Source organism: Lissotriton vulgaris, chromosome 1_1, assembly GCF_964263255.1.
Source record: "Lissotriton vulgaris chromosome 1_1, aLisVul1.2, whole genome shotgun sequence".
In the NCBI taxonomy this organism is placed as follows: domain Eukaryota; kingdom Metazoa; phylum Chordata; class Amphibia; order Caudata; family Salamandridae; genus Lissotriton; species Lissotriton vulgaris.
The window spans coordinates 251,024,040-251,096,128 of NC_141685.1; the positions used below are offsets into that span (position 1 = coordinate 251,024,040).

Here is a 72,089-nt window from a genome sequence, read left to right on the forward strand (position 1 = left end):
GCAACATGCATGTTGCTGCGAGCGGGCTGGTGAGTGGCCCGATATTGGCACTAAGCAGAAAACTCAGTGGGAAACGCAGAGAGGAGTCGCTGAAATGGTCAGCGGGTCAATGGAGGTAGGCCAGCCCTCATCTGCCATTGGTTAGTTCCAGTGTTAGTCACACTGTATGTCGTTCCATGACAGCATACAATGTCCGGCTTTTTAGCAGCGTCATTGGGTCCATAGCCTTTTTGCCTGATCACATTTGCACACCTGTCTGACAACGAGTGCCCTTCAGTGCCAGGGCTGGGAACCAGTTCTACAGGCTTCCATTTTGTTATTTTTAACGGGTCATCTTTAATTTTGTTTCTTAACTTTTGTATTTTGTTTTTAAAGCATTCTGCAGCTCCCAGGTCGCTCGCTTGTTCCTCGGTTCATTTGTAATGCACCGCATCCTTTGCTGCCATTGCTCCTAAACTACACAGCTATCTTGGAATGGTATTGTCCCTAATGTGCCGTTACTTTACCATCCCAAAATGGCCACCAATGCTTCTGAACATGTTGTTCATGATGAAAATGTAAAGAACGATACCCTATGTACAATGCTATTGCAATATGGCATCCCGCTGCTAAGTTTAATTATTATTATTATTTTTTCTACTTTTATTCTTTTGATTTATATTGCTTAGGTAGGCGCTGGAAGTAGTGGAAGGTGCTGCAGCCCCCCAAAATAGCCACGTCTGAATTCAGAACGTGAGTGAGCAATAAAGATGCCTTAAAACCACTGGTTTCTCCCTGAGCTCCACACAAATAAACAATAATGCAGTCTACGCGTAAAGTATTGAGAGCAGTGCCAAACAAATGCAGAAGTAATGTCTTTGTTGAGAAAAAATCCACTGAAGTAAAGTGATCCACAAATCCAACTCGTTATGATTGTCCAATGTATTTTAATGGTCTTTTTCCACAAATACGTTCTTTTGTAGTCACTTGCTTTAAATATTCATTCTTCAAAACAAATCCTTTCACAGCATCACAGCCAACACGTGTTTCGTCAGATGCTTATTATTGCATCAACTGACTTCGTCAGGGCTGCAACCCAGAAAAGTGCCAAAACTAACGCCTTCCCAAAGCAGGCGTAGCGTGGAAGAAATAAAAAGGAGAAAATACAATGCCTTACTCTGCGTGAAAGGAGCGTTCCACGGGTGCTGCAGTGTGGGTGTTCCCAAGCAACACCCATTGTATTTGACACTGCCCCAGATTTACACAGTGGCGGCTCCTCGTCGGCTATGGCGGAGGATTGTCGCCCCGCTGCTTTGAAGCAGTGAGGAACATAAAATTACAATAACTTAAAGTTATTGTCATTTTATGTTTCATGTCCTGCTGCTTTGTGGCAGGTGGTTGGGCGCGGCTGCTCTGCTCTCCGAGCAGGGCAAGGGGAGGAGTGGTTTGCCCACTCCTAAGTGCGCAATGACTGTTTGCGCAATGGTCGGTCCTCTCAGGCAGCCCAAACCAGTCATGCGCACTTCACTGTTCTCCATGCAGGCTGCATTACAGCCTGCATGGAGAACATGCCCACCCCTCCACTCGGCACTCCGACCAGTCAGAACGTTGTGATTGGCTTAAGGGAGGGAGTCTGGCTGCGTGCTTTCAGTTCCTGTCGGAGACAGGAGAACAACAACGGGAGGACAGAAGATGCAGACCCGTCCTCGAGATAAGTTTTTAAAGTTTTTTATTTCCGATACCCCCTACTCCCCACCGTGACTGGCACCCCACTCTTCCCCCGCGTCCACGTCGCCACCCGCAAGCCCTGCTTGACGCGACGGGATTTACAACATAGCCTAAATCTGGGGCAGCGCCAAAACTAACGTCTTCCCAAAGCAGACGAAGCATGGGAAAAAGAAAAAGGAAAAAATTAGAAGAAATGTTTACATTTCTCCTCATTTATTCCTTTTTCCACAGCACACATAGAACGAGGAATACGTCTCCTTTGCTTGTTTTTGTGCACATAGACAATCATGCCAACAACACAGACACTCTTGCACCGTGGAGTAAGGGTGCATGCGTTGGCACTAGGCTGCAGTTTGTGTGCCTGTGCACTGGCAGACAGAACAGGAATGTGCCATAGCTTGTAGAAATGGCGTATTCCTTCTCTTTTCTTTTCACGCAGCGCAAAGCACCTAGAAGGCTTGTGGCACTGCCCTAATCCAAAATATTGTAAATAGGCTACTCATTTTGGACTTGCATCGTTCCTGCACCAAGTTGCGTGGTGCAAAGAGTGACGCAACTCCGCTCGTAAATAGGTCCCTTTATTCCTAGGAGTGAGGATATCAGGCGCAGTCCGTGCAGGTAACAGCGGTGGGGCCGAGTAAGGGGGGATTTCAAAGGACGATGCAGAGGAAAAATTAAATAATTAATTAATTTTCCCTTCATCGTCCGTTGAAACCTCCCCCAACCCGGCCCCACTGCCTCACCGCTGTTCCATGTTGTGGACGTCACAATACGTGGGGTCCAAGTTCATTGAGCGTGATTGGCCCAGGGTGTGAGGGTCACACAAAATCAATGGGATTCACTCTGAGGCACTGAGGGATCAGCTCACCGTGTGTGATTGTACCTGCAGTGTGTGAGTCAAAAATTAGCTAGCATTTGCGCCAATAATTTTCAATTCTATTAAGGACACGGAGGCGAGGATTATGCTTCTCTTTCATTTACTGTAAACTCACAGCAGCCAATAAACATACAGTTTATCAAAGTTAAACTACATTAACCATCATGCTTGGCCCAAGCCACGCCTCCTTAGCCCTACAAGAGCCCTGGTAACAGTCCCAGCTTCCTCTTTCTTTGCACGAACATGCAGCATAAGTTCAGTATAAAAGTCTTATAGAAACTCCAACATGGAATAACACGGAATCACTTCCAACTTCAGAAAATCTCCAACGCGAGATAGTGGGGAACAGCGTTCCAACTGCAATCTTCAATTGAAGAGACGTCACTCCTTTTTCTTGTCAGAACCTAAAACAAAGATAGAGAACCCGTAATGCCTGTATAAACAGAGTCAATCATAACAACGGGTGGGTAAGCATGATCATAACATGACATAGCCGGGTGGGATAATCCTTGCCTCCATGTCCTTAATAGAATTGAAAATTCTTGGCGCGAATGCTAGCTAATTTTTGATTCTATTACAGGACCGGAGGCTTCAGATTATGCTAGTTTAACGCTGAATCAAAGACAACAGAAGTAATATCTCCCACCGGCTTATAGTAGAATTGTTTGAATGTCGACTCAGACGACCAATCAGCACAATGCATAATATCTTGAATATTCGCTCCTAATAAGTATGACTTGGAAGCCATAGCACCCCTCACAGAGTGCGCCCCAAACAGTTGAACATCAACACCCGACTCTTTCATGATAAACTTAAGCCATCTGGCAATGGTGGCAGAGGACACCGGTTTAAATGGTTTCTGTACTGCAATTAAAAGTTGCGTAACCCCAGTCGGTCTCAAGGAACGAGTACACTCCTGGTATGCTTTCAAGCATTGGACAACACAAAGTTTAGCATTACTATGAAAGGCATTATATTCAATCATTCTAGACATAGTTTTTGTGCGGCCTGTAATAGTAAACACAAAGGGGTGAACTCCCACAGGCTTCCCATCAATGTGGGAGTGACGCGCGAAAATAGCAGACCGGAAGTTGTTCGCCGATCTATAGGCTAAACCGCTGGTTGCCTTTTCAGACAAAACATTCACGATATGTGAAAGGCCTGCCCCCACGGGATCCAGGTCCCGTTCCACGCACCAACATAACCATCCCTTCCAGGCTGAAGAATACCTTTTTCTCGTGGAAGGGGCCCAGGCCTGCTTGATGAACTCATTAGCCGTTCCCGAAACTCCAGGCAAGCTCCACTGCTGCCTGAAAGCCTCCATGCCATCAACATTAGGCACTGTGACAGGATCAATGGATGTTGTTCCCGTAGAGGTCCCAGAAGAAGGGACTCTGACCAGGGCAACATCCTGGGAAGGTCGCAGCACATCCCCAACAAGGTCGGGAACCACGGTTGCGACTTCCATAGAGGTGTCACCAGGATCACCTCCGCTTTCTGATTGAGAATATTGGACGCCACTCGTGGGATGAGAAGAAACGGGCGGAACGCATAGTTCACTGCCCCCGTCCAGTCTTGTAGAAAGGCATCTGTTGCTGCCGCCGCTGGGTCCGGCCTCCAGCTGAAGAATCTGGGCAGCTGGCTGTTGAGCCTGGATGCAAACAAGTCGATCTGGCAAGGACCCCAGAGGTCCTGCAGCCAGTGAAACATCCGGGGAAGCAGCTGCCAATCGCTGTAATCCCTCAGGTGTCTCGAGTTCCAGTCCGCTACCACATTGGACTGTCCCGGTATATGTTCTGCAATAACCGTGATCTGACGGTTGAGGCAGTATTACCAAAATTCCTTGGCTACCTGCACTAGCATGGACGATCTTGTCCCTCCCAATTTGTTTATATAGCGAACCGCCGAGACGTTGTCCATTCTGAGAAGAATGCAACACGACGTCTGATGCGGTGAGAGGGTTTTGATAGCGAAGGATCCTGCTAGAAGTTCCAAGCAATTTATGTGCAACTCTAGCTCTTGAGGAGACCATCGTCCTCCTGTTGAAACAGCGCCACAGCGCGCTCCCCAGCCCCAACGGCTGGCGTCGGATTCTATGACTACTTGGGGAAGAGAACCGAAAATGGCTCTGCCGTTCCAAGCTTCTACGTGGTGCAACCACCATTGCATTTCGTCCCTTACCTCTTGTGACAACGGCACTAGGTCCGAATAGGCCAGCCCTCTCTGGAGGTGCTGTATCTTTAGTCTCTGCAGGGCCCTGTAGTGAAGAGGGCCCGGAAATATCGCCTGTACTGACGACGCCAATAGACCTACTATCCTGGCGACCGTCCTGAGAGATACCATCTGATTGTCGAGGAGAGATCTGATCTCCTTCCTTATATCCTTCAGTTTCGACTTCGGAAGGCTCAACTGAGCCGTCTGCGAGCTGATCACAAACCCTAGAAAGTCTGTCATTTGCGATGGAATCAGAGTGGATTTTGTTTGATTTATAACAAATCCCAGATTCTGGAGCAATGAAGTCGTTGTCTGCAGATGCTGCAACACTAGATCTGGGCTTTGAGCCATGATCAGGATGTCGTCCAGGTAGATTATCAACCGTATGCCCTGTTCTCGGAGGTGGGAGACTACCGGCTTCATCACCTTGGTGAAACACTAAGGAGCCGAGGAGAGCCCGAAAGGAAGGGCCGAGTATTCGAACCATCGTCCTTTCCACTGAAATTGTAGGAATCGGCGATGGGGAGGGTAGATGGGAATAGATAGGTAGGCGTCCTTGAGATCCAAACGGACCATCCAGTCGCCCTGCCGGAGCAGATCTGCCAACAGATGGATGCCCTCCATCTTGAAATGATTGTACGCTAGGAAGTAGTTGAATTCCCTTAAATTTAACACAAGTCTGTGACCTCCTCCCTTCTTCTGGACTAGGAAGATATTGCTGCAAAACCCGTGAGGATCGTGATCGCACACTGCTATAGCTTGTTTGTGAAGCAATTCTTCTATCTCGTTGTCAATAAAGGCTCTCTCTTGTTGGGAAAAATGGAGAGTCCTCGGACCTGTCGTCTGTGTAGGAGTCTGGTAGAATTCTAGTTGAAAACCCCGTACAGTTTGTAAGACCCACGCATCCTGGGTCAGAAGAGCCCAATTGTGAAAGAAGTGTCTCGTGCGACCCCCCCAGTGGAAAGGGAAAGTAATCGATTGCGCTCACCTGAGGAGTTCTGGTTGTGGAAGCCTGCTCTGATGCCACCTCCTTGGATGCTGCCTCTGTGGAATCTGCCTCTTGTGGGGCTGAAAGGTACCACCTCTGGTCGAGTCCCAGTCTCCTCGACCTCTACCGAAATCGCCTCTGGGGGGACCTTGGTTGGCGAAGCGGCCTGGCGAGCGTCCCCGACCTCGTCCGGCCCTGTTGAAAACCTGCTGGTGGAACACCCGCTTGATTCCTGTTTGAGCTTTGTCTAGTGATGTGAAGGTCCCCACATATTTGGAGACGTCCTTCACAAAGCGATCTCCAAACAAGTTACCCTCAGCTAAGGGACCTGGTTCCGCCGATGCCAATTCAGTCAGGTTTGAGTCCATTATCATAAGTAACAGTTTGCGTCGCTCTGTGGAAAGCGCACAATTGGCATTCCCTAATAAACAGATGGCCCTCTGGGTCCATCCAGCCAGGATATCTGGGTCCACGAGTACGTTTGATTCCTTGGCCTGAAGGGCCATTTCGAGGATCTTAGCCAAAGGGCCTACGACGTCCAGCATTTTATCCTGGCAGCCGCGCCAGGCGCGTTCGATGCCCTTCTTAGGGTCCTTGGCGAACTTTTTCAAAAAGGTTAGGAGACTAACATCAATTTCCGGGGTCTCTGCCACCCTGTGGGCAAGGTCGGGTCGAGGGCACTCCGAGCGTAGACGATTACGCACCTCTTTGTCAAACCCTTTCCTGAGGTTTTCCTGCAGGTACTCCGCCACGGCTGTGGCCGGAACCCAATCAGATGATCTGGGGTGGACTATCTCCGTAGGGTTGAACGTAAAGGGGATATTAAGAACGGGGGCTGACGCTGAAGTGGCGGCCTTTTTTGCCTTTTTCTTAGGTGGAGCCTCTTCGTCTGTATCTGTGGTGTCTGTACCAGTCGTGGTAGTAGTGTCAGTGTCTGCATAGTTCTGTTTGCTCTTGGCCTTAGCCCCTGTAGAATAGCCATGTTCTTGCCCGGATGCTGGTAGGGATTGTAAAGCATCTGAATGTGGCCATTGGTCACTACTGCCTGCCTGCGCAGCTGGTGGAGCTTTCTTAGTGGACTTATCTTTAGTGAAGCCATGTCGCTTTGCAAAATTCTCTAGTTGTTTCGTAATAGGCTTAAGAGCCTTCGCCAATGCTTGTTGCACAGCGAGGCCTGCACCGAGGCGTCCAGGGCCTCTACAATCTTATCCTCCACTGCAGCAGCAGGCTGCTCTTCATATGTTTCTTCCCCCGCCTCCTCATCAAAATACACCCATTCTTCCATCTCATAGCACACAGTGGGTAGATACACCAAAGAAGTGAGGTAGACACAAGGGGAGTAAAAGGGGGGGGGGGGGTCAGCCCCACTGCACACAAAAATACACTCAAAGGTTCTGTACCAGACCCCCTCAGCAAAGCTGTATAATGATTATTGCAGCCCCAGGGGCGTCAGACCCAAGTAAATCCTATATATGGAGCTTGTGCACACTCCTTGTCAAGGCAACTGTTGATTACTGCCAGTTAGGCGTCCTCTCCACCAGCTCTAGCCAAAACGCGGTGAAAAAATCAGTGGAAATGAGCTAATAAACTTGTGCAGCCCAACCGAGTCCAAATCCTACTAGGAATAGCCCAATGGATGTGGCTTGGGCTGCACGCGTTTGCCCTGTGGTTTGCGGCTCTATTTGGCGTTCGGGCGATTAGGGAGAGCCCTGCGCCTTCCTGCAGTCACCGGAGGAGCCCGGCCGAGTAATGAGAAAAACCCGCAGGGCGGGCCGGTACAGATGCGCAAAGCGCGAGAGACACGGAGCGAAGCTCCAAGCACGAGCGCTGCAGCGCTCCTAACGCGGCTTCCGCCGCCGACCCTGAGGCGGGTCCCAGAGCGCGAAGCACCGCAGCCCTGAAGAAAGCAATTATCTTGAAAATATCGGCAGATAAACGGCAGCGCCGCACCGAAATAAGGTAAATCAAAGCAATCCTGCACAAATATATAAAGAAACTCTAGTCAAGCAATAATAGCAATATCAGAGTAATACGAGCATAGCACTTATCTCTTGCTGTGAGCAGCAAAGAAAGAGGAAGCTGGAACTGTTACCAGGGCTCTTGTAGGGCTAAGGAGGCGTGGCTTGGGCCAAGCATGATGGTTAATGCAGTTTAACTTTGATAAACTGTATGTTTATTGGCTGCTGTGAGTTTACAGTAAATGAAAGAGAAGCATAATCTGAAGCCTCCGGTCCTGTAATAGAATCACTGTGGGATAGGGCTGCTGTGCACAAGGTGTGAGACTCACAAACAATAGAAGGATTGTACCGGAAGGATGTATCATTGCAAGACACGTATAAATAATAAAAATGAGGAGGAAGGAAGGACAGAAGAATAAAAAGGTTAATGTTGTTAATTCAACGTTTTCTTTCTCAAGTTTCTAAACGTGTAATGGTTGATGTTTCAGTCAAAAAAGTCATCTGCCGAAACCCGGGATCGAACCAGGGACCTTTAGATCTTCAGTCTAACACTCTCCCAACTGAGCTATTTCGGCCGCTCTAGTTACCTTTTTTATTTTTTTTTCTGTTCCATTCAAGATTAGTTTATTGCTAACACTCCTAACACTCCTGAGGCGGAAGCCGGGAGATAGAGTCTGTATTTGTATTCACTCTGCAATTTTTTTAAATCGCCGTATTTTAATCCCCCTCACTTCATTTATCCCTGAGCACTTGAACGATCCCCTCTTGGGATTCCTGCCGTCCTCCCTGGGCCGATTCACGGGCCCAGCAGGAGCACACTCACCTCCTCCCCAGGCGCAATCAGCGGCCGCCATCTTGGGTGAGGGCTAGGACAGCGCGCTAGTGCTTCAGCCGATTTGGGGCCAGAGCACTATATAATGGACCCCACTTCCCGTCCGCGCAGCGGGCGGCGCCGGAGGCGTGCCAGAGGCAAGCCCGACTGGACCCGTCTGGGCCCTACCGGGCCCTGCCGGGCTCAGGGCGAAAAAATATGCCCGTTCCAACTGACAGCCCCATTTCTTACTCCCGAAGTGAGCTCCTCTCCTTGAGACCATGTAAGCATAGACACTGTCATTATGTGCTCAAGTATGAGCACACGTTCACGCACTGCGATCTCTGTAGCTCAGACCCTTCTGGATCGCGGCATCACTACCCAGCCACCACTGGCCTACGCATGGCCTTACTGAACTACAGGTCCCTCCCGAAACATTCTCTCGAGTTTAACTTTCTGCTACAGGATCATAACCTGGACATTCTGTTTCTTACAGAAATGTGGCTATCCGCCAACTCTGAGGCCGATATTGTCCGCACTCTTCCCCCAGGATACCTTATCTACTCGCAGCCCAGACCCTCGGGTAAAGGAGGCGGACTGGCCATTCTGTACAAAAACCACTTAATTGGCAGGATGAAGGACGGCGGAATTTCGGATTCCGAAAACTGCCACTTCCAATTCCAGCTCTCCCCCACCACATCCTTCACAGGCCTCCTTGTATACCGCCCCCCAGGGAACGCTGGTCATTTTCCCAGCTCTCTGCTAGAGACGGTTACCGTCCTAGCATCTTCCGCCCCCAACGTCACCATTTTAGGTGACTTGAATTTCCATTTTGACGAACCCTTAAACAAAGTAGCCACTGACCTGCTCCTCGATCTCTCTTACTACACAAGAGCCACACACTATAAAGGTCACCTCCTAGACCCGATACTCTCCAATATCAGATCACTTCAAACCAGCCCCCGTCTCCCCTCCCCTCGACAGACCACTTCCTCCTGACCTTCACTTGGCAGGTCGACCTTAAAACGGTACAATTGCCCAACACCTACACTCACGATAGAATGTGGTCGAAACTCTCAGTGGAGAAGTGGATTGACACCCTAGAATGCTCCCCCCGCCCCCCACCTCGGACCCTGTCGTAGCCGACACCAACTTCAAAAACTGGCTCTCTAATTCATTGGACTTAGTCCTACCAAAAAAAATCCTGTGGAAAAAGCAGATTAGAACGGGCTCTGCCCCCTGGTTCACTCCTGAGCTCAGAATCCTAAGGCAAGGCTGTAAAAGGCTTGAGCGTATCTGGAGAAGAAACTGGGATACCGCTAACAAAGACACCTAGCGCGACTCGATCAGAGCATACAAAGTCGCCCTCAGAAATGCCAAAACCACATTTTATGATAACAGAATGAAAAATGCCTCTAACTCCATGAGAGAAAACTACAAAATTGTGAAAGAACTTCTGAAGATCCCTGATCCCCCGTTACCTCAAGACCCCTCAGGGTCCAAATGCAACAATCTAGCCACCTACTTCAACCAGAAAATAAAAAATATTATATCCTCCCTACCCCAAACGGAAAGTCCTTCATGGAACGAGAATGAGAATGAGAATCTGCCCCTGGATACGGGCCCTCAGCTGAACGCCTTCAATCTAATCTCCGAGGAGGTCTTCCTCAAAACCCTAACCAGTATCAAAAGCGGCTCCCCCAGCAACCCAGCCCCGATGCGCTTCTTGAAACAGATAGCTGCCTCCATTTCCACCCCGGCTACTGAGCTCATCAACCTTTCCCTTCACAGGGCATTGTGCCCCCCAGTTGGAAAGGGGCCATTGTCAAGGCCCTGCTGAAGAAACCCCATCTCGGCCCTCTAGAGCTTGCCAACTTTAGACCCATATCCCTTCTCCCCGGTCTCAGCAAGATCGCAGAAAAAGTGGTGAACCACCAACTTTCCTACTTCCTGGAGTCCAATGATCGGTTGCGTAATTCCCAAACCGGACTCCGCCCAGGCCAGGGCAATGACACCGCCCTCCTCTCTGTCATCAAGGAGGCTAGGCACATTCTGGACTCAGGAGGATCAGTGGCAGTGATCCTCCTGGACCTTAGTGCGGCCTTCGATACGGTGAATCACCGCATCCTGATTCAGCGCCTGGCCGAAGCAGGAATACGAGGGTCTGCTCTAACCTGGTTAACATTCTACCTTTCCAACCGCACCTTTCAAGTCTTGGAAGGCAACTCACTCTCTGCCTTAATACCCCTCCAGTGTGGGGTGCCAAAGGGCACTTCCCTGAGCCCCACATTGTTTAATGTGTACATGGCCCCCCTGGAGGATGTGGTCACCCCTTTTGGGATAAAAATAGTAAGCTACGCCGATGACACCCAGCTGGTCATCTCGCTTTCGCAACTTGACCAATGCCCCGATAATTTCCATCAGCGCCTGACGAAGATCCATGCTTGGATGTGTGACTCCTCACTCAAGCTAAATGGATCTAAAACAGAAATCATGATGTTAGGCCACAAGTCGGCCTCTATGCCCTCTTCCATCTGGCCGGCTTGTTTAGGCGACCCTCCCACCCCAAAAAAAGAAATCAAAAGCTTGGGGGTCTGGCTTGAGCAGGACCTCTCGCTTAAAACACAAGCGAAAAAGACAGCAGGCACCTGCTTTGGCCTACTCCGCTCCGCCCGCAAAGTCCTCCCCCTCCCCCCCCCCACTCCAGGAGGCTATTGATACAAGGTCTAGTTCTTTCAAGACTAGACTTCAGTAACGCAATTTTCCTAGGAGCACCTGAAGCCACAATCAATAAGCTTCAACAAACCCAAAATGCCGCCGCCAGGCTATTAATGGGTATCCCCCTCAGATCATCAGCAAACCTGCTCTCAAAGCGCTTCATTGGCTCCCCGTGCGAGAGAGGATTATCTTTAAATCCCTTTGCATCACCCACAAAATCTTGCAAGGTAAAGGACCCCCGATCATGAGAAGCCTAGTCACCCCCTATAAACCCAATAGACCCTTGCGCTCAGACAAAGGGTTTCTGGCCACGGTGCCTAGAATCAAGAAAGCCCGCACCGGAGGCCGCCGCTTCTAAGTGAACGCGGCCTCACACTGGAACTCTCTTCCACTGCAATTACGCGCCGAATCTGGCCATCTTCGGTTCTGGAAAACACTGAAAACCTTCCTCTTTCCCAAATGATCCTCTTCCCTCCCCCCCCTCAGAGTCTTACTCAATTTCAGCGCTGGGATGCCTTCTGGTAACCACACGCTTTACAAAAACGACATACAATACAATACAATACAATACAATACAATACTAACTACAGATTCGAACATTGGAATTTTGAGCAATCCATTGAAGATAATGGGCTAACTCCAGGCTTCTTTTTTTTTCTTTTTTTTTATTTCAAAGTATTCTATTGAACAAAAGATTTTTTTAAATATATTACAATACAGTACAGTAGTGACATTGGTTGTCGATCGCTTGGCTGGGTAGTTGGCCCTCAAGAGAGAGGGAGAGACGGAAAAGAAAAGAAGAAGGGGGGGGGGATTTGTGCTTCCAGTGGAGATGTTGGAGGTCTACGGGGGCTGTTCGTGGGTTCCAAGGTGCAAATCTAGGGCAGCCCACATTCCTACTTTGGCTGTATGGCTCGCTGAGTGTTTTGCAGTGATGTTATCTGCGCCTCTCAGGAAGGTTACCCAGTTAACCCACCTCTTAAAAGTTGCTTTTCTAGTGTCCCTCCAGTTCGCTAGTATTGTCTTGACAGCTGCTGTCAGGAGGAGGTCCACTAGATCCCTATCTTCTTTGGACTTCAGGTCAGGGGCTAGAAAGGCTGTGGCTATTCCTTCTAGGCCTAGTTGTATGTTCCCTCCCACTATTGTGTTAATGAAGTTATACACTTTGTTCCAAAAGCCCTTGACCTTGGGGCATTCGTATATTATGTGTGTCAGATCCCCTTTCTCTCTATGGCAATTCCAGCACTTGTCGGATTCGGTGGCACCCGCTTTAGCTAGTCGGGCAGGCGTCCAAAACAATCTATGTAGTAGCCAGAACTTTGTTTGTGCTAGTTGGGGGCTACTTTAATTCCTGGACGCTGAGATCCAGAGCTTGGATTTCTCCTCTTCGCTAAAGGTTCTGTTGTGTTTGGCTCGTTTCTGGGCAGTTTCGCTGGTTATTTCACCGTTCTTTTGTTCAGGGTGACGGAGACCTCGGACGTAGGCGTCTGCCTGCATTGCCGTCCAAGCCACGCCCCCTAGTTACACTTTTATGACTGTTGTGATTCCAGTGAACACACCCAGGAGCTGTTGTGCTTGGAGGAGGCGTTTTTGGGTTCACAAGTTTCATTTACCCCTGCCCCCCTCAGACTGGTGAGTGCCTGCGCCTCTTTCTTCCCATTGCCAGGAGCCTGGCACAGAATATACAGAGCAGAGTCCTTGTGCCCAGAATGTGCTCATCACAACCACAGCTACAGGCTATCACTACGAAGGGTGCCTGGGGTCGTTATTGTACCCCTGCAATACACATCACAATAATTCTGCCAGAGAATAGGCCTTTGAATACACCTCTGCACCCAAAGATGCTCCCCCTCCAGGTTGACTGTGCCACAGAATGCGCCAATCAGATCCAAGGCGCTTTAAACGCGACCATCCGAATTATTGTGCCAAAGAAAATACACGGGACATTTAAAGAGCCCCCGAATTCCCGCATCTCAGGATGCACCAATCAGAGTGGCCGAGGGCAGAGACAGTCCTTCTAACTTCACTCTGTACAGAAACAACCGATCATTACAAATACAACTACGGCCCTTCTTAGAGTCACCCTTGTGTCTGGATGGGGTCTCAGCCCTGCTGCTGTGTCCAGTGTGCACCCCCACGGCTCACCTTTCTGTCTCCGGGGTTGGTTTCAATAACAGTTTTGCGTCCCCTTGGCCTCATTTATGAGAAATGACGCATCGCTGTGTGAAAGCAGCGATGCGTCATTTCTCAGTGCGCACTCCTTGCGACATTCCTGATGCATCAAATTTAATTTATGCCGCATCATGTCGCAAGGAGTTACAGATACGTCAGTATTTCTGATGTATCTGTAAGCGCAAAAGTGACGGATTCCTGGAGTGTGTCACAAAAGTGATGCAACTCCAGCAATGCGTCCTTTCACATGGGGCAAGCCCCATGTGAAAGGGCCTGTGTCAGTCTTACGCCTGCTGTGAGGCAGGCGCAAGATTTTGACGCAACGGCGTCCTAAAAGTGACGCAGTGAAATCTCATAGATTTCACTGCGTCACTTCTACGACCCTTCCTTGCGTCAATATGCCCCCCTTGCATACATTATACCTGGCGCAGGTATAATGTGGCGCAGGGGTTTAAAAAGTGACGCATCTACCTAGATGCGTCACTTTGTAAATATGGCACAACAAGGCGCATTTTATACTCTGCTGGTGCGTCACAAAAAGTGACGCACCAGCAGCGTAAAAGTGACGCACAACCTCATAAATGAGGCCCCCTGTTCTCAGCTTCAGCGAGTCACAATAAAAACAAACCCCTCCTGGCTGCTGATGTGGCGGGGTCGCTGCCCCACCCTTTCCTACAGCTCTTTCTGCATCTGGCTCGGTGGTGCAGGGCTCACGTTCTTTCTGTCTCCGGGGTTGGTTTCAATAACAGTTTTGCGTCCCCTTGGCCTCATTTATGAGAAATGACGCATCGCTGTGTGAAAGCAGCGATGCGTCATTTCTCAGTGCGCACTCCTTGCGACATTCCTGATGCATCAAATTTAATTTATGCTGCATCATGTCGCAAAGAGTTACAGATACGTCAGTATTTCTGATGTATCTGTAAGCGCAAAAGTGATGGATTCCTGGAGTGTGCCACAAAAGTGATGCAACTCCAGCAATGCGTCCTTTCACATGGGGCAAGCCCCATGTGAAAGGGCCTGTGTCAGTCTTACGCCTGCTGTGAGGCAGGCGCAAGATTTTGACGCAACGGCGTCCTAAAAGTGACGCAGTGAAATCTCATAGATTTCACTGCGTCACTTCTACGACCCTTCCTTGCGTCAATATGCCCCCCTTGCATACATTATACCTGGCACAGGTATAATGTGGCGCAGGGGTTTAAAAAGTGACGCATCTACCTAGATGCGTCACTTTGTAAATATGGCGCAACAAGGCGCATTTTATACTCTGCTGGTGCGTCACAAAAAGTGACGCACCAGCAGCATAAAAGTGACGCACAACCTCATAAATGAGGCCCCCTGTTCTCAGCTTCAGCGAGTCACAATAAAAACAAACCCCTCCTGGCTGCTGATGTGGCGGGGTCGCTGCCCCGCCCCCTCCTCCAGCTCTTTCTGCATCTGGCTCGGTGGTGCAGGGCTCACGTTCTTGCTTTAAGTGCTGCAGGTGTAATCAAATGCAAAACCAACCCTGAATATTTCAAAGTCACTTTTTTTGTGACTCGCACCTTTTCAAATTATCCATTTATTGAAATGTGACTTTATAAAAGAAAAAAAATGGGCTTGTCCAAAACCCGGGACCTCTCGCACCCAAAGCGAGAATCATACCCCTAGAGTGACCAATGAGCCAGCTGGTATACATACTTTTGAATTTCCTATGTGTGGTGTCCATGTGCACAAGACGTCTGATGTGTATTTCATATTATTGGTGTCAGTGCCCTCCTTATGCAGCCCAGGAATCCCAAAGGACAAAAGGACACTGGATGGCAGCCTCTCCTGAGTCAGATAATCTGCTTTTAGCAAATACCCTCTTCCTTTGATTCAAAACTGCAAAGAGAAAGGAAACATCCACCACACACCTCTGCATATTAATGCAAGGAAGGATCACACATTGGGGGCCTCATTTACAAGAAACTGGCGCATCAGCATTTAATGCGTCAGTTTCCTTGCACATTCGCCAAACGTCCTCTCATCACCAGGGATGCGCTGTATTTACAGTACAGGACTCCATGGCGCACGGATTAACAGATGTATCTAAAATTCTGACACATTTATTTGCGCAAAAGGGCTGCACTGCTGGAGTTGGTTATAAAACTGATGCAACTCCAGCAATGCGTCAGGACACATAGGTGAGACTCATTGCAAAAGCCCTGCATCACTCCGTACGCCAGGTCGGAGCAGGCATAAGGATTCTGACTCAGTGAAATGTAAATTTCACTGCGCCCGCTCTACGTGGCTCTTTTGCATGGGAACGCCTACCCTGCATACTTTATACCTGGCCCAGGTATAATGTGTCGCAGTGCTCTATAAACTGATGCACTGGACACAAGGCACCAGTTTGTAGATGTATGTTCTTATATAGAACTCAACTTACCCTAGGGCATCGGAACCCATTCTGGCTTTTCCCTGCCGATAACCTGTACTGGGCATCCCCAGGGTGAAAGCCAGGCATCCCGCCGCGGGGGCCGTAGTGGAGATTAAGCAAGCTAATGTCCAGAGTTGAAGAGTGTGAACCTATGATTAGAGTGGGCACCGAAATGAGAATTATTGAGTCCGTGGACAATTGGGCTCAAGACCCTGCCACGTCAGGAATCAAACCCTGATCCCGGGTCTGACCTCTGCTTCAGAGTATGCCTCCACTAACCAGTGAGCCACACTGTGGTTCACTGATTGCAAGGCCGCAAGTGTCATTTCTATCTCACTCAGGCCTGAAGGGTTTACATTAGGAAAGTAAGAACATGCATTTCTCCTGCAGGGATCACTCTACAGGAAAATGATCCATAGAAAATGGGTCACATTTTTATGATTCATAAAGACTATTTCCGTCCAATAAAAACTACAGACACTAAAGGGTTATGATGTCACAGTATATCCCTAATAAAAGACAATGCCTGGTCGGAAAGGCCGCAGATGGTGTTAGCTCCGGAGCGGCCTGAGAGGGAATCAGGTTTACCTGCTCACTCTTGCTCACTCTTTGAGGGTGTGACAGGCTGTGTCTGCTACCTTTGGCCAATCACAATCACTGGTATTCCTACAAAAGAAAGACACATCTCACTGCCAGGGCACAACCAGAGAGGCCTTTTATTCCATCTGATATTTCCCCAAGAGGCTGCAGAATACAGCACACTAGTAACGGGGAAATAATGAAGAGAAATGCAAATATTTCTCTTTGCTACAACCGCCTCAGGGAGGCATATGGTTTTGGCCCTGCCCCAGGTATATGCGATTAAGTATATTTGGAGCAGCGTCAAATTTCATGGGTGTGTGGGAGTGGCCAGCAGCCAACAAAGATGGCCGCACACTAGAGGAGCTGCTTTAGCAGATACAGCATAAACACCCACCATCCGACACTATCCGAGCATTGAGGGGCACGTACCATATGCAGAGGCTGAGGAGAGTCTGTGGACGGTGTTCCGGCCTTTCCACGTTGTGCCAAGTGGCATTTGGAGGCAGCTGGTCCAGGGCCGGGGCTGTGAGTCCGGTGTGCAGAAAATGGCGCCTGCTGCCGCTGGGTCCTGTCTTTGTGCATTCTGGTGCCACCTGAGCATCAGATCGGTACCTACCGCTTGTGGAAATAAAGAGGAGGCTGTGAAGGGCTGCTGGACCGCATCATGATATAGTCCGCGGTCCCTCCCGACCGGCGGACCTGGGCCCGGGACTGTGTTGGGACAAAATGGCGCTCGCCGCTGCCGAGACCGTCCCATGAAGCCTACCGCCTGAAGGTGACCTGGCGGGGCTCTTGGCGGGTGGCGGCTGGCGCTCCCTGAGTGACTGCTGTAGTGGAGCGGCCTTCTCTGTCTGGCGGAGCGTCCCGGCCTTGGAGGAGGCGAGCCTGTAAGCACGGGACTCGGCTGGGTAGCCCGTCCCGATCGGAGAGGAGTGAGACTTAGCGGGCGTGGAGGAGCGGTGTGCAGGCCGGTCCCGGGTGCTTGTAGCAGGGCTGGTGGAGGAGGCAGTGGTTCCCAGGTGGGATCAGGTCAGTGTGAGGCCTGACGGGCCTGGGGACAGAAGAGCTGGAGAAGCGGGGGCGAAGTGGCGCCCCGGCGAAGGACTTGTAGATGGGGGCAGGCTTGGCCCAAACTGAAAATAGCGGCGGGGCAGTCCGTGGCGTCTGTGGACCTGTGGAGACTGATTTTGGACCCCCCGAGGGTGGCAAGGTTAGAGTGGCAGTGCCACAGTGACAGCTGGTGCATCCATAGGGCCCTACGTTTGGTGCCAGAAGAGTCTGGGGCATTTTTGAGCAAACATTGGCCCGTAGTCCTATTGGAATTTGGCTGACCCCCGGGACAAGAAAGGGCCCACTCGCTGCGCACGGGGGCTCCCCTTTGGCATTACTAGGCCAGACCTGTGCCGGAACCAGCGCGCTGGCCTTAGCTAGTGACAGTGAGCGGCTGGGTGTATGGCCCGATACGTGACTGGAGGGACCGAGAGTTGACCGGGGGCACAGGCCCCACAGACCTTGGGACAAGTGTTGCAGATAGGGTGCTGCCAGGGGGGTGGTCCTGTCGATTGGCTGGACGGACAGTACGGTGCCCAGGTTTATGGTACGAAGTGGAGCGCGACATTGAGCGGGTGCTGCCGGACTTGTTGCGGCTGAAGGTGCAACTTGGGGATTAGCCATAAGGAGGGGAACAGCGAGTGTCAGCCCTGACTGAAGCAGAGGCCGGGATCATGGGCCAGAATAGACCCCTGATGCAGGGACAGGTCAATCAGATCGACTGGTATACGGTCAACATGGGGAGGGAGGATGACCATCCAGGGGGGAGCCAGCGAAGTGAGGGGACGCAAGATGGGACAAACCCCTCGCTAAAGGACATCATGGTGGCAATCATGGAGATATGCGGCGCCATCACAGAAATGAGGGGCACTAGGGAGCCCAAGCTCGATTCAGTGACCGAGGAGGTCAATCTGATACGCACGGACCTGGGGAAAATGTCAGACAAAGTTGCTCAAGTAGAGTCTGCAGTCTACAGTCCAAAACGAAGAGGCTTGAGGAACAGGTAGCTGTACTCACACAGAACCAAGCCGACATGGCCGCCCACCTGGAGGATCAGGAAGTCCGGGGGCGACGGAATAATATCCGAATTGTGGGGGTGCCGGAGGGGATGGAGGGCCTGTCCACAGACTGGTTTGTGGAGGATCTTATCACTCGTCACCTCAAACCTAAACATCTATCAAATTTTTTCTTAGTGGAAAGGGCACACCGTGCACTGGGAGGGAAGCCCAGGCCTGGGCCCCTCCACCCACCATAATTGCCCTCATCCTGAACTTTAGGCACCGGGATGCCATCCTGCAGGCCCCAAGGGTGTCGGGGGACCTCCATCTAGATAATGCTACGATTCATTTTTTCCCGGACTTAACGCTCAACGTCCAGCGTCAGCGTCGATCCTTTGTAGGGGTCAAGAGAGCCCTCAGAGAGCAAGGCATTAAATACATTATGCTATATCCGGCACCTCTCAAGATCCTGGATGGCGAGAAGGCATTTTTCTTTGATTCCTCAGCAGAGGCAAGCAACTGGATGGAGGGCTGGCGGACCATGGGCAGCCATAATGGGGCGCGACGCCCTCCACGCCATCATGCTGATGACTCAGTGTAGGTATCACGTGTGCTCTTGATAGTTCGGTTTTCATCTCCACTACCTGTTCCCATAGCATTTTATGCTTAATTGTGCCACTTTCCGTATCTTTGAACCCGTTTTGAACCCAGTATTGTAAGTATTCATTGAATGATTGCACGCAGTAAAAAGAATTGCACACAATTAGTGTGGGGAATTCTCGGTCCTTATTTACTAGTGCCAGCATGAATGCTTTTAATTCTACCAACTTGTGCAGTGCAGTCTCCTAAAGATTGCATCTTTGTACAACTTGGGTGGAACTGTCAATCCCGCATGCGACTTTTAACAATTGCGCATGCCGCACTACATTGTTGTTTACTTTCTATTGTCGGTTGAGCAGATCCATCAGTGTAAATTATGTATTTATATTGATCTACAGGTATTATTTCATTTGGTAGAGGATATTCCTGTTCGTATTGCAGGAATGCTTGTGTCTTTAAGTTTGGGTCATACCTGTATTCTACATCTGTTGCCGTGAGAGAATTAGCCCTTTGTATCCATCTCGAATGTAAGGCTTTAGCGTTAGGAATGCTTGCCTTTGTCGCAGCCTCTAAGGCTGGAACCGGAGTCACCACTATTATTTGTTTCCACTGAGCCAGTGCTCTCTCTCTCACTACAGCAGTCTGTACTGCTGTTAGAATCTTTTCTGTAGATGTGAAGCGCATCTGAGCATTTGTGTACAAGTGTGATTTGTATGCAATTGATACTGTTTCACCTTCATTATATGTCAGATAGGTGTACCAAGATTGACCCATAATTATACGGATCGCCAGGTTGCCTACGTTTAAGTGTGTTTATAAGTGTTTAGAAGCTATCATGTCAGCTTGTAAGGAACAAAGTGTATCTATGTGTTTCAATGTGTCCATTGTCATACTGAAAAATTAGGTTTTATTAAGTTGTAGAAAAGTTTTCCTCTTTCTTCATATTCTAAAATGTATGTTTTACCAAAATTTAGGAGTCCTCAGATTGATTGTAAATGTTTTAATGATTTCTGAGGTTGAAGCAGTGATATTTTTCTAAAAAATTGGCTGCCAGGCTTTTCCCTTCTCTTGAAAGCTCATATCCTAAAAACAGGACACTGAGGTGGGCAATTTTTGATTTTTTAAAGGTGAATTTGTAGTCCTCAGATGCAAAACCCAAAATTATGGTATTCACTTTGTTCAAGTGCTCGTCTAGGTCATCGTTCATTATATAAATATCATCCACATAGGACAATGCCTCTTCATCCAAATTTTGAAGTAACTCAGTTACTCTGGCCAAAAACAACCCCAGGCTCTTCTTATAACCTTGGGGGAGTTGACAAAATTGCCTCTGGGACCCTAGCGCTGAGAATGCAGTTTGATGCCTGCTTTCAGGTGCTATATTTTGGCAGAAAAATCCATTTGAGATATCAAGTGTTGTTTTGTATTTTTTCCGCACAATGTTATTCATTAATGCGGCATTGTGTGCATTTTGAACTGCAAATGTCTTAGTGCAAGTGTTTACATGTCTGTAATCTAAAACTGACGATATGAATTGTACGGTTTCATGTCCAGATCTAAATAATTATTCATTGATGAAGTGCAATTTTCGATCACCCCTTGGTATTCAAATTGATCTAAGATCTCCCTGAACTGTTTTTTAGCTTCTTAATTTATTGGATACTGCTTCTGTGCAGTTGGAGTATTTTTTTAAAGGAATTATGTGGTGGGTTGAATACTCATCCCATCCAACATGGTTTTTGAATAATGATGCAGCCTGGGCTACCGCCCACTCCTGCGCATAAGTGGTTTTTAGGTGCTTGGAAATATGGTCCGAGAATGCCCTTAGAATTACTGTTTCTCCTTTAACGCAATCCATGACAAATGCTGGCAGCCAGTCTCGTTCAGCTAACAAAATGTCATAGCCAAACGTCAGGTTCTCCCAAAAGAGACCTTTCACTGTTCTACATTTGTCCCCCTCATCTGGAGCGTTATTTCATATACTTTATGTGTGACACTTACCCTAGTTTCAGGTGTTTCTACCGTGATATAATCATTCAAGTCCGCTATCACCAAAAATTCCATCAGGTTCTGGCGAGCTACTGTTACTTCTGCTGCACTGTCTAGCATCGTCAGAGCCCATTTCCCATTCAATAGTCGAGTCCTCAGAATTCTGGGCATGTCGGATCTTTAGATCGGCAACCTTCTTCTTTTTGAACTGTGGCTTTTGCTTTGGTTTCTCTTCTTTTTTATAACTGTAATCTTGAGCGTGCTGCTTGTCTCTGGACTTTGTACACTCTTCTTGTCTGTCTGACCGTCATTCCCTCTCAGAGTTTTTCGATGAACCCTGAAAGAAACAAGAGGAACATGTATCAGTATCCTGATACCTGTCCGGTTTCCTAATATTATCCCTATTCCTACGGTTATACCTCTTTTTGGAGGGCTCCTGTGGAGGAGATCTACATCTGGATTGAGATCTGTTTCCTTTAAAGTTTTGTTGATTTTTATTGTCCCACTTCTGTTTTAGTTGAAGCAGGTGTCTGCTTGGAAGTGTCCTTTTCAGGACTGCCCATTAGTTGTGGTTTTAATGCTTTACCACCCAAACTGTCTCTGCCTAATTCTGCATATGCAGTTTCAATTATTTTTGGTAGTTTGTGTTCCTGTCCTAAAGGAATGAACTTCTTTAGGCTTTGGCGGATAGCCACTGAAGCTGCTTCCCCTTTAATATTAGCTCAAATTATGGCTGATACCTGGGCATAGTTACCTAGTAACTTCATCCCTAAGTTCAGTGCAGGCTTTGCTCCGTACTCATTTAGTTTTTGTCCAAATACATCTGGTATCACTGCTAATGACGGAATACCATGAGTTCTGGAATAAATGAAGGCAAAGAGTGTACCCCAAGTGGTACAGTCCTCTACTTGTGGTGTTATCTCCAATGGTCAAGTAGATTGTTAGCATTCTGTGTTTTTTATACAGGGTAGTATTCGGGAATACAACTGCTAGCTGTGTTATTTTCTGAGCTACCCAGAATGGCATATGTTCACGTTTTGTGGGCATTTTACCCATCACCTCATGTAATGTCTGTGGTGTGATTTTAGTTGCTGTACCCTGAGCTTGAGTTCCATTTGTTGCAATTATTGCTGGCTGGTCTGTCAGTTTCCTCATGACGAACTGTGTCAAGTTTCTGTAGATGTTTATTAATTCTTTGCGTTGTGTGAGTAAGTCTCCTACTGGCATTGTTTCAATGTGAGGATGTGGTGTGTAGGCCGCTAGTATTAGTCATATTGCCCCTTCTCTTCCGAGCGGGCCGAGTCTCACTCTTCTCCTTATGTGGGGTAGGGTACCTTTAAACCAGTATAAGTGTTCCTGGTACGGGAGCGGAACCTCTATGTCTTCAAATGGTGCATCTCCTTCTGTGTAGGAGTGAAATGTTAGTGTTCTAGCATTTACTGCTGGGAATGTTACCCACAAATAAAATATCTCTGTTCTGTATGATTTGTGTGCCTCAATAACAAACGCTACTATGCCACCCCTAGGTGTCAGACCATGCGCAATCATTTTCAGGGTGACTGTATTTGTAAAGTTTTCTGCAATGTGTATTGCGTCTGCATCTTCTTCGCCGGCGGAGACGTTTAGATCTACTATTACGTTATTTCTGGTCTCAGTCATTTTTGAAATGAAGAAGTCTTCCAAGCAAACTAAGATAAGGTGGTTGTGCACAATTTAGGAACAAAGTGTCCTTCAAACTTGATTAACCAACAGCCAATAAATAGGATTTTTTAATGTTGTCTACTCAGCTGTGGTGGAATTTGTGCCCACCCACTCTAGACGTCTTTGGTGTTTTGTGTCGGGGTCTCTGAGAATAGCATGACTGAACTACTCAAATTCTACTGTTAATTAAGTTGTCAACCAACATTGGCGGTGCCATGTAATGTAGTTCCCATATAACCTATACCAGATCTGCACGTTTGGATAACAAAAACTGTGGTATTGGTGGCATACTGATTATGTGCACCCCCACCGGATATGTTAACCTGTTTGTATCAGCTAGCTCACAGTCCCACTAGAATCTCCTCTTATCGGGGAGAGAATAGTTTCTATCAATCTCAGAACATGTCAACCCTGATCCCTCAGAATCGTGGAAACAATATACTACCTTTCACAAAGTCACTCGTGTTCAATTAGTTTGTTCTAGAGAGATACACAAAATAAACATCCTGGGCGTTTGTCAATAAGAATTTATTGAAAGAGCAGAGGGGCCTGAGAAAAACGCTGATAGCAATGGCTTGGGATGTACTATGTGAGGTGTTTAAAAGCTGGTAGGAACCTATGCAGGCAGTGGTGGTTTGATCGAGCCGTGGCTGAGGTGTTGTACATGGAAGGCGGGTGCCCTCTACAAGATAAATCTGAATTTGTTTTGCAACAAGGTATAGTGATGCGAGCCCTAGTCAAGTGCAGGTCTCTTGGTGAAATGTTATAGAATTATTCTATCTGTTCTGTAGCTTACTATGGTGTTCCCAGTTAGATGACTGCAGGGGGGTGACCTTGGGTAATCGTTATAGGTTTATTTAGAAATGCGAAATGTGGTCAACAACACAGAACAGAATATTTAATGTCACGGCAAAAAAATGTACACATTGGAATTTGTTTCTGTTAGAAGCTATGCACACAAAGGTATTGTTCTAACTATGGAACTGGAAAACTTTTGACATTTCCTCTCCACTAATGCCCCTATTTTTCAAAACAATGTTGTTCTGGACCTCGCGGCTTTTCAAGACTGAATTCAGTTGGCTCTTGACATGTGCCTTCCTATGTCTGTCAGGAAGTTTATTAGTCACCGCCCCGCCCCTTGGTTCTCCGAAGAGTTAACGAAGGAGAAAACCAAATGTAAAAACTCAGAGCGACGGTTGCGAAAGACTTACATGCCCAAAGCTAAAACCGCCTACCTTACCATCAAACGGGCCTATCATTCCCATTGCAGGTCCGCACCCGCAAACTCTGTCTCTACATCCATTACTCAGGCAATAATCTGCCCTAAAACTTTATTCAACATGGTTAAGGATCTCTCCGGTTCAGCTGCGATGCAGTCAGCTCCCAGCCTGAATGCTACACAATGCGAGGATCTTGCCCACTTTTTCCTAAATAAAGTGGAAACTATTTACTCTGCTTTGGCCAATACTGTTCCTTCTCCCTCTCTCTCACCCACTGCGACCTTTGACCATCCTCTCCCTGTGCCCGAAACCTGCACGGCGTCTGCTTTGGCCCAGATACATATGAATACACTTGACACCTGCCCTCATTTGGACAGGGTGACATTTACACAACATCTTGGTCAAATTAAATCGGGGTCCCCCTGCGACTAATTGCCCATCACATTCCTACAGCAAATCGAACAACCCTCATATCCTCAGGCTTCTCAATGCATCCTTAACGGACTCCATTGTCTCTCCAGATTGGAAACATGCAATGGTTGTCCCATTACTAAAAGAAACTAACCCTGACCCCGCACTTCCCTCAAATTATCGTCCAATTTTCCTGCTTCCTGCCCTCTCAAAATTTCTTGAGAGACACATTAATGGCCATTTATCTAGGTTCATTGAAACCAATGGACTCTTGCATCCTTCCCAGTCCGGTTTTAGGACCGATTATTCTACTGAGTCCACACTCTTAGGTGTCACAGAAATGCTTCGACAGAACCTTGATGCCGGCGAAGCCATGACCCTGGTATTGCTTGACCTGAGCACGGCCTTTGATACGGTTTCCCACATCGTACTCATAAAGGCCCTCCAATCTTCTGGTGTCACGGGGCGGCCCTGAATTGGCTTTTGTCTTTTCTTTCTGACCGCACCTTTCAAGTTTTCTCATCCACCGCCAAATCCAAGCTACATTTTTCACCTTATGGGGTCCCTCAGGGTTAAATTCTCAGCCCCCTGTTGTTTAACATTTACGTTAGACCCCTGGCAGTTATGGTAGAGGAATCTGGGCTGTTGCTTTTTTCATACGCTGGCGATACCCAGATCCTCTTTTCTCTTTCAGCGAGCAAAACCATAGAGCCTTCTGCACTCAGGTCAGGCCTCAGCAAAGTCGTGGCTGGATGAACGCAAATTTTTAAAAACTTAATGGCGATAAAACTGACGTCCTGGTCCTGGGCAAAGAAAGAGATCTCTGGGGTCCTGAACACTGGCCCCCAGAAATGGGTATGCTTCCACAACCCTCCACCCAGGTACACAAACTTGGCTTTATCATCGACGATTCTCTATCCATGCGTCAACAAGTTACCAAGGTTGCCGCTACCTGCTTCACCATCTTGAAATGGTTGAGGAAGATTGTGTGGATGCTACCTGTTCATACCCAGCGTACTGTAGTCCAGGCCCGTGTTACATCTATGCTGGACTACCGGAACATCCTCTACCTGGAAGAGGTAACGTGTAAACTGCAGCGAGTGCAAAACTCTGCTACCAGATTACTTTGCCGAGCGTCCAAAACTGCATCGACGTCTGGGCTGCTGGGGAACCTCCACTGGCTTTCAGTAGAGAAACGTGTCAAGTTTAAGGCCCTCACATATATGTTCCTTATCAAGAATGCTAAGTCTCCCCGCTACCTGCATCATCTAGCCTGTCTTTATGTTCCCTCTCGCACTCTTCCGTCTTCCACACAAGAGAAATTCCAAGTCCCTAAGGTTCGACTTTCTCGAATGGGAGGGCGCTCTTTTGCATACTTGGATCCTGTCTTATGGAACGCTCGGCCTCTGCCCCTCCGCATGCAATCGAATCTCCTGCTGTTCCGTAGATCTCTCAAGACTTGGCTTTTCAGCCAATAGCTCTCTCCATTCTCTTTGCTGTTCTCTCATAGCGCCAGGAAACCCTTTTTGGGTAGCTGTTGCGCTGACATATAAATCTAAACAAATAAATAAAATAAATAAATGTGCTCAGGTATATACTAGTAGGGCATATGACAATGTACCGCATTGATACTACTAGACTTGCATCGCTCTTTGACCAACTCCGCTCGTAAATAGGTCCCTTTAGTCCTAGGAGTGAGGATATCAGCCGCAGTCCGTGCAGGTAACAGCGGTGGGGCCGAGTAAGGGGGATTTCAAAGGACGATGCTGAGGGAAAATTAAATAAATAATTAATTTTCCCTCATCGTCGTCCGTCACACCTGCCCCCCCCCCCCCCCTCCAACCCCCGGCCCCACCCCCTCACCGCTATTACCTGCATGGGCCACGGCTGGAGGATAGGTTCCATGTTGAGGAAGTTACAATAAGTGGGGTCCAAGATCATTGAGCGTGATTGGGCCCGGGGTGTGAGGCTCACTCACAATCAGTGAGATTCTGCTCTAAGATCTACAAGGAAGCCTTTTGGCTGCGCCACGCTGCTGCACTTCCGAGGCACAGGAATGCAACATATTGACAATAATATGTTGCTCCTGTAGAATGCAGCACCCATTAAAAGAGGAAAAAACGAGGAGAAATTAAAACATTTCTCCTCGTTGTGCCTCGCGTAGCATTCACACGCATTTCCAGATTTACGATTCCTCGTAAATCTGGAAACGTGTCTCGTTCCATGGGTGTTGCGTGGGAACACCCACAGCAACACCCATGTAACGCCGCTTCCACGCAAAGTGCTGCGTGTGAAGGGGCTATATTTACAAGGAGAGGTAAAGTCACGCAGGGTGGCTTTTCCTCTCCTTGTAAATATGGAGAAGTGAAATGCGGCTCCAGCACTTCATAAACAGTGATGTACTGGTGGCGCTAGGGCTTGTGAATCTGCCCCTAGGTAATCAACTCACTGTGTGTGATTGTGTCTGCTATCTGCCAGTCACATCACACACTTTAGGAGAGTGCTCCTGTGCAGAAGTGAGACCCACAAATAATAGAAGGATTGTACCCGAAGGACGTTGTAAGAAACGTATAAATAATGAAAATAAGGGCGAAGGACAGGAGAATAAAGAGGTTAATGATGTTAAATCAACGTTTTATTTTTGACGTTTTCTAAACTGTAATGGATGACTTTTCAGACATCAAAAACCATCTGCTGAAACCCGGGATCGAACCAGGGACCTTTAGATCTTCAGTCTAACGCTCTCCCAACTGAGCTATTTCGGCCGCTTCAGCATTTATGGGCTGACTGTTGTGATTTCAGAAAAGACAGCACTGCATCCACAGATTTTTCCCCCCGAAAAAGTGGAGTGCCACAGAATGTGCCAATCAGATAGATCCAAGGCGCTTTAATCATGTCCATCCGAATTATTGAGCCAAAGAAAATACACGGGACATTTAAAGAGCCCAGAATTCCTGCACCAATCAGAGTGAAGGAGGCCGAGACCGTCCTTCTAACTTCACTCTGGACAGAAACAACGGGGTCATTACAAATACAACTAAGGCCTTCTTAGAGTCACCCTTGTGTCTGGATGGGGTCTCAGCTCTGCTGCTGCGTCAAGTGTGCCCCCCCCCCCCCCCCCCCACGGCTCACCTTTCTGTCTCCGAGGTTGGTTTCAATAAAAGTTTTTCATCCCCTGTTCTCAGCTTCAACGCGAGTCACAATAAAAACAACCCCCTCCCGGTTGCTGATGTGGCAGGGTCGCTGCCCCGCCCCCTCCTCCAGCTGTTTCTGCATCTGGCTCGGAGGTGCAGGGCTCACGTTCTTGCTTTGAGTACGGCAGAGTATGTGTGTAATCAAATGCAAAACCAACCCTGGGTATTTGAAAGTCACTTGTATTGTGACTCGCACCTTTTCAAATTATCCATTTATTGAAATGTGACTTTATAAAAAGAAAAAGAGGGCTCGTCCGGGATTTGAACCCGGGACCTCTCGCACCCTAAGCGAGAATCATACCCCTAGACCAACGAGCCAGTTACGCACACTGGTTTGAAGTTTGTATTTTATATCATTCTTGTCTGTCCCCACCTTAGTCGCAGGGACTCCCAAAGGACAGACGGACGCTCCATGGCGGGGCTCCTCACTCAGATATTCTTCTTTCAGCAAATACCTGCTTCCTTTTATTCAAAACTACAAAGAGAAGGAAACATCCACCACACACCTCTGCAGATTATTGTGACAGGATCACACTTTGAGGGTCTCATTTACAGGAAATTGACGCACCGGCATTGATGCATCCGTTTCCTTGCGCCCGCACCAAATGTCCTTGCGACACCATGGATGCGCTGTATTTACAATAGAGGGCACTATGGTGCACGGATTAACAGATGCGTCAGAAATTCAGACACATCTGTTGGCGCAAAAGTGACGCATTACTGGAGTTGCTCATAAAACTGATGCAACTCCAGCAATGCGTCAGATCACATAGGAAAGTCCCACTGCAAAAGCCATGCGTCACTCCTTACGCCTGGGCAGAGCAGGCAAAAGGATTTTGACTCAGTGAAATCACAGCGCGACGCAGTGAAATGTAAATTTCACTGCACCCGCTCTACAAGGCTTTTTTGCATGGAAACACCTACCCAGCATACTTTATACCTGGTGCAGGTATAATGCGCCGCAGTGCTTTACAGACTGATGCACTGGACAATATGCACCGGTTTGTACATATGGCACAGTGTGGTGCATTGATTGCGCTGCATCAAAAAAAGTGATGGGGCGCAAGGGTCTTTTAAATGAGGCCCTGAGTATGTCAACTTTACAAAAGTGTAATTCCTATTTTACTCAGGCCTGAAGGGTTTACATTAGTAAGAACATGTGTTTCTCCGGCAGGGATCATTCTACATTATTAATGGATCCATAGCAGATGGGTTAAATTTTTATAATTCAGAAAGTCTATTTCAGTCTGATTAAGACTACAGACACTAAAGGGTTATAACATCACAGCATAGCACTAATGAGAAAACATCAAATTAAAAAGGAGCGTATACTATGTTACTTTATTTTCAGCCAAGATTCAAGCTATCAAAAGTCCAGCAACATATTCAATATGATGCAATTCCACAATATTCAATTTTCAGGAGTCTTGCAATTGCGTTTCATAATGCAGCTTCTATTCATTTTTCAGACAAAACATATTTCCAATCAGCCCAGTCAACGCGTTTCGTCCCTGAGGACTACATCAGGTTTCTGAGTTCCAGTACCACATATTTGGAATGGTGTGTAGTACCGTCTGGTTCTGTATGTTCCTGGGGAATCAGTCTCTTCCCCTGGGTGGTATAGTACCCCCCTGATTCATCTCCCTCCGTGTGTCGAGGCAGAATGTTGTGGAAAAAAAGCCTAGATTTCGGTTGCTCAATAGTTGTTAAATCTAAGAATGTGAGGTCACGAAAAGTAGAGGGTACAAGTTCAAAAGATATTCAGTAAAACGCACTAATGCGACACTAGGGCCCACACTGCTGGTGTTTATTTTTAGTGTCTAATAAGAGATAATGCCTGGTCGGGGAGGGCGCAGATGGTGGTGTTTGCTCCAGAGCAGCATGAGAGGGCATCAGGGCTACATGCCCACTCTCTGAGGGTGTGACGGGATGTGTCTGTGACCTTTGGCCAATCACAATCACTGGTGCAGTCCTACAAAGGAAAGACACCTTTCCCCTTCAGGGAGTGTCCGCTGTCCTTGGCACAGCCAGACAGGCCTTTTATTCCATTGGGCATTTCACCAGTAGGCTGCAGAATGCGACACACATGGAAAGAGTAAACAATGAAGAGAAATACAACTATTTCTCCTCTTTAATGCGACTTTGGGAAGGCGTATGGTTTTGGCGCTTCCCCTGGTTCATGTGATTAATTAAATCTGGGGCAGCGTCAAAATCCATGGGCGTTGCGAGGGAAACCCGCCATCAACACCCATGGAAGGATTCCGACCGCAGAGAACAGCAACACAGTCACTTGCGCAGCTTTGTCTTACTCCATATCTTTGAGGCCATGCTACGGCCCACAAAGCGACTTTGCGTTGCCTCATAGATATGATTGAGGCGCCTGAGTCATTGGAGCGTCAAAAAAAGTGACGACCCGGCAGTGCCGGCATCTCATAAATAAGCAATTCAACAAAGAAATTGAACAACGAGCCATGGATACCGTACCTCCCTCTGCACCCCTGGAATGTTTCTTTTTGTGACATTCCGTGGCGCAGGAGCCTGATCCACATTTACGAAGCAGCACTAAGCCACTTTTTAAGTCTTAATGCTGCTTTCTAAATATCATTCACTTTAACGCATGGTGTTACTGGGGAGCGATCCCAACAACATCCATGGCTTTTTGACTCTGCCCCAGCCTTACAATAAATCGTAACTCTGAGGCAGCGCCAAAAACGTACCGAGGCACAACGAGGAGAAATATCTTTATTTCTCCTAATTTTTCATTTTTTTTTTAGTAAGGATGGATGAGTGAGTGAAAGGGAGGGTAGATGGACAAAAGGATAGATAGATGAGTGAAGGTGTGAAAACGTGGATGGATGAGACAAAGGATGGATGGATGAGTGAAAGGATGGATGGATAAGTGATAGGGTCAATGCATGGATTCATGAGTGGAGGAGTAGATGGATGGGTGGATGGATTGAAGGAAGGATGCCTAAGTGAAAGAGTCAATGTAGAGAGAATGGGAGGATGGATGGATGACTGAAAAGGTGAATGGGTGAAAGGGTGAGTGACTGGGTGGATGGATGAGTAAGTAAAAGGATGGCTGGATAGGTGAAAGGGTAAATGGCTGGATGGATGAGTGGATGGGTGGATGAGTGGATGGATGAGTGTATGGATGGATATTGTGAAATGGTGGATGGATGAGTAAAAGTGTGGATAGAGGAATTAAATGATGAATGGAATGAAGGATACATGATGAATAGGTTTGCAAATGGAAGAATATGTTTGGATTTGGATGGACTTACTTATATAGTATTGCGCAACCTCCTCTGATGTGTCTTTAAAACGTTACTTTTGTGCCAAAGTTTTGTCCTGAATTTTTACACTCACCGTCCTGAATTGCACCCATGCCAGTTGGTCACCCTACTGGACAGGGTGTTACTTTCAAGGCAGGGACCTGCCGTCCTATCATGTCCCAATATAGAGGGCAAACACCGACCTGTGTTAGGTACTCATGCTGGACCCGGGGAATATAAGATCTCTGATGAGGTGGGGGGGCGTGCACGTCCGGCCCAGTGGCACTTTTACTTTCACAATGTGTCTGTAGGTTCTAAACTGTTACGTTTAAATAGATAAAAGTGACACCTTCGGATAAAACAATTCCTCATTCAGAGCCCGCCCCGACATTCCATTTATTTAGCATGAAGAATATTCTGTAAAATGCATTTTCCATGTAGTTCTTTAATTTTAATGTCATATGTATTTCTATAAATAATAAGCCTCAATTACTTTTTACTTTTTCAATTACTTAAAAGGAAAAGGCACAAATGTTGTCCAAAAGGTAAAACACTTCTAAATATTTGTAATTGTAAAGGTGTGGCCATACATAAAATGTATCAGCAAATTGTAATATCAGTGTAACATTATAAATTGCATTTAAAAAAGGTTTTCTATCCTTAAAATGTTTGCTTAGTTTAAAAATATATATCTCCCCGTCGGGGAATTGAACCCCGGTCTCCCGCGTGACAGGCGGGGATACTGACCACTATACTAACGAGGAACCGATGAATCTCGACTTGCTGGGCCGCTCCTCATGTGGCCTTCGAGCCGCCTCTCCCCGATATGCTACTGGTTCGTGTAATTTATCAACTCCTTGACACCAACACAGGGGGCCACGGGCTCAACAAACACACACACACTCTCTCCCACGATACACACACAAACACACTCCTCCCTCACACCTCACAACAACCCTCTCACCTCCTAGCAGACGCTCTCAGCAGCATCCCCTGATGCCAGAGTCACCACAACCAGCTCCCAGGGCTGCTTCAGACGGGCCCCGGACTGGCTCTTCAGCCCAGGGGCCCCTGGCTCTGTCTGATGAGGGGGCATTGCAGCGGGGGCTGCACACAGGGAGGGGGTGGCGGGAGACACCACCCCCCTCAGCCCTGCCGGAGGAGAGAGCTGGGCTGGAAAGGTGAAGAGGGGAGGCAGGAAAAGCCCAGGCGTGTGAGGGTCCGAGAAAGAGGCGCTTTCCATTGTGAAGCAGAGAGAAAAAAAGTGAAGAGTTTGCAAAAGTCCTTCGAGCCGGATTTGAACCAGCGACCTAAGGATGACAGTTACTTCACTACAGTCCTCTGCTCTACCAACTGAGCTATCGAACAATTTTGAACAATTTTACAGCTGCGCAGCAAATAGTGCCAGCTGCACCGTTTAGGCCTTTTACAGCTGCGCAGCAAGTAGTGCCAGCTGCACCGTTTAGGCCTTTTTACAGCTGCGCAGCAAGTAGTGCCAGCTGCATCGTTTAGGCCTTTTTACTGCCTGACGGCACATCAACCCGGTTCTCCCACCACAAACGTTTGGATTATGCGCCCCCTTTTTGCCCTCTTTTTTCTCCTCACTTCCGCTCTCCCAGCAACACCCCTCCCATCTCTCCCCCACCCTCCTTCGCCTCAGTTTCCCAACATGGCCACCTCTCGAATTAAGTCTGGAGCCAATTGCTACAAAATCATTTATCCTCCCGACCAGACTAAAGCTACAATAAAACGACTTAAGCATAGCACTATTGAACGTTTCCCAGACTCCCTTTTTGTGGATCAATTTTACAATGGTCGTCTTGGGAGGCTCAAAAACGATTTCATCTTCTTCACTCGCGACATACCCTCTTGGTCCAACAGTTTTTACAATTCCCTTAACGTCACCTCCTCCTCCTCTATCCCTTATGGGAAACAACTAAAAATTTCCCCCTCTGGGTGCTTCAATGGCTACCTCACTATCTCACTCTATAACAACGGTACTGTCATGATCCAAGGCAAAGACTCCTGCCTCTCGATCTTTGACCACCTCTTCCCCTCCCTACTCCCCGTCTCTGCAACCGGGTCTCCCCTTGACTCTCCTTCCAGCTCCACCCATTACTCCCTTTCTCCTCCGCCGACCCCTCCCCACTCCAACTGTCTGCACTCACGAGAAGGGCAGGTCGGCCCTCTTCCCTCCCCCCCCAACTTACCTCATCTCCTAATCCTCCTCCCCCACAGTATGTCCCATCCCGCATTACTTCAGCCTTACCACTAGCTAACACGCTCCTCGTCCCATCTGCACCTTCACGACACTCCAATCTATTCTCCTCCCCCATACTTCTTCCCGTCACCCCCTTCTTTAGTCCACCTCTCCTCCAACACTCTCTCCCAATTAACTTTCCCTATGCTCCCCTTAGCCCTCTCTCCATCCCTCCTCTCCACCCCTTCATCCCCTCATCATTCACCCCGTTTCTGCCACATTCCCACTGCATCTCTCTCCTCCCTCCTACTCCTCCAGTACTGCCGCACTACCCCCTTGCCACTCCTAGGAACACCTTCCATCTCCCTCACTCAGGCCCAGCAGAACCACTTCCCCTCCTCAACTTCCCCTTCTCTCAACCCCCCTCACTCTGCCAGATGACCGTTCCCTCAGTGCTACCTCTCCTAACTGACAGGACCTCCGCAACCAATGCACCTCTGTTCCTCCCAAACCTCCTACACTCCCATGACGCCACACAGGCCTCCCCCCTCCTACTTCCCTACCGACGTGTTCCGCACCTTTCTCCCTCTAAATTTGTCCTTAATTCCTCTCCCTCTTGCAACACCAACAATGACAACTCTCCCTTAACCCCCAATTCACTTACTCCCGCTCCCAACCCCCACCTTTCCCCACCTGTGAACCCCACCCCCCAACACACCTCCTGTCCCCCCACTTCTCCCTGCCGTCCACCACCAATTCCACCCCCCCTTATTTCAATCGAGCCACCCAACCTTCCGCGCTCGGCCTCTTTCTCACTGGAAAATACGCTTGGCTCTCTGATCACCTCCATCTCTCAGCTTACAGCTGCCATTTCACTTTTATGCTCTAAGATCTCCACCCCTCCATGCACCTCTACTCCCTCCCAACTTCCCCAGAGATTCACCTCGCCCCCTCACCCCAATACAGCCAAGCTCAACCTTTCGTCTGCAAACGTCGTTAATTTACACAAGCCCCTGAACGCCACCCTTCTTCAACAGGCATACCCTAGCAACCCCACTGTCTACACTATTCCGACCATCACCTCTGTCAGAACAAAGCGTCCACCTAAACCCTCCCGAGCACCCCCGCAAATGTACAATATCCCGATCACCCTTCAGAGCCCAAGTGCCCCCGTCACCAAAACAGTCTTGACAGAGCTGCGCTGTATGCTTCACAACTGCAGATCTGCAGTTAAACACAAACTTGAAATATCCGACACCATCTCCCTCCACAAACTTGACATGCTCTTCCTCACAGAGACCTGGTTCAAAGATACCTCTCACTCTATATTTGATCTCCTAGTACCCATAGGTTATTCCATACTTAGGAATGACAGAACTGAAAACACGGGGGGAGGTGTTGCAGTCATCTTCAGAAACGCCCTCCAACTTAAGGCGTCTCCTAGCAGCTCCTCCAACACCTTTGAATGCCTTTCTCTTGAACTTCAATTGCAACACCGTTCACCGCTCAGATTCCATATCATTTACCGCCCGCCTCGTAGTAGTAGCTCTTCGTTTATAGAAGATCTCAAAGACTTCATCAGCGACCAATACTCTCAAAGTGACAATCAGACCATCGTGGGTGACTTCAATCTCCACTGGGGCGCACCGCAAGACTCCTCTGCGAACTCACTGGCCACCTTCTTCTCGGCAAGTGATCTTATCCAACACTGCACTGAACCAACCCACTCTAAGGGCGCAATCCTGGACCTTGTTATTTCTAAAGCAGGCATGCTTTCTACTTCTACCCCTATTCATGTAGATTGGTCTGACCACCACCTCATCCCATTCTCTCTTCAACTTTCACACTCTATAACTCTTGGCCAACCCAAAAGGGCCATCTCCTGGTTCCGTGACACCAAAAACATTGATGTCGGTCCCCTCTGTGAATCAGCTTTGCTTTCACTTCCAAGGCTAGACCCGAACATAGCTGTTGACGATCTCACCTCCCAATGCCTCACAGTTCTTGCAGCTGAAATTAATAACGTCGTTCCACTTAAAAGCAAAAGGATAAGGCCCACTCCCTCAGCACCTTGGTTCAACAAATCCCTTTATGAGGAAAGGAAGCAGCTAAGAGTCCTGGAGAAGCAAAGGAGGCAATTGCCTTCCACTGACAATTTAGCCTTGCTTCGCACAGCAAGATCCAAATACCACAAGCACATCTTCCTTGAGAAAGCGACGCACTTCAAAACCCTCCTTGACTCTGCCAAAAATAGACCCAAAAAACTATTCGATCTCATCAAGACTCCAAGCTGCTCTCCCCCAACCTCCAAGGTGGAGGATTCTACAAAGAGAGCAGCGGAATTCGCTATTTTCTTCGATGAAAAGGTGAAATCACTTGTGGATCAGGTTGCTCATCCTACACCTCCAGAGAAGCGCAAATCCTTAACCATTTGGCAGAGCTTTGACCCCATATCTGAAGATGCCCTTCTCAAGTGCATACGCGAAACAAAGCCCTCCAACCATTCTCTTGACCCTATTCCCAGTGCCATTGCCTTTGACTTCTATACCCATTCCCTCTCCTATTGGTCCACTCTGATCAATATCTCCCTCTGGCAAGGATCCCTTCCTGTCTCCTTCAAAACTGGGCAGGTCACCCCTCTGCTGAAAAAGCCTACTGCTGATGCGAATGACCTCAACAACTTCCGCCCCATCACCAACCTTCCCTTTCTTGCGAAGATCACGGAAAGATGTGTAGCCAAACAACTCTCTCGTCATATCAAGGACAATGATCTTCTTGACAATTGTCAGTCCGGCTTCATCCAAAACTGCAGCACTGAAACAGCCCTACTGCAAGTGGTTGATGATGCGCTGAGGATACTCGACTCAGGGGGGTCCTGTCTGCTAATTCTCCTTGACCTTTCCGCAGCCTTCGACACTGTTAATCACAACACCCTCCTCAATATTCTTCAACAGAGAATGGGCTTGGAGGGCACTGTGCTTAAATGGTTTGCATCCTTCCTCTCTGACAGATCTCAAATGATCAAAATAGCGAACAGTCTTTCTTCTCCTGTGGCGGTGGGTCAAGGTGTTCCCCAAGGCTCTATACTTGCACCCACATTGTTCAATCTATACTTAGAACCACTGGGAAACCTCCTAAGCAAATCCGGGATTCACTATCATCTCTATGCAGATGACACTCAACTCTACCTCAAGGTTGCCTCCACTCATGACCTCTCCATCCTAAGCTCCACTCTCGACTCCATTCAAAATTGGATGTCATCTCATCAACTGATTCTGAATCCCTCCAAAACTGAATTCCTCCTCTTCTCCTCCTCACTCTCTCCTCCCCCGGTTCAATCATGGATGGATCAGATGAATCTACTCAACAATAAACCCATCATTGTCGACAGCGCAAAATCCCTTGGTGTCATTCTAGACAAAAATCTCAATCTAACTCCCCACATCAATTCTATTGCAAAATCTGCTCGCTACCAACTGCGCCTTCTTTGGGCAATACGTCGCTTCTTCCCGGAGCAGGACCTTATAACCCTGGTGCAATCGCTGGTCCTCTCCAGACTAGACTACTGCAATTCTCTTCTTACTGGCCTCCCCAAATCTCACCTGTCCCCACTTAAGTCTGTCTTCCATTCAGCAGCTCGTTTCATTTATGGGGCCAAAAGATGCGATCACATCACACCGATGTTATCCACCCTCCGCTGGCTTCCCTTCGAGGCCAGAGCTATCTACAAGACCGCTTGTATCACCCACAAAGCCTTGCACTCCTCCTCTCCCCGCTACCTGGCGAATAAACTGAAACTCTCTGGAGGCTCTAGACCTTCACGCAATGCGGAGAATCTACTGCTTGAACCTCCCACTTTCAAGAAGGAAAGAACAATGGCCCAATCCTTTTCAGGCAATGCAGTGAGAATCTGGAACTCGTTTCCGCCTCAGCTCCGGACCACCGCCTCCTCCCAGGCCTTCAAAAGGGACCTCAAAGTTCTCCTCCTCCAGAGACACCTCCAAAAGTAATTCACGTCCTCTTGCTATTTGGAGGAAGACTTCCCACTACTGATATTTTCTACTTTCCATGATCATGGAAGTGCCTTCCCAGTGTTTGTCCTGTGGTTGGAGTGTCTGCCTTTTCGCAGTATTCTCCATGTTCTTGTGTTCGGTGCCCTTTTGTAACATGCACACACCACTTTGCCCTTGTAACACACGGTTACTACCTCTCACATGTTTTTACCTTTGATACTTGCACAAGTGCCACCTTGCCTACGTAACGCTTGTTCGTGTGCCTAGCATTTATTGCAGTATTATACCTCAATTTATACTCTGTTTTCTCTTATAACTACACACTTGTCACTTTCCTCTTGTGCACTTGTGACTACCTCATGTATTTTTGGTTGCTCACAATTTTTACTACCTCAAGTATTTTGTTTGCTCACAATTATCACTATTACCTTTACTACCTCATGTATTTTTGGTTGCTCACAATTTTTACTACTACCTCAAGTATTTTGTTTGCTCACAATTGTCATTATTACCCTTACTACCTCATGTAATTTTGGTGGCTCACAATTTTTACTACCTCATGTATTTTGTTTGCTCACATTTGTCACTATTACCTTATGTAAGTAACGTATGCTTTTGTAATCTGCTCTTTTGTAATGTTTCTCATTATGTTTCATTTCTGTTCCTAATGTGAAGCGCTCTGACGCCTTCGGGTAAAGTCCGCGCTATATAAAAATGCATAAATAAAATAATAAATAAAATAAAATCGAAGGTCCAGCTGCAATGTGAATGACAAGGCGCTATATCGCACGAGGAGTGGGCACTGATATGTTTTTTATCACTTGATAAAGCTGCAAACCCGACAGATATTTCACTAATAGGGAAACGGCTGAGTCCTGACTGATTTTCATGATATATTTCCATTTGTTATGTTTGGGATCCCAAAGTTAATAATTGGGTTATGTTATCTCGTTATATATGTGTAGCGCTCAAACACCGAAGGTTTCCTGGTATTGGATCTGAGTTATATTTGTTTATTTATTTATTTAGGGTATTTCGTGTTTACATTTGGATATATTATTGCTGTACCACCTCCTCTATAAAAGAGGTCTGCCAGGAATGCAGTCTGAGGGGTCAGAGGGCAATCAGAGGTCACCGGGCCATGGTTGTATCAAGGAGGGGTGTTTGCTTCCGGTGCCCCGGGGCCTCCGTACTCTGGGCCCTCAAACTAGGGGCCAGGACCCCCTTTTAACACCTGACTCAGAATAACAAGGCAGAGCAGCCGAAAGCGTACTTGGGGACCCGCATGAATGAAAGGAACAAATGGGGGAAAGAAACTGCACCCTGACCCTATCAGTGCACACTTTTTACATCCGGTGTAACATAGATACATTTTGATTTATAACTTGTTTACATTTGACACGAATAAATATGGAAACATTTGTACTTCAGAATGTTTAACCTGCCCTCCCATGCTTCAGACAAGATACTTATCCTACCCGATTGTTAAAAAAGTTCTTCCATTCGGGTCTTTTAAATTGAAATGATGTCAGAAAGGGACAACACTGAAGAAAATGCCTACAAATGTGTGTTTATTGCTTTCGACCCCAGATGTTTACTTTTGTATAAACAAACCGCAGAGGCTCCGCCCTCGCTCTCCCAGAATGCTGTGCGGGATTATTCGGGGTCTGCCCCCTGTCAAGGCTGCTGATGTCCCGTTGCTGCTCCATGGCCCTGTGGGTTGTGAGTGCTGTGGCGGTGCTGCCCCCTGGCGGTCACTCTGTGCATCTGAAGATACCTGGGAAGAAGCCAGGGTGACCTGAGCTGGTCCTCCCTCCTCGGTGTGAACCAATCCAGTGTCAGGACTGAGGTCGGAGCTGATAGGAGGGGGAGAGGGGGTGTGACTGGAGCCCCCTGGGGGGAGCCTGGGGCCTGTGACAGGGGGAGGGGGGGGGGGGGGGCTCAAGGAAGCAGCTGGACGGTAACTGGAGAGGGGTTTGTGGGGCCCTCAGCTTGGTGAGGAGACACAGGAGTGAAGGGGGGTCCTGGGAGAGGGGCGTGGCTTTGTCTGGCTGGGGGGGGGGGGCAGTAAGAGGCAGTGCGGGGGCTGCTGCTGTCCTCTGGTCCTGGGCTCTGGGTCTGGAGAAGGTCCAGGGTTGTGAATGATGAGACATGAGCAGGATGTTGCACAAATCACCCCTCATTCCTTCTGGTTTGTCAGTAGTGCGGGGGTGGTCTGTTACCCCATTCATGGTTGGACCCTGATGGGTGGCAGTTTAACTGAAAAGGTACAGACTAGAGTCTGAAAGATAAGGTCTGAGACAGACTGCAATTCTTGTAGGCAGCCTCCCATATGGTCTAGCGGTTAGGATTCCTGGTTTTCACCCAGGCGGCCCGGGTTCGACTCCCGGTATGGCAAGTACAGTTTTTTTGCTATTGCAACATTATAAAATTATTTTATTCTTTCCAAACCAAAATGGCTCTGGAAGTCCTAATAACTCTCACTTGCGTCTGTTCCCTTCTATCAGTCTAAAGCCCTTTGTGGTTTACCCCGACCCCTCGGCTCCTGTTCCCGCCCCAGCCCTTGCTGCACAGCTGCTGTAGTATTAATGAACTGGAGGAAAAAAGCCACAGATCGATACTATGAAGGGTTATTCGATATTTGCATTTTTTTCACACAACAAAGAGTACTGATTTTATAAATAGCGCGTGGCATAAAACGAAGGCACCCGTTTCCTGTGCTCTCACCGTGTGAAATGCTCGTTTCTTTCCTGCTCCGCCCGTGCTATGGGAGAGGCGCTTTAGAGTCTGTGTTGTGACATTAATAACCCGCTGTGTTGATTTATAGGCGATGAGGATTTAGGAAGTTCCTGTTTTATCTCCTCTGTGGGGGCAGCTCCTGTGTGCGCCGTTTCTCCGAAATACACCAACACTTAAAGCAACTTAAAGCGCTGCCCCAAAGGACAGTTTGAAGCATCAATGTGTCATTTTCTATGTGTTGGTTAAATCAAAGTTTCGTGTACGGTGTTTTAAGGATTTTATTGAGAAATAGACTTCTTTGATTGGACGTTTAACATACGCTGTTGACCAATAGAAAGTTAGCACTTAAGGGAAAGGTCACATGATTGTATCTAGGTGGTTCCATGGTGTAATGGTTTGCACTCTGGACTCTGAATCTACCAATCCGAGTTCAAATCTCGGTGGGACCTGAGATACTTTTATTTTTCACTTCATTTGTTTTATATTATTCTAGGTATTGAGCAGGGCGCCATTTGTATTTGTTATTTGCTTCCAATTATTCTGGGTCTAGAGTAGTGGGGCACCTGTATCTCGAACATACCCCCTCCCTTCCTGTTTTCATTCTCCTCCTGGTCTCTGTGGACATCCATACATTATCTTTAGGCGGTGCTGGGCAACACAGGTGTTTTATCATTCCTGTGCCTGTGTGGACACCTTTCTCCTGTGGCTGCACAACAGTCACACGCACAGTGTGGACCTGACTCCAGCGCCCTTCACACCGGATAACTTACAAGGAGACACACAGACGGGACAACAGGGTGTAAATGAAAGGCTTTAATAAAGTGTTAATGGATACAAATCAAAAATGCTTTTTGTTTTATTTCTGCACTTTATAGGTAACTACCCAACATATGAAGGGAGATGACAATTCCACCAGAACTGTTGGGCAAAAAAGTGAAATATAATCTGTTTGTTGCCTAAAGCGATCTAATGGCAGTGGGCCAAGTTTACGCTAACTGCAACAACAAAAAATCAAGCATTGGCATAGCCAATAGGTCTCGCCTTCGGGACCTTAAAAGTGTTTTGCCATGCAACAGTTGATGTTGTACCAAAGATATTGTGCTGCACAACTAAATATCCCAAAAGCAAGACCTATTGCCTATGTCAATGCTTGTTTAAGATGTGTGCCCTTACAGTACCTTGTTCCATCTGCTGTAGATTGAAATCGTGGTGAGGCCCCGTGACTTGAGACCCATGCCCTTGTTAAAGGCACTCAGCGCCTGCTCTCCCCATGACAGGACACAGGCCACTCACCTCCATACACACAACAGGCAAGCAGGTGTCTCCACTCACCTCCATACACACAACAGGGGAGCAGGTGTCTCCACTCACCTCCATACACACAACAGGTGCGCACGTGTCTCCACTCACCTCCATACACACAACAGGTGCACACATGTCTCCACTCACCTCTAAACACACAACAGGGGAGCAGGTGTCTCCACTCACCTCCATACAACCAACAGGTGCGCACGTGTCTCCACTCACCTCCATACACACAACAGGTGCGCACGTGTCTCCACTCACCTCCATACACACAACAGGGGCGCATGTGTTTCCACTCACCTCCATACACACAACAGGTGCGCACGTGTCTCCACTCACCTCCATACACACAACAGGGGAGCAGGTGTCTTCACTCACCTCCATACACACAACAGGGGAGCAGGTGTCTCCACTCATCTCCATACACACAACAGGTGCGCACGTGTCTCCATCCACCTCCATACACACAACAGGTGCACACGTGTCTCCACTCACCTCCATACACACAACAGGGGAGCAGGAGTCTCCACTCACCTCCATACACTTAACAGGGGTGCACGTGTCTCCACTCACCTCCATACACACAACAGGGGCGCATGTGTCTCCACTCACCTTCATACACACAACAGGGGCGCATGTGTCTCCTCTCACCTCCATACACACAACAGGGGCGCAGGTGTCTCCACTCACCTCCAGACACACAACAGGTGCGCACGTGTCTCCACTCACCTCCATACACACAACAGGGGAGCAAGTGTCTCCACTCACCTCCATACACACAACAGGGGAGCAGGTGTCTCCACTCACCTCCATACACACAACAGGTGCGCACGTGTCTCTACTCAACTCCATACACACAACAGGTGTGCATATGTCTCCACTCACCTCCATACACACAACAGGGGCGCAGGAGTCTCCACTCACCTCCATACTCACAACAGGGGCGCATGTGTCTCCACTCACCTCCATACACACAACAGGTGCACACGTGTCTCCACTCACCTCCATACTCACAACTGGGGCGCATGTGTCTCCACTCACCTCCATACACACAACAGGGGCGCAGGAATCTCCACTCACCTCCATACTCACAACAGGGGCGCATGTGTCTCCACTCACCTCCATACACACAACAGGTGCGCACGTGTCTCCACTCACCTCCATACTCACAACAGGGGCGCATATGTCTCCACTCACCTCCATACACACAACAGGGGCGCATGTGTCTCCACTCACCTCCATACACACAACAGGTGCGCACGTGTCTCCATTCACATCCATACACACAACAGGGGCGCATGTGTCTCCACTCACCTCCATCCACACTACAGGGGCGCACATGTCTCCACTCACCTCCATACACACACCAGGGGAGCACGTGTCTCCACTCACATCCATACACACAACAGGTGTGCACGTGTCTCCACTCACCTCCATACACACAACAGGGGAGCAGGTGTCTCCACTCACCTCCATACACAGAACAGGGGAGCACGTGTCTCCACTCACCTCCATACACACACCAGGGGAGCACGTGTCTCCACTCACCTCCATCCACACAACAGGGGAGCAGGTGTCTCCACTCACCTTCATACACACAACAGGGGAGCACGTGTCTCCACTCACCTCCATACACATTCCAGGGGAGCAGGTGTCTCCACTCACCTCCATACACACAACAGGGGAGCACGTGTCTCCACTCACATCCATACACACAACAGGGGAGCACGTGTCTCCACTCACATCCATACACACAACAGGGGAGCAGGAGTCTCCACTCACCTCCATACACACAACAGGGGCGCAGGTGTCTCCACTCACCTCCATACACAAAACAGGGGAGCACGTGTCGCCACTCATCTCCATACACACAACAGGGGTGCATGTGTCTCCTCTCACCTCCATACACACAACAGGGGCGCAGGTGTCTCCACTCACCTCCATACACAAAACAGGGGAGCACGTGTCGCCACTCATCTCCATACACACAACAGGGGCGCATGTGTATCCACTCACCTCCATACACACAACAGGGGAGCACGTGTCTCCACTCACCTCCATACACACAACAGGGGAGCAGGTGTCTCCACTCACCTCCATACACACAACAGGGGAGCACGTGTTGCCACTCACCTACATACACACAACAGGGACGCAGGTGTATCCACTCACCTCCATACACACAACAGGGGAGCACGTGTCGCCACTCACCTCCATACACACAACAGGGGCGCAGGTGTATCCACTCACCTCCATACACACAACAGTGGAGCACTTGTCTCCACTCACCTCCATACACACAACAGGTGCGCACGTGTCTCCACTCACCTTCATACAGACAACAGGGGAGCACGTGTCTCCACTCACCTCCATACACACAACAGGGGTGCAGGTGTATCCACTCACCTCCATACACACAACAGGGGAGCACATGTTGCCACTCACCTCAATACACAATACAGGGGCGCACATGTCTCCACTCACCTTCATACACACAACAGGTGCGCAGGTGTATCCACCTACCTCCATACACACATCAGAGAAGCACGTGTCTCCACTCACCTCCATACACACCACAGGGGAGCAGGTGTATCCACCCACCTCCATACACACAACAGGGGTGCACATGTTTCCACTCACCTCCATACACACAACAGGGGAGCAGGTGTCTCGGGGGATCAGAAGGAGAGGTCTTGTCCCCCCATCAGACTTAGTTTTGGCAAATTTAACGTATAAAATTGCACGAGAAGTTTCTTATTCAAAGTCAAAGTCAAAAGCAAGCTTCATTCGATTACCTAAAATCATAAAAGCAACAAGACAATACATATTTAAAAAAAAAATACATGTTAAAAATTTGGCAGATCATATAATTCATATGGTTAAAATCTTTAATGAGTGAAACCCGGTAGTAATGTCTAGTGCATTCAAATAGTTAAAAATTGGTACGAAAACAGTTACACTCACAATGTAATAAAAAGGAGAATAATTAACTTAAATACGTTAATAGAATCTGCAGTATAGAGAGGTCACCCCTCCTGGTACCTCGGGGATAGCTTCCTGGCCTTCGTACGCATGGCTGTGACCAGAAAGCTAGCAACCCCGAAGACTATCCTAGAACTACCTAGTAGCTGTAAATAAAATAGTGCTGGGCGTACTTGTGCAAAACCTGCTTCCCTTAAAATAGGGACCAAGAACTGCTTTCTGCTCTTCTTAAAGTGATCACAAAACATTACAAAATGCATGAGGGACTGCTCTGAAAAGTTGTCACAGCAGCATGGGATTGACTCGTCTGGGACACCCCATACGGGGAAGTCAACTAGGGAGTATTGTATAATGTTGAACCTAAATCTAATAAGCAAGTGTCGATGGTATGGGCGGCTTACAAGTTTTAGATACGGTTCAATTGAGGGCGTAGTCAGGAGGAGGAAGTTTGCTCTCGCTCTCGGTTTAGTCAGTTCCTCACTCTCCCGCGTTTGAGATGCCCTCCTCAAAAAGTTATCCTTAATCCATTTCACGTCCCCCCTACAAATTGAAGAGGTTGGGCCTACCAAGGCTTCCCAATGCGCCTTTTACGTAAGCCAGCCACGGGATCTTTGAAGCGTCCCTAAGGATAGTGTGGTTAAGTGTAATGTCATTGTTCAGCCAGGTTTTGGCCCAACATACCAGTGGTGCCAGAAGAAGCAGGTCAGTAATGTAACCTAAACCTAACTCAGAGTGTAGTGAAAAAACTGGTGTGGATTGTGGAACACTTAATAAAGATCTGAGAAACTGGTTTTCCACGGTCTGCAAATCACCAGTTGAGGAGTAGCCCCTCAGCGGTGCACCGTAAGTGGCTATGGATAGGCATTTAGTTTTATAGATTTTCAGTAATGCCTCCATTGGGCGTGAGCCAAGTCGCTTTGCGAAACTCAACAAGGCTGAGGTTGATCTAGTTACAGCTAGTGACTTTGCCGGCACCTGTGGTTTCCACGAACCCTTCTCCTCAAAGATCACACCCAGGTAGGTAAAGACTTGCACCCTTGAAACCCCCTCTCCACAGCAGGTAAAAGATTTTAATTTTTTCGGCCTTAGCCGCCTCCCAGCCACCATCACATGTGATTTTTTATTATTGATCAAGAGATCTAACTTTGCCATAAAGTCGCCAAACGCGTCCAGAAGCCTTTGTTTCTTATTTTAATAATAGCAACTAAATGAGCACTATCATATAAAACTCTCGGAAGAACCAATAAATGCAATTAAATGAGTAAAATCACTCTTAATCACATAACTGAAAAACCAATAAATGCAATAAAGTTGGAGATTGCGGGCATCGATCCCGCTACCTCTCGCATGCTAAGCGAGCGCTCTACCATCTGAGTTACTTCCCCTTCCGGATGGCACGTGGGAGGTAGCGGAATTGATGCCCGCATTCTTCGCGCTTGTTCCTTTTCATTTTAAATGGCATTTTCCTTCCTGAAAGTAGCCACTGGACAGAGGTTTGCTCTGTGATTCCCAGTTGCTCAATCTGTTGCCATTGATGCGTCTGACACAGCTCGTGCGCATGTCGTGTGCTTGCACATGGGTTCACAGGGGCGGATTGGCAATGCGGGCATTCGGGCATAGGCCGAAGGGCCGGTGTCTTAGTGCCCTCTATGGGCCGGTTTTTTTCTCCCCTTTCCAGTCCACAGAGAGTGGACTAGTAAAGGGGAGAAAAAAACGGCCCACAGAGGGCACAGAGACAGACACAGAGATATGAAAGCAGCCTCGCTGTGCGGCCATACAGCGATTATCAGCTGTGGTCTCTCCTTCACCCCTGCCCCGCCAAGCAATCACGCTGAGGATGGGCTGGGGAGGGGTGATTTTTTTGCAAGAATCGGCCTCCCTGGGGGCCAGGTGTTGCTCAGGCCTTTGAGCTATTTTCACCTCGGGTCCCCTGGAGGCCCAGAAACAGTGTTAGTCTTAACACCTCGCCCACAGCCCTTCACATTCAGGGCATAGTGGGCGAGGAAGAATAGGTCTCGCTGTCGGGGCCAGGTGATGTTTGGAACTCGCACCATCGTCACCTCAGCCTCCCCCTGGCTACCGTGGATGACCCATCAGCTGTGTTTTGTGCTCCCCTGCCAGGACATTGCCCTGAGGCCTGGAGGGCTGGGGAGGGCTGATTCATTTACTAATTGCAGGGGCCTTACCTTTGCTGTTCACGTGCTCCTGAGCTAAAGGTCTGGGGAGGGCTAAATAGGTTAGTAATAGCTGGGGCTTTGCCCTGTGTCCTGCTCAAGAACAGTATCCCCCCACTTTCATTCCTTGTCTGTGCAAATGGTGTTTCATGAAAGGGCACGCCCCTTGAATGTGGGCCACGCCCCTTGAATATGGGCCACGCCCCTTGAATATGGCCACGCCCCTTGAATATGGGCCACGCCCCTTGAATATGGCCACGCCCCTTGAATATGGCCATGCCCCTTGAATATGGGCCACGCCCCTTGAATATGGGCTACGCCCCTTGAACGTGGGCCACGCCCCTTGAATATGGGCCACGCCCCTTGAATGTGGGCCACGCCCCTTGAATATGGGCCACGTCCCTTGAATATGGCCACGCCCCTTGAATATGGCCATGCCCCTTGAATATGGGCCACGCCCCTTGAATATGGGCCACGCCCCTTGAATATGGGCCACGTCCCTTGAATATGGGCCACGCCCCTTGAATATGGGCCACGCCCCTTGAATATGGGCCACGCCCCTTGAATATGGGCCACGCCCCTTGAATATGGGCCACTCCCCCTTGAATATGGGCCACGCCCCTTGAATATGGGCCACGCCCCTTGAATGTGGGCCACGCCCCTTGAATATGGCCACGCCCCTTGAATATGGCCACGCCCCTTGAATATGGGCCACGCCCCTTGAATATGGGCCACGCCCCTTGAATATGGGCCACGCCCCTTGAACATGGGCCACGCCCCTTGAATATGGGCCACGCCCCTTGAATATGGGCCACGCCCCTTGAATATGGGCCACTCCCCCTTGAATATGGGCCACGCCCCTTGAATATGGGCCAAGCCCCTTGAATATGGGCCAGGCCCCTTGAATATGGGCCACGCCCCTTGAATATGGGCACGCCTCATGAACGTGGGCCGCTTTTTTCGTCAATGCCCGGGCAAAATTGCGATCCCAATCTGACCCTAATGTAGACATCAGCCCCATGCCCCAGTTACGTCATAGGAGTTTGGCATTCATCGAAGTGACTCTGTTGTGCCCACAAGTGGCAGAACGGTGGTCTTCGCCACACATCACTTACTTCTAGTTTACCTCACTTGTCTGCAGTGCACTTTAAACTCACCTCTGCAGGGTGTTGCTTTGTAAGGGTTTTCTGTGCACAATACGGCAGATCCGCGTTTTATTAATATTTCTGTAAATTGTCGGAACTTTTCAAAATCTGAGATAATCTCATTTGAATCCTTGAACCCGCTGCTATAGAGGCGTCTGGCGCATAAGGCTGGCGCATGTCGTTTCCTGTAGATCGTGGCGTTCATTGAGCGTTCTGCTGTAATCCACCCTGTGCACCAATTATGTAATAACAGTTGGGCATTCATCACACTGAGGGGCTTATTATCAAGGAGAGGAAAAGCCCCCCAGCGTGACTTTTCCATTCCTTGTAAATATCACCGTTTCACGTGCAGCACTGTGCATGGAAGGGGCGTTCCATGGGTGCTGCTATGGGTGTCCCCACGCAACACCCATCTCCAGATTTACGAGAATACGCAAATCTGGAGATGCGTGTGAATGCCACGTCACCCTAGAGGTGGCGTAGAGAGGCGCAACGAGGAGAAATGATTTAATTTCTCCTCGTTTTTTCCTCTTTCAATGCGTGCTGCGTTCTACAGCACGCGTTGAAAGAGGGAAAAGCCTCTTGTGGTTGTTTTTGTGGAGGAAGGGGCCCCTTCCAGCACAAAAACAATCTCCCCACGACGCAGGAATCCTTGCACCATGGCGCAGGGGTGCCTTCGTCGTCGCATGGCTGCAGTTTGTGCGCCAGCGCAGGGGAAGCACAGAGATGCGACATATTCTTGTAAAGATGTCGCATTACTGTGCTCTCCAAACTAACGCAGCACGGCGCAGCAAAATGATTTGCTGCACCGCGCTGCGTTACTTTGTTGTAAATCTGCCCCTTAGAGTTTAAAATTAAAATAAAAATTCCCTGCACATGTGAAGGGATTTTAAATCGGAGGCTAAAAGTGAAGTTGGAGCAGCACGAGTCGAGCCAGAGGGATGTGGACGGGCACGAGTCGAGCCAGAGTGATGTGGACGGGCACGAGTCGAGCCAGAGTGATGTGGACGGGCACGAGTCGAGCCAGAGTGATGTGGACGCTGTTGGCCTCACTGAGGCACTGACTGCGCCGAGGAAGTGACAGAGGCTGGTTTAGGAGCTTAAAAGAAAAGGAGGTGTGGGGGAGCCCAGTTCATGGGCTTATCGCTGAAAAATTAAACTGCAACGTTCTCAACAGAATTTTGATTTATGTTTGTGGTTTAACAAAAGTATTTCTTAATTTCTATACATATTTGATGTATTTCTGTAGTTTGAGTATTTTAGTATAACCTCTTTAGGTCAGTGTCCAGGGCTTCCAATGACCCATCAGTGGGGGGGAGGGGGCGTCACCAGAAATCAAAAGATTAATAAAAACCACTATGTCACTAAGATGTTTAAAATTGTAACCATTTGTTATACATGGCTCGAATATTGGGCCCATCATTAAGGAATCAGTGTCATTAAACATGAAATTCTATTTTTTTTTTAAAACCATGTGCACATCAAAAGTAAATCCCACTTCCCTGACCGGGAATCGAACCCGGGACGCGGCGGTGAGAGCGCCGAATCCTAACCACTAGACCACCAAAGAGCGCTTGAGAAACATCACTTCTCAGCCCTTGATTACTGTAAAGATGCAGCGCTGGGTCTCAATGTGTGAATGTTGGATGGAAGCGCTATTTATATTCACATTCATCCTACCGCTGCCTTCACAGAAAAGCCCCAAAACAGGAAAGTATCATATGGCAGTTAAAAAACTGTTTTGCAGAATACAGCGTAAGGAAACGGACAAAACCAAACAAAGACGCACTTAGAAGAGAGACCGAGGCCTGGGTGAGTGAGAAACGCCAAGAATCACCCTTCACTCAGAGACCTCGACTGCGCAGCGTTCAGTGACCTCCGCTCAGTGAGAGCTACACACGTGCACAGGGAGCTCTTATCTGCCCATCGGTCACTGGTGTTCAGTGAGATTCCTATTAGATGTGAGTGTGGTACACTCAGCTGCGCAGGGTCAGTGACCTGGATTCAGTGAGAGCTACTCACGTGCACAGGGAGCTCTTATCTGTGCGTCGGTCACTGGTGTTAAGTGAGATTCCCATTAGATGCGAGTGTGGTACACTCAGCTGTGCAGGCTCAGTGATCTGGATTCAGTGAGAGAGGCCATAGCTCTGCAGGTTTCACTCGCACATATCCACTGACGGATATTTCAGCTGTGCAGGGTTCAGGCATGAGCATCCAGTGAGAGCTCACGTGCTCTGATGTTTTCAGTGACAGGCAGTCAGTGAGAGTCTGCTGACCTGTGCAGCGATCAGTGAAATGCGCATTGAGTGAGAGATCTCTTACTGCAGCCCACGGTGATGTGCATTCAGTGAGAGGCGATGCTAGTGCAGCATTGAGTACTATGCATTCAGTGAGAGGGGATGCTTGTGCAGCATTGGCGATGCTTGTGCAGCATTGAGTGCTGTGCATTCAGTGAGAGGCGATGCTTGTGCAGCATTGAGTACTGTGCATTCAGTGAGAGGCGATGCTTGTGCAGCATTGAGTACTGTGCATTCAGTGAGAGGCGATGCTTGTGCAGCATTGAGTACTGTGCATTCAGTGAGAGACGATGCTTGTGCAGCATTGAGTACTGTGCATTCAGTGAGAGGCGATGCTAGTGCAGCATTGAGTACTGTGCATTCAGTGAGAGGCGATGCGTATGCAGCATTGAGTACTGTGCATTCAGTGAGAGGCAATGCTTGTGCACCCTTGAGTTCATGCATTCAGTGAGAGGCGATGCTTGTGCAGCCTTGAGTTCATGCATTCAGTGAGAGACGATGCTTGTGCAGCATTGAGTACTGTGCATTCAGTGAGAGGCAATGCTTCTGCAGCATTGAGTACTGTGCATTCAGTGAGAGACGATACGTGTGCAGCATTGAGTACTATGCATTCAGTGAGAGACGATGCTTGTGCAGCATTGAGTACTGTGCATTCAGTGAGAGACGATGCTTGTGCAGCATTGAGTACTGTGCATTCAGTGAGAGGCGATGCTTGTGCAGCATTGAGTACTGTGCATTCAGTGAGAGGCGATGCTTGTGCAGCAGTGAGAGACGATGCTTGTGCAGCATTGAGTACTGTGCATTCAGTGAGAGACGATGCTTGTGCAGCATTGAGTACTGTGCATTCAGTGAGAGGCGATGCGCGTGCAGCATTGAGTACTGTGCATTCAGTGAGAGGTGATGCTTGTGCAGCATTGAGTACTGTGCATTCAGTGAGAGGCGATGCTTGTGCAGCATTGAGTACTGTGCATTCAGTGAGAGAACGTTAGAAAAGCTTCCATATCTCTGCGTCTCTCCAGCTGCCTCCAGCGCTCTCTGCTCATTGCAGATAAAGGAGGCCCAGGGCGCCTCCCACGGGTTTCCGTAGTGTAGTGGTTATCACGTTCGCCTAACACGCGAAAGGTCCCCGGTTCGAGACCGGGCGGAAACACTTTTTTTCCCTTTAAAAAAGCAACTCCCAACAGTTCATTATTTTATTCTTATACTTTTCTGATTCAATCTCGGGCTGGAAACGTGAGACCCCCGTGATCGACGCTCTTTCCTTTCCAATGTCCTTGTACATTCAGCTGCTTCAAAGACAGACTCGGACTCTTTCTGTCCCTTTACAGACAGACAGCAGGACGGCTTCCATCCATCACTCACAGGCAGGAGTGTCAACGAAAAGCGGGCAGACAATCCTTGTAACAAAGGATAATACAATATAAACTGGTGTCAAAGCTCGACCCGGCCCCCTGGCAGCACCGGCAGGACGGGTGGGTTGGGATAAATTAGAAGTTTGCTTGAATCAGAGGGCTTTGGAGTCCGTTTCCAATCACTGAGATCATAAATGTATTAAATGCAGAATTTTAGACGTCACAGTTGGCCGCGTGGGCAGAAAACAGCGATTGATTCAAATGTAAGTGGAAACTTCTATAACAGGTGGAATCGCTGCTGGTTTTAAGAACCCGGATGACAACAGAGGGAAAGTTAGAGCGATCGAAATGAAAGAGTAAAATCATTTCCTGTTAAAAACCTTCATTTCAAATCTGCTGAATTACAGAAAAAATCCCCTCCGCCCGAATAGGGACTTGAACCCTAGACCCTCAGATTAAAAGTCTGATGCTCTACCGACTGAGCTATCCGGGCTCCTTGGGAGGATGATTGCTACCGATGTCCTTGATTATGTGAATACCAGTCATGTGTGCATGTTATCTCAGGAGCTCTTTCTAGCCTTGGTCCATGTGGGATTTCAACCTCCCTAAACAAACACTGCACACTCCAGCCCCCCTGAAGCCAGCGCCTGGACTCTCACTGTAAGAGTTCCAGGCGCCCCCAGTCTGTTTTCATAAACCGGCTCCCACCATTCTGAGAGCGCCCAGAGGCAGGAGGATTTCAAGTCTCACAACCAGTAAAGTGCATATTGACAATATTGCCAGAAGCTGAAACACTTAAAAGTGACGCAATGTTGAAGTCATTGAAGGAAATCAAAGTACAGTGGTGCAGATTTACAAGCCCCATGCGCCGCCGGTGCATCACATGGCGTGACGCACCAGCGGCGCAGACTGCTAAAGGATATTTACATGCACATGTAAAGTCACCCTGCGTGACTGAACCTGTGCTTGTAAATATCGCACCTGTTCACGCAACACTTTGCGTGTTAGGTGCGGGACATGGGTGTTGCTGTGGATGTTCCCACGCAACACCCATGTCCACTGATGCATTTCCAGATGTACAAGAAATCGTAAACCTGGCAATGCGTCAATATACTGCGAAACCATAGGGGTGGCGTAGCCAAGCGAAATGAGGAGAATTTTTTTCATTTCTCCTCGTTTTTTCCTCTTTCAATGCGTGCTGCATTCTACAGCACGCATTGAAAATGGAAAATGCCTGCAGTGATTGCTTTTGTGCAGGAAGGTGCCCCTTCCTTCACAAAAGCAATCTCCCCACGGCGCAGGCATCCTTGCACCATGGTGCAGGGTGCCTGAGCCGGAGCATGGCAGCTGTTTCTGCGCCAGCACAGGAATGCGACATATCATTGTAGATATGCTGCATTCCTGTGCTCTGAAAGTGCCGCAGCGAGGCGCAGCCAAAGGGCTTGTAGATCTGCCCCAGTTTGTCGCAATCCGCTCAGAGAAAACACAGTCAAGTGACTTCTGACCCAGATGGCTTTAAAAAGGTGCCATGGCTCAAATGTGCAACCTTTCTGCACCGTGACAGATTAACAGAACTAACACGACCCGTCTGTGGCAAACATACCCATTGGCACAGGACAAGGGGTAAAACACCCCCTCCTATAGGCTTTATAGGCTCGACTACAGGCAGTGGCACAAACAGCTAGGAACACACCCAGATATGACTCCCAGGTATGAGTAAGTGAAGGGAACTAGCGGTTAGGATTCCTGGTTTTCACCCAGGCGGCCCGGGTTCGACTCCCGGTATGGGAAGTACAGGTTTTTGCTATTCCAACATTATAAATGTATTTTATTCCTTCCAAACCAAAATGGCTCTTGAAGTCCTAATAACTCTCACTTGCGTCTCTTCCCTTCCATCAGTCTAAAGCCCTTTGAGGTTTACCCCGACCCCTCGGCTCCTGTTCCCGCCCCCCCCCCCCCCCCCAGCCCTTGCTGCACAGCTGGTGTATTATTAAAGAACTGGAGTGAAAAAGCCACAGATCGATACTATGAAGGGTTATTCGATGTTTGCCTTTTTTCACACAACGAAGAGTACAGATTATATATAAATTGCGCGTGGCATAAAACGAAGGCACCCGTTTCCTGTGCTCTCACTGCGTGAAATGCTCGTTTATTTCCTGCTCCGCCCGTGCTATGGAAGAGGCGCTTTTAGAGTCTGTGTTGTGATATTAATAACCCGCTGTGTTGATTTATAGGCGATGAGGATTCAGGAAGTTCCTGTTTTATCTCCTCTGTGGGGGCAGCTCCTGTGCCGCCGCTTCTCGGCACTACACCAACTTTAAGAGTAAGTTAAAGCGCTGCCCCAAAGGACAGTTAAAGCATCAATGTGTCATTTTCCATGTGTTGGTTAAATCAAAGTTTCGTGTACGGTGTTTTAAGGATTTCATTGAGAAATAGACTTTTTTAATTAGACGTTTAACATACACTGTTGACCACTAGAGAGTCAGCACTCAGGAGAAAAGTGACATGAATGTAATTTGGTGGTTCCATGGTGTAATGGTTAGCACTCTGGACTCTGAATCCAGCGATCCGAGATCAAATCTCGGTGGGACCTGAGATACTTTTATTTTTCACTTCATTTGTTTTATATTATTCTAGGTATTGAGCAGGGCGCCATTTGTATTTGGTATTTGCTTCCAATTATTCTGGGTCTAGAGTAGTGGGGCATTTGTATCACTAACATACCCCCTCCCTTCCTGTTTTCATTCTCCTCCTGGTCTCTGTGGACATCCATACATTATCTTTAGCCGGTGCTGGGCAACACAGGTGTTTTATCATTCCTGTGTCTGTGTGGACACCTTTCTCCTGTAGCTGCACAACAGTCACACGCACAGTGCGGACCGGACTCCAGCGCCCTTCACACCGGATAATTTACAAGGAGACACACAGACGGGACAGCAGGGTGTAAATGAAAGGCTTTAATAAAGTGTTAATGGATACAAATCAAAAATGCTTTTTGTTTTATTTCTGCACTTTATTGGTAACTACACAACATATGAAGGGTGATGACAATTCCACCAGAACGGTTGGGCAAAAAAGTGAAATATAATCTTTTTGTTGCCTAAAGCGATCTAATGGCAGTGGGCCGAGTTTACGCTAACAGCAACAACAGAAAATCAAGCATTGGCATAGCCAATAGGTCTCGCCTTCGGGACCTTAAAAGTGTTTTGCTATGCAACAATTGATGTTGTACCAAAGATATTGTGCTGCATAACTAAATATCCCAAAAGCGAGACCTATTGGCTATGCCAATGCTTGATTAAGATGTGTGCCCTTACAGTACCTTGTTCCATCTGCTGTAGATAAAAGTTGTGGTGAGGCCCCGTGACTTGAGACCCATGCCCTTGTTAAAGGCACTCAGCGCCTGCTCTCCCCATGACAGGACACGGGCCACTCACCCCCATACACACAACAGGGGAGCAGGTGTCTCCACTCACCCCCATACACACAACAGAGGAGCAGGTGACTACACTCACCTCCATACACACAACAGGTGCGCACGTGTCTCCACTCATCTCCATACACACAAAAGGGGCGCATGTGTCTCCACTCACCTCCATACAAACAACAGGGGAGCAGGTGTCTCCACTCACCTCCATACACACAACAGGGGAACAGGTGTCTCCACTCACCTCCATACACACAACAGGTGTGCATGTGTCTCCACTCACCTCCACACACACAACAGGGGCACACATGTCTCCACTCACCTCCATACACACAACAGGGGAGCAGGTGTCTCCACTCACCTCCATACACACAACAGGGGAGCACGTGTCGCCACTCACCTCCATACACAATACAGGGCCCACATGTCTCCACTCACCTCCATACACACAACAGGGGCGCAGGTGTCTCCACTCACCTCCATACACACACCAGGGGAGCAGATGTCTCCACTCACCTCCACACACACAACAGGTGCGCACATGTCTCCACTCACCTCCATACACACAACAGGGGTGTACATGTCTCCACTCACCTCCATACACACCACAGGGGAGCAGGTGTCTCCACTCACCTCCATACACACAACAGGGGAGCAGGTGTATCCACTCACCTCGATACACACAACAGGGGCGCACATGTCTCCACTCAACTCCATACACACCACAGGGTAGCAGGTGTCTGCACTCACCTCCATACACACAACAGGGGAGCAGGTGTTTCCACTCACCTCCATACACACAACAGGGGAACAGGTGTCTCCACTAACCTCCATACACACAACAGGTGTGCACGTGTCTCCACTCACCTCCACACACACAACAGGTGCACACGTGTCTCCACTCACCTCCATACAGACAACAGGGGAGCACGTGTCTCCACTCACCTCCATACACACAACAGGTGCGCACATGTCTCCACTCTCCTCCATACACACAACAGGGGCGCAGGTGTCTCCACTTACCTCCATACACACAACAGGGGCGCAGGTGTCTCCACTCACCTCCATACACACACCAAAGGAGCAGGTGTCTCCACTCACCTCCACACACACAACAGGTGCGCACATGTCTCCACTCACCTCCATACACGCAACAGGGGCGCACATGTCTCCACTCACCTCCATACACACAACAGGGGTGCATGTGTCTCCACTCACCTCCATACACACAACAGGGGTGCATGTGTCTCCACTCACCTCCATACACACAACAGGGGCGCACATGTCTCCACTCACCTCCGTACACACAACAGGGGAGCAGGTGTCTCCACTCACCTCCATACACACAACAGGGGAGCACGTGTCGCCACTCTCCTCCATACACAATACAGGGGCGCACATGTCTCCACTCACCTTCATACAAACAACAGGGGCGCAGGTGTTTTCACTCACCACCATACACACAACAGGGGTGCATGTGTCTCCACTCACTTCCATAGACACAACATGGGCGCACATGTCTCCACTCACCTCCATACACACAACAGGGGTGCACATGTCTCCACTCACCTCCATACACACAACAGGGGTGCATGTGTCTCCACTCACCTCCATACACACAACAGGGGTGGATGTGTCTCCACTCACCTCCACACACACAACAGGTGCACACGTGTCTCCACTCACCTCCATACAGACAACAGGGGTGCACGTGTCTCCACTCACCTCCATACACACAACAGGGGCGCAGGTGTCTCCACTCACCTCCATACACACACCAGGGGAGCAGGTGTCTCCACTCACCTCCATACACACAACAGGGGAGCACGTGTCGCCACTCACCTCCATACACAATACAGGGGCGCACATGTCTCCACTCACCTTCATACAAACAACAGGGGCGCAGGTGTCTTCACTCACCACCATACACACAACAGGGGTGCATGTGTCTCCACTCACCTCCATAGACACAACATGGGTGCACATGTCTCCACTCACCTCCATACACGCAACAGGGGTGCACATGTCTCCACTCACCTCCATACACACAACAGGGGTGCATGTGTCTCCACTCACCTCCATACACACAAGAGGGGTGGATGTGTCTCCACTCACCTCCATACACACAACAGGGGCGCACATGTCTCTACTCACCTCCATACACACAACAGGGGAGCAGGTGTCTCCACTCACCTCCATACACACAACAGGGGAGCACGTGTCGCCACTCACCTCCATACACAATACAGGGGTGCACATGTCTCCACTCACCTTCATACACACAACAGGGGCGCAGGTGTCTTCACTCACCTCCATACACACAACAGGGGTGCAGGTGTCTCCACTCACCTCCATACACGCAACAGGGGAGCAGGTGTCTCCACTCACCTCCATACACACAACATGGGCGCACATGTCTCCACTCACCTTCATACACACCACAGGGGAGCAGGTGTCTTTACTCACCTCCATACACACAACAGGGGAGCAGGTGTCTCCACTCACCTCCATACACACAACATGGGCGCACATGTCTCCACTCACCTTCATACACACAACAGGGGCACAGGTGTCTCCACTCACCTCCATACACACCACAGGGGAGCAGGTGTATCCACTCACCTCCATACACACAACAGGGGCGCACATGTCTCCACTCACCTCCATACACACACCAGGGGAGCAGGTGTCTCCACTCACCTCCATACACACAACAGGGGAGCACGTGTCTCCACTCACCTCCATACACACAACAGGGGTGCACATGTCTCCACTCACCTGCATACACACAACAGGGGCGCACGTGTCTCCACTCACCTCCATACACACAACAGGGGAGCAGGTGTCTCCACTCACCTCAATACACACAACAGGGGAGCACGTGTCGCCACTCACCCCCATACACAATACAGGGACGCACATGTCTCCACTCACCTCCATACACACAACAGGGGCGCACGTGTCGCCACTCACCTCCATACACACAACAGGGGCGCACATGTCTCCACTCACCTCCATGCACACAACAGGGGCGCAGGTGCCTCCACTCACCTCCATACACACAACAGTGGAGCAGGTGTCTCCACTCACCTCCATACACACAACAGGGGCGCACATGTCTCCACTCACCTCCATACACACAACAGGGGCGCACATGTCTCCACTCACCTCCATACACACAACAGGGGCGCACATGTCTCCACTCACCTCCATACACACAACAGGGGCGCAGGTGTCTCCACTCACCTCCATACACACACCAGGGGAGCAGGTGTCTCCACTCACCTCCATACACACAACAGGGGCGCAGGTGTCTCCACTCACCTCCATACACACACCAGGGGAGCAGGTGTCTCCACTCACCTCCACACACACAACAGGTGGGCACATGTCTCCACTCACCTCAATACACACAACAGGTGGGCACATGTCTCCACTCACCTCAATACACACAACAGGGGCGCACATGCCTCCACTCACCTCATCCACTCACCTCCATACACACAACAGGGGCGCACGTGTCTCCACTCACCTCCATACACACAACAGGGGCGCAGGTGTCTCCACTCACCTCCATACACACACCAGGGGAGCAGGTGTCTCCACTCACCTCCATACAAACAACAGGTGCGCACGTGTCTCCACTCACCTCCATACACACAACAGGGGCGCAGGTGTCTCCACTCACCTCCATACACACACCAGGGGAGCAGGTGTCTCCACTCACCTCCATACACACACCAGGGGCGCACGTGTCTCCACTCACCTCCATACACACATCAGGGGAGCAGGTGTCTTCACTCACCTCCATACACACAACAGGGGAGCAGGTGTCTCGGGGGTTCGGGAGGAGACGTCTTGTCCCCCCATCATTTAACAGAGGTGGGCAGCAGCTGCAGTCCCTGGGGGCCAGACTGTTAGTTTTGGCAAATTTAAGGTATAAAATTGCACGAGAAGTTTCTTATTTTAATAATACCAACTAAATGAGCACTATCATATAAAAATCTCGGAAGAACCAATAAATGCATTTAAATGAGTAAAATCACACTTAATCCCATAACACTCTCTGAAAAACCAAATTAAATGCAATTAAATGAGTAAAAGGCATGAGGCTGGAGAATGCGGGCATCGATCCCGCTACCTCTCGCATGCTAAGCGAGCGCTCTACCATCTGAGCTAATTCCCCTTCCGCAACGAGCGGGAGGTAGCGTAAGTCATGCCCGCAGTCTCCACGCCTGTGCATAGTTATCTTAAATTTCTTTTCCCTTCCTAAAATTAGCCTCTAGGCAGAGGTTTGCTCTGTGATTCCCAGTTGCTTCATCTGTTGCCATTGAAGCGCTGACGCAGCTCGAGTGCTCGTGCATGTCGTGTGCGTGCATGCCGTGTGCTCGTGCGCATGTCGTGTGCGTGCATGTCGTGTGCTCGTGCGTGTCGTGTGCTCGTGCATGTCGTGTGCTCGTGCATGTCGTGTGCTCGCGCGTGTCGTGTGCTCGTGCATGTCGTGTGCTCGTGCGCATGTCGTGTGCTCGTGCGTGTCGTGTGCGTGCATGTCGTGTTTTCGTGCGCATGTCGTGTGCTCGTGCATGTCGGGTGCTCGCGCATGTCGTGTGCTCCTGCATGGTTTCAATGTAGGCACCAGCCCCTGCCCCAGTTACGTCATAGGAGTTTGGCATTCATCGAAGTGACTCTGTTGTGCCCACGGGTGGCAGAACGGGTGGTCTTCGCCACACATCATATTTACTTCCAGTTTACCTCACTTGTCTGCGGTGCACTTTAAACTCGCCTCTGCGGGGTGTTGCTTTGTAAGGGTTTCTGTGCACAATACGGCAGGTCCGCGTTTTATTAATATTTCTGTAAATTGTCAGAACTGGCAAAATCTGAGATAATCTGATTTGAATCCTTGAACCTGCTGCTATAGAGGCGTCTGGCACATAAGGCTGGCGCATGTTGTTTCCTGTAGATAGGGGCGTTCATTGAGCGTTCTGCTGTAATCCACCCTGTGCACCAATTATGTAATACCAGTTGGGCAGTCATCACACGGAGCATGTTCTGCATACGAGTGGGAAAACTTGTGGTATTTTCTACACAGACATCACATTCACAGCAAGTTTATCTCACCTATGTGCAGGGGACTTAAAACTGCCCTTTGCAAGGTGTTGGCCAATGGCTTGCACGGATTATCTGTGAATGTTATGTAAATGTTCTGTTGTGAATTTTCTTTTTTTCTTTAAATTGTCTCGAGCGGTACAATCCTTGATAATCCCAATATAAGCATTTAATGCCCCGGTTACTTACCGGTAATCTTCATTACTCCGAGTCCTTGTCTTCCTCGCCACAGTATTCACACATGAGCCTCCGGCTCCAAACAGAACTCCAAGCATAATGCGCTCTAGTCTCCCTCTCCCTCCTCCAAGATGGCCCCCAGTGGCTCCAGCCAATCCCATAAAGGGATACAGAAACACCCAATCGACCTGAAATACCAAGCCGCAGACATGAAGCGACCACCAGGGCCGGGAGGGAAGGGAAACCATACTGTGGCGAGGAAGACAAGGACTCGGAGTAATGAAGATTATTGGTAAGTAACCGGGGCATTACCTCCTCGTCCGTCTTCCTCGCCACAGTATTCACACATGAGCCGATACCAAAGCAATCAGCTTCATGCAAGGAAAACAGGCCACACCATAAATGTAGCAAAAACACTGTTCAATAACAAGAGGCACAACAACCAAAAAGGACAACCTCTTAAGGAACCCCCACAGACAGAACAGAAGAGGCAAAAGAAACAGAACCCCCACCCCCAATCTGAAGGCGGTAATGGGACATGAACGTATGAGGGGATGACCAAGTAGCAGCCCTGCAAACATCCGCCATGGACACCCCTATGAAAGCAGCCCACGACACAGCAACAGACCGGGCGGACCTACCCTGAACAGGAAGGGAGGGGACCTCTGAAACAGAAGCATACGCAAACAGAATGGCCTCTTTGATCCAACGACTGACCGTGGAGAGCGAGGGTTTCAGGCCATGACGCGATAGACCAAAATTGACAAATAAATTGTCCACCGTACAAAAGGAAGACGTGCGTGATAAACAAATCAATAAGGTACGACGAACATCCAAGAGGTGCAAAAGGCAATCCGCATCCGAGGAATGAACAGGGCAAAGAACCGGAAGAATCACCTCCGCAGACCGGAGAAAAAAAGAATCTATCTTAGGCACAAACGTAGGATGAGGGCGCAAGACCACACGATCCGACACAATGACCAAAAAAATGGGGCAGACCGCAGGAGCGCCCCCAACTCCCCAATACGCCTGGCAGAAGCAATAGCCACAAGAAACACGACCTTGAGCGTCAAAAACTTCAAGTCCACAGATTTCAATGGCTCGAAAGGAGCCAACTGCAAGGAACGCAACACCAACGGAAGGTCCCAAGGAGGAGGACACATGATAGGATGGGGACGCTGTAAGGACAGAGACTCAAAAAGACGTGCCACCAAAGGGGAAATAGAAACCAAGGGAGGATATGAAATGCCCGAACGGCGGCCCACTGAGCTCGAAGAGTCGAAATGGCCAAGCCCAACACAAATTCATCATTTAAAAAATCCAGAATGTGAGCCGGGTCTAAAGAAGCCACTGACCAGTCCGCGACCCACACACCAAGAAGCAAAATTATCCCAATGCTTTGCGTAGGACTTCAGTGGAGAAGGCCTCCGGGACTGCTGAATGACCCCAGCCACAGTCACAGAACAACATTCGCGCATCAAAGAATCCCTCACAAGAGCCAGGTCCGCAGACCCAGGGAACGGAACACAGGCAGAGGAAGAAGAGGACCCATCAGAGGATAAGGCACGAATGGTAAGGCCCACCCCGGAGACACAGCCAATTCCAACAGCAGGGAATACCAAGGGGGATGCTTCCAACCCTGAGCAATCAGAAGCACAAGGACCCCACCCTCATGAACTTTCGCAAGACAGCTGGAACCAGGGCAACAGGGGGAAAGGCATACAACAGACCCTACGGCCAAAAGAACGACAGAAGGTCCACACTCAAGGCAGTCCGGCAAGGCATAATCGTGCAAAAGCAACGGATCTTGGCAACGTACTGGGAAGCAAAGAGGTCCACAATCGGAGAGCCAAACCTCCTCTGTAACCTCCTGAACATCAATCGCGTGAGGGACAAAGACCCCATGGAAGGAAACACCCGGCTCAGACAATCCGCTACTGTGTTCACTGGACCCGGCAGGTAAACGGCAGACAGGGACGCCAGGTGCACCTCCGCCCAACCACAAATCCGACGGCAGAGGCAACTGAGGGAATGAACCCTGCACCCCCCTCGAAGGTCCACATAAGACATCACCACCAGGTTGTCCGTCCGGACCTGCACATGGTGACCCTGAACAAGATCCGAGAAATCCAACAGACCCAAAAGGACGGCCCTCAGCTCCTTGTAGTTGGAAGAACAAGACAACACCGACCGAGGCCAAACCCTTCGAGTCGATGAATCCCCCAGAGCAGCACCCCACCCCAGCAGGCTGGCATCTGCAGAGAGAATTCGGGTGGGGACAAACAGAAAGGGGCGGTCCCTGGACAGATGACCCTCGTCCATCCACCAACCCAGGACCACCCGAACATCTCCGACATAGGTACCAAAACACTCATATCGAGGGAACAGGGGTCCCAATGCGACAAAATGTGGGACACCACCGGGAATATGTGGAGGCGAGCCCATGGCACCGTCAACAAAGACGCCAACATCAGACCCTGAACCCTCAACTACAGGCTCACAGGATGAGAAGGCCCTGACAACAGGGACCGCACAGCAGACATCAGTGACAGAAACCGAGCAGGGGGCAGGAACACCATTCCCATTGGAGGCGTGAACAGAGCCCCAAAGAAAGTCAATACCTGCGCAGGAACCAGGGAGGACATCGGAACATACACCAGGAACCCGTGATGCTCCAGGACAGGTCACACACACTGGACATGCAACATCGCCTTCGAAAGAGAAGAAGCAGAAATCAAAATATCGTCCAGAGAAGGAAAAACATCAATGCCCTCCCCATGTAAATGTCCTAGAAGAGGAGCCAGAACTGTAGTAAAAAATTAGGGCAAAGAGCAGAGGCCAAGAGGCAACACCTGGAACTGAAAGTGACGACCCAGGATGCAGAATCTGATAAATCTCTGAGAATACGGGTGAACAGGCACAAGCAGAAAAGCAACAGTCAAATCCATGGAGGACAGAAAATCCCCTGGAGAGACCAGAGGAAGGATCACCTGGAGGGAAACCATCGTGAAATGCTGACGAGGAATGAAAGTATTCACCCAATGCAATCCATCACAGGTCAGAGAACCCCAGTGCGTTATGTCACCAGGAAGACGATGGAATAAATCCCCAACCCCAACTGATCCACAGGTACGGGAATCACGGCTGACTTCAGAACAAGGGAATCGACAACCCCCAAAAAGAGCCACCCGCCTCAGAGCGACCCCGGGACATTGAGTGGACCCGAAACAGTCTGGGGGAGACAGGGTAAACCCAAGACGCACAACTCCGGACACCACCTGTAGCACCCACTAAACCGACACAGGCACTCGCCAAGAGTCCATGAAGTAAGTCAGGCGACCCCCAATCGGACCCACTCCAGAAGCGATACAGTCAGGATTTCGAAGCGGGAGCGGAGGAGGTAGAAGCACCTGAGAACAGAAGCTAACGGCCTTATGCTGTTTGCTTAACCAACTCCGCCAAGGTAGAGTCAAACAGTGACACACAAGAGAATGGGACCCACATAATGAGACCCTTCTACGCATCATCAGCCGTCCATGACCGGAGCCACAACTGCTCCTCGCAGCGATAGAAGACCCAGCAGTAGAAGCAGTTGCCCCCCAATGAATCAAAGAAACATCAGACAGCAGCCGAACCAGATGTTCCAACATCGCCAGAGTAGAAGAGACATCATCCCTCTGGTCCAATATCTCCGCCAAAGATTGAAAATCCTTAAGTAAAGATTAGATGGCATAAGAAGAATAGGCCGCGTCCAGATGGAGAAACAGCTGCTGCAAAAGTGCGCAACACCGCACCATCCATCTAATGATCCAAAGGTTCAGCAGGAGAGGACCGAGGAAGGAAACTTCACGGAAAAAAATGCAGAGGATAGCGTTCATTCAGAAAACGCGGAAAGATCCCTTTCCACAGCCTTCCATTCCGTTTCCAAAACCCGCAATACCGAAGAATGAATGGGCAAGAATCAGGTTCAGAATGCTGATACTGAGAGAATAAATCATCCACTAGAGGGGCCACAGAATCAGGAAACACCAAATTTCTGCGAAAGTGTCCAATGACCAACATAAGATGGGCCCCCGCACAAAGCGACCCTTGATGACAACATCCCTCTCTGCGTCCGAATCAAGAGCAGGAGCGTCATCACATCTGGCCCTCATGTCAGCAGGAACCGGCCCCTGGCCTTGTAAAGCCTCAGCCACAGCAGAATCAAACATTAGGTGTAACAACTCCATAGAAGGAATCTACACCCCTGAAGCAGAAGCCCCCGCCAAGGAACCAGGAGCAGGTAAGTCAGAGGAACCACGCTCCATGACCTCTAGACACGAGTGTACAAACACAGGCAAAGGAGAAACCAACTCTCCCGCCAAAAAAAGGTCTCGAGGTAGCTAGGCATCCACACAAACAACCTATCACACGCCCCCAAAGAGTATATGATCACATCCAGACCCGTGCGCAAAAAATGAATCAAAAGAAACATTTCAAAAGCGGCCTGAAACCTCAGCGCGTGGAAGACCCAGCAAGTGTCAGAGACAGGAACAGACTGGAGGCGCGACCACCGCCGCCCCCGCCTTCCCCGATGTGTCAGCAAGTAAGCGGGAGGGAACGGGAGCCACCGGCTCCCTGAATATTCGCACCCGGCCGCGCCATGTCCACTCAGCAGGACGTGTGGCCGGGCATGAGAGCAAACCGAGAACGGCCCGCACAGCAGGACCCTAGGCGCCCCCACCCAGAGCGAGGTCCAAAGCGACCGAAGCTCGGAACCAAACGCCTTTAAAGTCCGCTAAAGCAGGCAACGGAGCGCGAAGGCAAACGCAGGGGGAAAAAAAATTACAAATACATCCCACAAAGGCAGTAAACACAACAATAATACACACAACAAAACTACTTCCCCCGACAAGATACCAATGGACCCACGGGGCTGCTCAAGCAAGACCCCCGCCCCACTCACCTGACCAGCAGGGAACACAGCACTCGGAGTAGTGCAGAAAAAAAGAACAGGTCGATTGGGTGTTTCTGTATCCCTTTATGGGATTGGCTGGAGCCACTGGGGGCCATCTTGGAGGAGGGAGAGGGAGACTAGAGCGCTAGAGAGCAAAAAGATGAGGGAAGCCATTAAAAAGACATAAGCAAAAAAGTAACAATTGGTGTGGGTAAAATGTGTGTCGTTTGCATTGCAAAAATTACCTGAAATTTTAGAAAAATGACAAAAAATTGTTTGAAATGCCAATCTAGCATATTAAACTTTTATTTTAGCATAAAATGCATCATCACACAAATTTTAGATGTGAGGACGCATTTTGCTTTGCATGCACGTTATTAGGGTGAAAAACGATTTGATTCCAAAAAGTCTTTTTCCTGGCAGCGCATATGCGCTCCAGAGGCGAGACCTAAAAAGTGGAAGATGGGGCTAAAGCAGTATTTTCACTGGAATATGGCCCTGGGCCCCTGATTAATGGATCAGACTTACCCATGACCAAAGAGAGACATTGTCTGGAAAAGTCATGACTGACCCTCTCCGAGTAACCCATGGAGGGTGCTTTACCCAGTGAAAAGTGACTAGGGGCTTATTTACAAGCCCCCTGTGCCCACGGTGCGTCACTTTTAACAAGGGACTTGTGAATAAATATTTACCATGCGTTTCCATGGAACAGGCTGACGTATCAACGCTTTCTACTACCAGCGACAATCCTACCACGATTGACGGAAGCATCCATTAATCTCAATGACATATCAGACCACAACCCCCTACTGGAGATAGATACGGGTACTCATGACGTATGAATCCGTCTAGTTACCAAAAACCTGCAGACAAAAGTACATTCCACTCACATTGAAAAAAATATTCAGACAAGAATGAGGGATCGGGGGATTCAGAACAAACATTATGGGCAGCGGGTAAAGCCTCTCTTAGAGGAGAGACAACTAAATAAACAGAGATTGCTAGAAAAAAAGATGAGGGAAGCCATTAAAAAGACATAAGCAAAAAAGTAACAATTGGTGTGGGTAAAATGTGTGTCGTTTGCATTGCAAAAATTACCTGAAATTTTAGAAAAATGACAAAAAATTGTTTGAAATGCCAATCTAGCATATTAAACTTTTATTTTAGCATAAAATGCATCATCACACAAATTTTAGATGTGAGGACGTATTTTGCTTTGCATGCACGTTATTAGGGTGAAAAACGATTTGATTCCAAAAAGTCTTTTTCCTGGCAGCGCATATGCGCTCCAGAGGCGAGACCTAAAAAGTGGAAGATGGGGCTAAAGCAGTATTTTCACTGGAATATGGCCCTGGGCCCCTGATTAATGGATCAGACTTACCCATGACCAAAGAGAGACATTGTCTGGAAAAGTCATGACTGACCCTCTCCGAGTAACCCATGGAGGGTGCTTTACCCAGTGAAAAGTGACTAGGGGCTTATTTACAAGCCCCCTGTGCCCACGGTGCGTCACTTTTAACAAGGGACTTGTGAATAAATATTTACCATGCGTTTCCATGGAACAGGCTGACGTATCAACGCTTTCTACTACCAGCGACAATCCTACCACGATTGACGGAAGCATCCATTAATCTCAATGACATATCAGACCACAACCCCCTACTGGAGATAGATAGGGGTACTCATGACGTATGAATCCGTCTAGTTACCAAAAACCTGCAGAAAAAAGTACATTCCACTCACATTGAAAAAAATATTCAGACAAGAATGAGGGATCGGGGGATTCAGAACAAACATTATGGGCAGCGGGTAAAGCCTCTCTTAGAGGAGAGACAACTAAATAAACAGAGATTGCTAGAAAAAAAGATGAGGGAAGCCATTAAAAAGACATAAGCAAAAAAGTAACAATTGGTGTGGGTAAAATGTGTGTCATTTGCATTGCAAAAATTACCTGAAATTTTAGAAAAATGACAAAAAATTGTTTGAAATGCCAATCTAGCATATTGCACTTTTATTTTAGCATAAAATGCATCATCACACGAATTTTAGATGTGAGGACGCATTTTGCTTTGAAAAAAGTAACACAGCATTGCCTGCCATGCAAACAACATGCATTTGCGTTCTGTTAGATTGCGTTGTTCCGAAGCTGCCGCCACAGGATTTTTATCCAAACACAATCTCAATTATGTGATGCGGTTTCATTTTTGAATCTCATGCATTTCACTGTGACAGCCGAAGCCTGTGTGAGTCGTGAGGTAGGCCTACTAAGGTATGGTAATAAAATATTATTTTACACTACAACACATTGTAGAAATTCCCTGAAATAAACAAAGGTTAAAGTGATGTTATAGTTACGTGAAAATATCAGTTAAAAGCGCTCTTGCAACGCACTGTTAATGACCTCACATATTACATCACTCTTGGCAGGTTCTTTCACATCAGTGATGACATCACTGATGACATCTGAAATGACATCATAGACAATAACACTGTGCAAGGCGGGTGCACGAGATAAAGGTCCTTGAGTGAACTATAACTGGTCAATTTCAGTGTTACTTTAACATTTGTTTTTTCTGTGAATATATAAATCAGTATATTACATGGGATTCTGTAATCCCTGTAGTAACGGCTGTCACTGCTTTCTTTACAATCCGCGACTTGTGATGCACAAATTCACAGAACATAAAGAGAAGATGACAGAACTCGACTATGCTATTAAAAGGTTATTAAGGTTGAGTTCTGACATCACAATGCCTGCTGCCAGCAGCCGAGGTGAAAGGCAGGTCAGGTCACGGTGCAATATTAAAGCAGCTGTTTAAAGCAACAAAAGGAATGTTATTGTTCTTTCTTCTGCTCTATTTGATAGCTTATGATGACAAACAGAGACAATATGTTTATTTTGTGCCCTCCTACGATAGGCAAAAGATAGAATCTTTTTGCATGTTCATGTTTTAAATGTTACTGCAAATTTACAATGGATCTGCGAATCAACGGTAATTTGTTTTTAAAACGTGCGGGTTCCTCTGCTTTTAAAAGCCATTGGGTTGAGCCTGGGCCTGGGTGGCAGGCGGTGGATGGGCGGTGGCACAATACATTTTCTAGGGGAGGGGGGCTTGCGACACCCACCCCCAGCCTTCCTGAGGTCCCGGGACTGATGGTGAAGTTGCATTGAGTGTGGTTGGCTCCTGGTGTGCCCTGGTGGGTTGTGCTTGAGGATGTGTGGCTGTCACTCACTAGATGTCATTGTGTCTTCAGTCTGTGAGGAGAGAGAGAGAGTGAGAGAGAGAGAGAGAGAGAGAGAGAGAGAGAGAGTGAGTGAGAGAGAGAGAGAGAGAGAGAGAGAGAGAGAGAGAGAGAGCGCAAGCGCACGAGCGCCCAGGGCTGTCATTCAATAAGTGCGTCTGAGCAGAAAGTGAATCTCACAGACTAATTAGTGGGATTGTGCTGTAAGAAGGTATACTTGTGAGAAAAGTAAATAACTAAAATCAGGGATGAATGAAGGACAAGAAGGGGGGAGTGAAGTTATTGAAGGAAGAGCAGAAAAAAGGTCTGTTGGCCACATGCATCAACCTATTTAGGAAGTGCAAACGGTGCGAATCGGTAAATTCGTCCGTTTGCGATTCCTAAATAAGTTTTTGGGATGCATCATACATTTATGTGAAATTCGCTATTTTTAGCGATTTCCAAAAATGTGATTGCTTTTAAGGAATCGCAAATTTGCGATTCCTAAAAAGCAATGCATGATTGTTTCTCAAATTGCGAATTAGCAATTAGGGGGTGCAAATTACCATGAGGTTGAACCTCGTGGTAATTTGCGAAAAGTTATGAAAATGCTCAAAAATGCATTTTTTAAACTTTCATTTTACAGACACACATGTCCTTAGGACATGTGTGTGTGAAACATGCACTTTAAAATACATTTCAGGGGTGCAGGGGGGGAGTCCTATGGACCCCCCTCTGCACCCTTGGAATGCATTAACAAATTGCGAATCGCATTTTCAAATTTGCAATTTGTAAATGCCTTCCCATTGACTCCTATGGGCATTTTGGCCCATAGGAATCAATGGGATTTGCGAAATCGCAATTAGGAATGCGCATAATATTTGCGATTCGGTAAAAATTGCGATTTTTACCGAATCGCAAATATTATGCGAATAAAATCATGCATCCCATTTTGTGATTCCTTATTTGCGATTCCCTAAAAATCGCAAATAAGGAATCGCAAAACCTTACAATGATGCATGTGGCCCTATGTTCTTAAAGCCACTTTTTATTTTTTCAAGCTTCTAAGACTTTCAGTCAGCAAAAATCCTCTGCCGAAACACGGGATCGAACCAGAGACCTTTAGATCTTCAGCCTAACGCTCTCCCAACAGCTATTTCGGCCTCATTAGATATCATCATGTGATTAATTCTTCTGCAGACACCATGGAAGCCCTGTGCATCACTGAAGAGTTTAAAGTATTTCTCATCAGGTTCACGGGTCTCATCCCCAGGTTCACAGGTCTCATTCCATGTTCACTGGTCTCATCCCAGGCTCACAGGTCTCATCGACAGGTTCACACGTCTCATCCCCAGGTTCACAGGCCTCATAGACAGGTTCACAGGTCTCATCCCATGTTCACTGGTCTCACCCCCAGGTTCACGGGTCTCCTCCCCAGGTTCACAGGTTTCCTCCCCAGGTTCACAGGTCTCATTGACAGGTTCACAGGTCTCATCCCATGTTCACTGGTCTCATCCCTAGGTTCACGGGTCTCCTCCCCAGGTTCACAGGTTTCCTCCCTAGGTTCACAGGTCTCATCCCATGTTCACGGGTCTCATCCCAGGCTCACAGGTCTCATTGACAGGTTCACAGGTCTCATCGCCAGGTTCACAGGTCTCATCGCCAGGGTCACAGGTCTCATCACCAGGTTCAGGGGTCTCATCCACCACCATCACCTCCGCCCTCACATCCCTTTCACAGCTGCGCAGCACTTTGTCCCAGCTGCAAAGCTTAGATTAGCGCAAGTGCGCACCCTTGACTTTCGCTGCATTGGCAGCAGCCCTGACATTCTGGATACAGGGCATTTGTACCCACCTCTGAGATGTCCAGTTGGCCAGGGGGACTGGGAGGTTTATTGGGCGCCAGGCCCTATTGTGATTATGTGGTGCTAGGAAATGTTTTTCATATAGTATGATTTACGCGCCCTGTTCTGATTACCTCTAACCGTGGTTTTACGGTTATGAGGTTGTCTTGCATATTATGGTGTATGCTAGTGAGATTTTGTTCCACCCGGTGCTTTATGCCCTAACGTTAGTGATACTTGGGAGGTTAGGGTCCAATACTAGTCTGTTGAGATTATGGGCGTACAATGCGTTTGACGCCGAATGTGATTTATTTTACAGGCTGATGCTAAGTACAGGGATCACCAGTGGTTACTTGTTGTTTGTTTATGATCTGTTTTACTTTTACTAAGTTCGCTTTATGATGGCTCTGACAGTGGTCCAGTTGGTCCTCTCATGTGTAAACAATTCCCTTGTAAATATGATCTAGTGCCAGCCGGCACCATGTATATTATGTGGTTACCTAGATGAAGGGCCCATCAAATACCAGCGGAATCATAGAGACTCCAAAGCAGTATAGATTTCTCACCTACTGGAATCTGCGCCCCCATCTTCTCCTGCTCTGAAGTAACAACCTGTTCCTAATCACCTCACTTCCCGGACGGCACATTAGTTCAGATATCCTCACCTAACATCTGGAATATGTGCCCCCTTTCTGTGCTTATACTTCTCTTCACCACCACTTTCCTAGCAACACCCTTCTCATATCCCCCCATCCTTCTCCTCCTCATATTCCCAACATGGCCACCACTCGAGTTAAGTCTGCAATTAATTGCTACAAAATCATTTATCCTCCTTACCTGACTAAAGCTGCAGCAAAACGATTAAAGCATAACACCACTGAATGTTTCCCTGATTCCCTTTTTGTTGACCAATTCTACAATGGTCGCTATGGGAGGCTCAAAAACAATTTCATTTTTTCACTCACGACATCCCCTCCTGGTCCACCAGCTTATATAATTCCCTTAACGTCACCTCCTCCTCCTCTATCCCTCATGGGAAAGAACTAAAAATTTCTCCCTCTGCGTCTTTCAACGGCTCCATCACTATCTCACTCTATAACAACGGTACTGTCATGATCCAAGGCAAAGACACCTGTCTCTCTCTCTTCAACCACCTCTTCCCTTCCCTACTCCCCTCCTCTGAGCCCGGGTTATCCCTTGACTCTTCATCTAGCTCCACCCTTTACTCCCTTTCTCCTCCCCTGACCCCCCTACACTCCAATAGGCTGCACCCTCGGGAGGCACAGGTCGACCCTCTTCCCTACCCCTCCCCTGTGCCCTCATCTCCCATTCTTCCCCCCTCACAGTATGCCCCCTCTGCATCACTTCAGCCTTACCTCTCGCTAATACGCTCCTCATCCAATCTGCACCGTCCCGGTACCCCAACCTCATCTCCTCCCCCCTATTCCTACCTGTCACCCCCCTTTTTAGTTGAAAAAATGGGATCAATGCACAGCCTCAGTTTAGTGATTTTTTATTCAGATTCGTGAAGTTGACGAATCTGAATAGAAAATCACTAAACTGAGGCTGTGCATTGATCCCATTTTTTCGAAGTAATATACTACCAATCCGCCACAGGAAACCGATAGCACGCCACGCAATCCATAGGAACTCAACCCATCATGTCTTATGAGGAAATAGAAAAAAGCACAGACTCAAGAGCAAACACCGTTGCCTTCAAGGAGGATGAAGCATCCAAAATATATGCTCTAATACGGGAATGTTAGACCTGACATCATTGGCTTGAGTCTCTCCTCCATTTTTTCTGTTTGCCTCCACTGTTTTACGATGTTTCGCTGGTATATGCTTTGGGCGCCGTGCCACTGCTGATCAGTGCCATAGCGCAAGTGCTCCCTATGTTAAATTGATGTATCTATTGTATCCATGTTTGGCTTATTTGGTTTACTGTCAGACCCTAGTCTAGTGCACCAGGAGTGCCGGGGCTTGTAAATACAAATGCCTCGGCCTCGTAAAAGAATGTCTACGGGTCGGTCATTGCGAGACCCACGTGCAGCCTAGTGCTGTCACGCAGGCTGTGCAAGTATACCTACTTGCCAGCCCCCCAAACCTTCCCTTGACTTCATGTTAGTCACCCCTATGGTAGGCCCACGGGCAGGGTGCATTGTAAGTATAAGGTAGGACACGCCTGACCAAGTTGGCATGTCCTAATAGTGAATTACCGCCATCTTCGTTCTTCACTATTGCGAGGTCGCCTGCTCTCCCTTAGTTAGAATGGGCCGCCGGGATTATTAATGCTATGATCCTAGCT

General features: G+C 48.6%; 8 non-coding genes across 8 annotated transcripts; 3 read left to right on the top strand and 5 right to left on the bottom strand.

Moving 5' to 3' along the window:
- Positions 1-8,246: 8,246 nt before the first annotated feature.
- TRNAF-GAA (transfer RNA phenylalanine (anticodon GAA)) lies at positions 8,247-8,319 on the bottom strand. Its single transcript has one exon. It is a non-coding gene; the product is annotated as a tRNA-Phe (tRNA).
- Positions 8,320-27,834: 19,515 nt separating this feature from the next.
- On the bottom strand, positions 27,835-27,906 carry TRNAP-AGG (transfer RNA proline (anticodon AGG)). The gene has a single exon. It is a non-coding gene; the product is annotated as a tRNA-Pro (tRNA).
- Positions 27,907-31,555: 3,649 nt separating this feature from the next.
- TRNAD-GUC (transfer RNA aspartic acid (anticodon GUC)) lies at positions 31,556-31,627 on the bottom strand. Its single transcript has one exon. It is a non-coding gene; the product is annotated as a tRNA-Asp (tRNA).
- Positions 31,628-39,402: 7,775 nt separating this feature from the next.
- Positions 39,403-39,474, top strand: TRNAE-UUC (transfer RNA glutamic acid (anticodon UUC)). Its single transcript has one exon. It is a non-coding gene; the product is annotated as a tRNA-Glu (tRNA).
- Positions 39,475-48,919: 9,445 nt separating this feature from the next.
- On the bottom strand, positions 48,920-48,991 carry TRNAE-CUC (transfer RNA glutamic acid (anticodon CUC)). Its single transcript has one exon. It is a non-coding gene; the product is annotated as a tRNA-Glu (tRNA).
- A 1,804-nt stretch (positions 48,992-50,795) lies between these two features.
- Positions 50,796-50,868, top strand: TRNAV-AAC (transfer RNA valine (anticodon AAC)). The gene has a single exon. It is a non-coding gene; the product is annotated as a tRNA-Val (tRNA).
- Positions 50,869-53,591: 2,723 nt separating this feature from the next.
- Positions 53,592-53,663, top strand: TRNAQ-CUG (transfer RNA glutamine (anticodon CUG)). Its single transcript has one exon. It is a non-coding gene; the product is annotated as a tRNA-Gln (tRNA).
- Positions 53,664-58,610: 4,947 nt separating this feature from the next.
- On the bottom strand, positions 58,611-58,683 carry TRNAA-AGC (transfer RNA alanine (anticodon AGC)). Its single transcript has one exon. It is a non-coding gene; the product is annotated as a tRNA-Ala (tRNA).
- Between the last annotated feature and the right edge of the window lie 13,406 nt (positions 58,684-72,089).